This window comes from Camellia sinensis, chromosome 1, assembly GCF_055761805.1.
Source record: "Camellia sinensis isolate YWXY chromosome 1, ASM5576180v1, whole genome shotgun sequence".
NCBI lineage: Eukaryota > Viridiplantae > Streptophyta > Magnoliopsida > Ericales > Theaceae > Camellia > Camellia sinensis.
The window spans coordinates 22,178,903-22,250,991 of record NC_138961.1 but is presented as its reverse complement, the minus strand read 5'-3'; the positions used below and the strand labels follow the sequence as shown (position 1 = coordinate 22,250,991).

The following is a 72,089-nucleotide window of genomic DNA, read 5'->3' as shown; positions in this document are numbered from 1 at the left end:
CCAAACCGAGAAATCATCCAGCAAATCACGTCTTCAATTCGTAAAAACGAAATTATTCAACATATTCTCATAAATAAATTCAATCAAAACTAAAGAAAATTCTAAAAACACATAATATACAAAATCGAAACAATACATACCTATAAACCAGATTGAAGATCAAATATCCAGCAAATCAATTCCTCAATTTATAAATCGAAATCACACATAACAAACTCCAACAGATTTCAACTCAAAAAGCATACCAAACTAAGAAATCCTTCAAGATCCTTTGTTATTCGAATCAAAACCGAAAAATCAATTATGTATAATAGCGAACCAAACCAATAAATCCTTCAAGATCGTTCACGATTCGAAACTTCAGCTACTTCCATAACTGATCTGTTAACTGATTTGTTTTTTCTTTCTAGTGAATAACGTCAATAATATTTTATAGACACTTGTTTATGTTAAACGGCAAACACGTCTTTTTATCTATAAATGGGACTTATTGGTTCAAAAAGTTTTTGATAGGACCTAAGCTACTACCAAACATGTTGATAGAACTTTTAGGTAATTATTCCAATATTTAATGAGGAAAGGTTAAGAAAATTCAACTAATTCAATCGTTTTCATAAGTAGTATAATTTTGATTTAAATTGGGAAAAGTTAGACAGCATTTACAAAATTAATTTGGACAAAGTATTCAGAACATTGAGTTAAAAACAAAAAGATAAAAATTAAATATTTCAAATTTAGCCAAGATGTCATATATTTTGACAACAAAACAAGATTTTGTCTTAATGTTAAATAAATCTTCAATAATATAACCTAGGCTCATTAGTATTACCACCACATTCTATCAAAAATGTATATATATTATTTTTAGTTACTTCCACAAACCCTTGAGGCACTAAAATATTATTATTATTATTTTAAATTTATACTCCACATTAAATTTTGAGAGAATTACATGCAAGTTAAAGAAGGTAAAAAAAATTATAAATACATGGAACTGTAAATATGTATGTGATGGAATACAAATAAAAAACTGTGAGGATGTTAATTTCACTTACACCCAACCATGTATTGATAATTTTTTTCTTCTTTTTCCACCTGCATATAATACTCCCTTGAATTTTTCATGTTCCCTCAAGCATGTGACCATGATTGATTGTTGTAGTGCACATTTATTGTGAGCACAATTTTATTTTATTTTTTTAGAAATTACTCCTCAGTGATTTTTTAAAAAATTAATTAATTAATGAAAAAGTTTATCATTTACACTTTAATATTTATAAAGTTTATCATTCATTTTTAAATATTTTTTAAAATATACACGTGTGAAAATTTTCCTTTTTTAAAAAAGAAATTATTTTCTATCTGGATTATAGTTGGGCTTTTTGTAGGCTCAATTTAGTTAGATAGATAATATAAAAAATTGAAAGAAAATAATTTTTTATGTGTTTGTTTAGATGGAGAATCTTAAAAAGTAATGAAAGTTTACTGTACAACTCAAATAACTTATACGTCTTTTTACCTATAAATGGGACTTATTGGTTCAAAAAGTTTTTGATAGGACCTAAGCTACTACCAAACATGTTGATAGAACTTTTAGGTAATTATTCCAATATTTAATGAGGAAAGGTTAAGAAAATTCAACTAATTCAATCGTTTTCATAAGTAGTATAATTTTGATTTAAATTCGGAAAAGTTAGACGGCATTTACAAAATTAATTTGGACAACGTATTCAGAACATTGAGTTAAAAACAAAAAGATAAAAAATAAATATTTCAAATTTAGCCAAGATGTCATATATTTTGACAACAAAACAAGATTTTGTCTTAATGTTAAATAAATCTTCAATAATATAACCTAGGCTAATTAGTATTACCACCACATTCTATAAAAAATGTATATATATTATTTTTAGTTACTTCCACAAACCCTTGAGGCACTAAAATATTATTATTATTATTTTAAATTTATACTCCACATTAAATTTTGAGAGAAATACATGCAAGTTAAAGAAGGGAAAAAAAATTATAAATACATGGAACTGTAAATATGTATGTGATGGAATACAAATAAAAAACTGTAAAGGTGTTAATTTCACTTACACCCAACCATGTATTGATAATTTTTTTCTTCTTTTTCCACCGGCATATGATACTCCCTTGAATTTTTCATGTTCCCTCAAGCATGTGACCATGATTGATTGTTGTAGTGCACATTTATTGTGAGCAGAATTTTATTTTATTTTTTTAGAAATTACTCCTCAGTGATTTTTTAAAAAAATTAATTAATTAATGAAAAAGTCTATCATTTACACTTTAATATTTATAAAATTTATCATTCATTTTTAAATATTTTTTAAAATATACACTTGTGTGAAAATTTTCCTTTTTTAAAAAAGAAATTATTTTCTATCTGGATTATAGTTGGGCTTTTTGTAGGCTCAATTTAGTTAGATAGATAATATAAAAAATTGAAAGAAAATAACTTTTTATTTGTTTGTTTAGATAGAGAATCTTAAAAAGTAATGTACAACTCAAATAACTTATTAGTTAGGCTAACAATTTTTTACAAAATATATAGAAGGAAAAAAAAAAATCCCACAAATCTTGACAAGATTTATTTTGTTTTTCTTTTTATCCATGTTTTTCTTCACAATTCCCTATTATGTGGTGATTATTTTTTTTTCCCATCATTTTCTTACAAATTTTTTTCATCTATTCAAATGCATGTAAAAAAAGAAATTTTCATTTCTTTTTCTTTTCTTTTCTTTCAGTTCAATATCTATCATTTTCATTTTCTATGTTCCGTTTCTTTCTAAATAAACGGAACCTAAGTCCATCACGGATTTCATTTTAATTATTCAAACCATTTATTTTATAATGCTTTTTGTATATATCATTCATAGAAAATAAAAAATAAAAAATAAAAATTAAGTCAATCTAATAATTGCAACTTTTTCATTTAATCGCATTTATTTTAAAAAAATGAATGATTAGTGTATTTTTTTAAATAGATTATTATTATTATTATTATGATTATTATTATTATTTTAGACGTGCAATAGCCAAATAGAAATTGATCTTGTTAAAAATATATATATATTTTACACAATTTTCAGTTAAATATGTCATATAGCCAAACGATTAAATAAATTTTTTTTTTAAACTTCAAAAGTGACTAAAAATTAAAGCCAAATAAGACCTCAATAATATTTGGTCCCAAACATTTAAGTGTAATTAATTACAAACATGAAAATTAGGATTTAGCTTTAGAACACATGGGATGGGGGTAGCAGTGCACGGTGGCGTCGCCTTTGTGTTTGCTGAGTTACAGCCACTGCTCAATGGGAAATTATTCAATATTTCTGTAGTATCACGTGTCTGTACTTTTTAATTAATTATTATTTAATATATCCATTCATGTTTCTCAATCACCCAATATAATACATCACCTATTCACCTTCTCCACCAATCACAATGCTACAGAATACCACGTATCTATATTCCGGGATTACTAAATAATTACTCCTGGTCAACCATTCATTCCTCATATTGTGGACAAAAAATTAGTGATTTTTAGGTAAATTCATATGGTGTCTTAATTTCTTGTTGATTAATTAAAGTTGGGGGATTCAAATTTTGTTTGGGGATTGGCTATTTTAATCACATCACTCTTTTTTATATTTTTTTGTAAAAGTTAAAAAATTAACAAAAATAATCAACTCCTAAACTATTCTCACTATTTCTGTTTAGGATTGTAAAAAATTTGATACTTATTAAGTGATAAGTGGTGTAGAGCAATACTTTAAGACGACTAAATAATCATTCATTGTGAAGAGTCTCATTATCATTGGTTTTCTTTTAAAAGTTTTACTGTTAAATTAATAAATTCATTTTAAAAAATTCAAATACATCAATGATTTTTAAAATTTTAACAAGGTGACATTAAAAAAATAAAAAAATAAATAAATAAAAAAAAAAAAAAAAAAACTCCCCACACCTCAAATCCACCTTGTTCGAAAGTTAAGAATCAGAAAAATGATTCAAAAAGTGGTAAAATAATATTAAATAAAATAAAATGCGTGAGGTGTGACCCACATTATGTTACACTATTCATATTCTAATTATTTTTCAATCTACATTTTTTGATTTCTCAACCTTTTTTCAAAGGTAAAAATGTTAGAACTCCAATTTTTTACAGTCAAAATGGTAAAAGTAGTACACTACAATTGAGAATATATATGTATATATATATATATATATATGTGTGTGTGTACCATACATTTATTTTGGATAAATTGTATTTTTCCCTAAATTATGTCCCCTTTTGAACTTTTTATTTTATTTTTTATTTTTCTAATTTAAACTCAACAGTTTAGAGTCTAAACAATTGAAAATTACCACCAGAGTTGGTGGCGTAGTGAAGGAAGCTGCCCATTCCCCAACCGAGGAACCAGGGTCGATTCCTAGGAGGGGCATTTGAAATCACTCCCTGTGAGCAATGCCTTTACTCCCCTCGATCCCTGGCCTCTACTGCGGCGTGGGGTTGCCAGCCATTGGTGCCCTGGTGGTGGGTCTCTCACTTGGTGGGGGTTAATTCCTAACTGGCAACCGGTTATCCCGGGGCTAGGGCCCAACGGGACTGTGATGACACCACAGCACCCTTTTTTTCTTGTTAAAAAAAAAAAACAATTGAAAATTTTTCAATATGATAAAATTGCAAACGATAGTCAACTCTGCCAAGTGGCCCATGCTTCCTAGGCCCTACAATTGATTTAAACTTTTGCAGCCCAACCCAACCCAGGGCTCACCATTTTGCCAAAGCCCACGGGTGTGCTTGAACTTCAACCATTTATAGATTTTTCTAATTTTACCCTTCATTGTGAAGAATGGGCCCAAAAGTTGTAACAGGTTAGGGAAACATTTTTTTTTTTAAAGAAAGGTGAAATAAACTATTATAAAAGGGAGTACAATCAACGCAAACTTTGGTGGAACTACTTTCATCCAAGGCTGCACTTTCATCCCATCCGTGATCAAATTAAAGGATATTGTTGGGTAAGGCTGAGTAAGGAATCCGTAAAATTCGTAATCCGATCCAGTCTAGTTCAATTCGATAGATTTGGATTGGTTTTTTAAATCCGCGGTTCGGTTCCGGATTAAAAAATTAAAAATTCGTAGTACACGGATTGGTTCTGAATTGAACCCCACGGTTCTGGATTGGAACCGATCCGGACCGTATACAAATAGTATATATTTTTATTATACATCCTCCCCTATAGTATCTTCTCTTATTTTATATAAAATCTAAACTCAAACCTAAAACTGTATAATATTTTCTTTTATTACTTTTGTTTGTTAGTTTTTAGTTTTAATTTGTAATGGTTTAAATATTTATGGTGAAACCAGTTTTCTTATGGTTGTTTAAATTCTAGAACAATATGTCACTATTATAGAAATAGATGTTGCTATTGTGAAACTAATATAGCGCTATGTTTATATTTTTATGAAATTAAAGTGTTACATATATATTTTTTTGTTATTTAATTATGTGAATCCGTGGTCCTAAACCAATCTAATCCGTATTTAAATGGATTGGTTTGGATTGGTTCCATGATTGAAACGGATTGGATTGGTTCCAATTTTTCAGGAACCGTAGATAACGGATTGGTCCTGGTTTTACCCCAATCCGGTCCAATCCAGACCATGCTCACCCCTATTGTTGGGTCCGTGAGGATGCACTATGAGTCCCGTTTTAAATATCCGAATTATTTCATATGTAAAATTCGTCGAGCACTATATGTTTGTAAAAAATCACCTTAATCGGATATCGATAGCTATCTCGTCGGATCATATTTCTGTCAGCCGTTTATTTTTTCACCATCCATTTTTTTATACAAAATTGATTTGACCACGTAGCTATCGATATCCAATCAACGTGATTTTTTACAAGCATATAGTACTCGACGAGTTTTACACATAGAACGGTTCAGATTATCGAAACGGGATCCGTGGTAGGCCCCCAGGGGCCCAATAGTACCCTTCAGTCCAATTACAGATTAGAGGGAAGCCAGGCCCTTCATCCAAATATGCAATCAAACACACTCAAAAGCAAACCTACTCAAATAACTCATTGCCTTCTTGAAGACATGACTAACAAAAAAACATTCACGTTGATCAGATATTAGTAGTCTCTTAATCAAAACATACTTTTGTTAACAATTTATTTTTAAAATCATGTTTACCATTGAAAAAAATATGTTTTGATCAAGCAGCTACCGATATCCGATCAACGTGATTTTTTTAGGCATAAAATACTCGACAAGTTTTATACATTGTACAGTTTAAATCATTGAAACGAAACCCGTGGTGGGTCCTATGGGTCCAATAGTACGCTGGACTGGAGAAAAGTCTCTCCAAATTAAGGAGAATTAATATCTTATTTTTAAAAGGGGAACTGGCCCAAAGGTCTAAGCCCAACATATCATGCCCCATTTAGCCCCAAAACAAATTTAATACTCCATTAAGTCCTCAAATTATCAATCAGACGAAAATATCCACAATATATCATCCAATTTACACGCGCGCAACCTTCATCCACGATCATCTCAGTCTGATCAGTACACTGTCACATCTCCGCCGCTCGACTAAGCATTCTCAGTCCTCTATCTCTCCACCGTTCGACTCCACTCCCTCTGAAACCCTACCCTAACCAAAAAACGAACCCATTCATCTTCTCCAATCGTCGACTCTTGCCAACACAACACCAAGCCGTTCATCTTCTCCAATCGGCGACTCTCAACAACACGAAGAACCATCACCACTCTGAAGAAATTTTATAATTCCTAACTTCCGATTCACAGAAATAGAGAAAAAACGTAACATCTCTCTTCACCTATTATTTTTCATTCAAATTTGTACATTATTCTTTCATATTTCATATATACCATTTCAATAACACTTTCATTAAAAAAAAAAAAAAAAAAAAAAAAAAAAAAAAAAAAAAAAACCCTTGTAAAATACATTTTACATACTTCAAAATGTATAAACCCTCTTTTATATATAATCCCTTGTTTTAAAACATTCTAGTCCCTTGTTTTTAAATATTCTAATCCACTGTTTTTACACATTCAACTCCTTGTTCTTGTTCTTGTTGTTCTTGCTTCTTCTTGTTGTTAAATATTGGCTTTTCTTCTTCGTATTGTTGCTACATTTCATTAAAAATCTTCTCGTTGTTATTTTTGTTCTTTACAAAATACAATGGGCTATTCTTATTGTTAATACTGTTTATAAAAAGTGAAACATCATACAGTTTCATTTCATCACTCTACAAGTAACATATCTAAATTTATTCAAACTGCAAATGAAACTGCAAAATTACACAGTTTAATCACTATTCAAAACAAATAGATAACTTATTATAAAGTGCAAATCAAACTGTCAAATTATACAGTTTTGTAACTATTAACAACAAATAGATATCACTTCATATTAAACTGCATATAAAACTGTAAAATTATACAGTTTTGTCACTATATTACTAATGCCTTGTTGTCGCTTTCATTTTTTCAGAAATAACTGTTGGAAGATATTGGAAGAAACAAACCCATATGCCCAAAAATCCAATCAAGGATTCAAGTATCTTCCCTTTTGAAAGCCCTTCTCCTGTATCCACTGAAATGCCACCAAAATCTCCCCCTCCACAAAAAACCTAACCACCACAACCAAAAAAACCAACAAAACAACGACACCACCTACAAGAAAAAGTCCAAGAACTACACCACAGACCCCACCCACACAACAAACACCAACCACACCTCCAACCACACAAAAAAAAAAAAAACAGAAACAAAAAAAAACAAAAGAAAGCCAACAAAAAAAACAAAAAACTCCTCCAACCAAAAAAAGAAAACTCCAAGAAGCCAATCCACTCCCAAAACAAAAACCAAGCCATCAAAAGGGAAAAAAGGAACAACCCCTGCAAAGAGAGTCCAACAGTTTAATTACCGTTCCAACATCGGAACAGTAATCACACTGTTGAAGGGGTCAAATTCACAAAAGCCCAATAGATAGAGCTGGAAAAAAAACTCCTTTTTGGCCCATTATAAATGCTCTCTCCTCAACACAACTGAAGGCCTCTTGGTGCAGATGCTATAATTCCATTGTAGCAGAAATGACAACACTCTACAACAAAAGAAAAAGAACATTTATACTTGGCAAAAAGGAAATGAAACTCAGAAACAATGATGTCATGCTCATTTTTTGTATCGACTGTGGAGAAGACAACATCACCACCAAATCCTATACAAGACCAAAGGATTTTGAGCTTGCATTTTACAAACGAAGATGCAAATCAATAAAGGGATTGGATAGCAAGTCATTAACCAAAATGTTTCAACAAACAAAAAAAGGAAAATCAACCAATGATCGTCAAGATCTTGCAAGGGTCATCACTCTTTACTTGTGCTTGAAACTTCTCATGCCTACAACATGCCATACACTCAGTTGGAGTTTCCTCAACTATGTTGACAATCTCAACAACATCAAGAAGTACAATTGGGTTGAGGCAATAAAAGACACACTGATGAATTCAATGGCAATGCAAACAACAATCCAAGGCATGTCACTGGATGCGTCATGTTACTCTTGGTAAATACACTACTCAACTACTTCACACAAAAATATCAAACATCCACCTATTTCAAACTATCTAACATATTTCAATTTTTTTTACAGTATTGGTACTGTGAGCACAGTAAACTCCTCTGACCATCCAACAAAGAAGGCTTCCCAAAGTTTATGAAGTGAAACCTTGGCAAAATTTATTCCACGTGGAAACACATCAGCCTTGCTGACTTTGAAAAGGTATTCAAACTCTTCTATACTCTCATAGCACATATCTATTCAACACTCTTTTCACAGTAATTATAGTAAAAATCATGTTATAAAATTGTAAAATTCTTCAGTTTCAAACAACATATATTCAACACTTAACTCACATCACTCACAGTACAAATCATATTATGAAACTGTAAGTTTGCAATTTCAAAGCACACACCTATTTAACATCACTTATGTTATGAAACTGTAAAAGTTTACAGTTTAAACGCACAAATCTATTTAACATCACTCATGTTATGAAACTGTAAAAGTTTTCAGTTTCAAACAACATATTTTCAACACTTAACTCACATTACTCACAATACAACTCATGTTATGAAACTGACCAATTTTACAGTATTACTGATATATGCCACATTGTTCCAATGCAGGTTGACCAAAGTGCTTTAACTCCAACTGAACAAGAAATACTGTTATTACATATCAATCAAAACATATCAACAGACTCTTCAGCAAAGAAACATGACTACAAAAAGGACAATAAGCAAAAAAAACAAACAAAAGCAACACACAAAAAAAAAAAAAAGACTTCTAAACAGTAATGAAGATGACTTTCTCAAAGAAAAACATTAATCAGAATCAGAATCAAAACAAGAAGAACAACAAAAAAAAACAAGAACCATAAGAAGAACCAGAAAGTGATGAACAAGAAGAAGAGAGTGATAATAAAAAAACAAGTGACTGATAAAGAAAAAGAAGAAGAAGAAGCTGATGAACAACAACACAATGATGAAGAAGAAGAACAAAAAGAAGAAGAAGGTGATCAACAAGAAGACACTGATGAAGAAGAAGGCCAACAACAAAAACAAGAAAAACAACAAACAAACCAATAACAAGAAGTCAATGAACAAGAACTGACAGACCAACAACAACAACGTTAAAAAAAAGAACAAACAAAACAACAACAAGAACAAATGACAGAACAACAAGAAGAACTCCAAGAGAAATCTGACATATTTTATGCATAAGGTAAACTCTTGTCTAATACTGAAGCAAACTGTAAAATTTAATTAAACTAACCAAAACACAATCCAACATTTTTATAGGTCATGACCAAGCACAAACATCAACCAAAGAGGACGACAAAGACAAGCTCATAGCAGCCATGAGAGCACAAATGCAAGAAATGGAACAAAAATTCATGGCTGAATTGCGTAGAAAAAAAGATCAATTGAAAGAAATGTCTGCCAAAAAAACTGGCACTCCCCAACAAAGATCAATGGTCAAGAGAATCAAACAAAAGTCAAGAAAACAAGCACATGACCCAGATTTTGAATACCAACCAATGACAAAAACCAAAGAAGATACAAGGAACAAGACAGAAACTGCTGCTGATGTACCCAAACCAACAGAGGGTACCGATGAAGAAAAAGAGAAGAAAAATGAAAAGAAAAAGAAAAAGAAATCGAAACAGAGAAAGAACCTGCTATTGAACCGGAGCAAAAAGAGGGTGCTCATGAAGTAAAACAGCAGTAGAAAGAAAAGATGCAAGAAGATATTAGCCAAGAGAAAGAAGGTGCTGCTGAAACCAACCTAAAAGAGAATGCCAACCAAAAGAAGACACAAGTTCAAGTATTGGAAAGTGATGATGATTTCAAGGAAGAATCAATCCAAAACAAGCCACTCGTCATTTCATGCCATAAAACAAACAAGGTTTGGCATAGCCTATCCAAAAAAGACCAAGACCAAATTCAACTCATCAACAACACACAATCAAGTGCTTGTGTCTAGTCTGGCAGCGAAGATGAAAATTGCATATACTTTACAAATATATGCAGATTGACCAACAGGGAAGCCTTATATGGGAATGTAGGTCTCCAACTGCACAATTTTACAGTTTCTGTTCATATTCAATAACCTATTCCACAAACCTAACGCATTCTCATATATAACATTTCAGGTCATTGATGCCTTCTCAGAAATGAAATTGGCACTCCAACCATCAATTAAAGAATTTGAGAAACATGATCTAGCCTTTGCAAGAAATTCATTCGCGGGAAGATCTTACGTTTTCTCAACACTCATCAATGTAAGCAAAACTTGACATACCTTTCAATATTATTCAAACTACAAAATTTTCTACTTTCTTAACATGTCTTACTATATAGTTTTATAACATATTTCAAACATATATATAAATTACAGACTCCACTACAAAACCAAGATCAAGCACTGAGAGAAAAAATGATGGACAACCATTTTCCAGAAACAATGAAAAACAGATATATCCATTTCCCAACCAACTACGACAACCATTGGACAATTGTGGTCTTTAACAATGCTGATGGGATATGGAGGCACTATGACTCTTTGAGGCCAGCAAAAGATTGCCACAATAAACACTTTGAAATTGCAAAGGAAATTGTAAGTTAAATAAAATTTCCTACTTAGTTTCATTCCTTTCAAAACATCTCAACACATCACTATAACTAACAAAAACACCCACTATCTATTTTGTAGCAACAACATCAATTGAGATGGAATAAAGCATTATTCAGCAATCAAGGAAACATATTATCATTTCAAGAGTGCGAGACAGTAATTGCATCAATTGAGGAATGTCCACAACAAACCCTACATTCGTAAGATACAAAATCAATAAACTAATGTTCCAATATGCTAAATTTTACAATTTTACCTAGCTAATTTACTTCATCTAAAACTTTGCAGGAATGATTGTGCAATCGCCGTCTGCAATGTTATAAACTAATATATCAACTGGCAACCTGCGCAGAAATCACTTCGACCAACTGAGTGGGTCAAATTTCAAACAGAAATCATCAGTCAATTCCTCAATGATAAGAACCGATCTTGGAAACTCGAGCACTACTAAATGTTGACAAAACATACCAAACCATAGAAACAATGAACAAACTTCTTGACAATACAAATATTCAAGTGAACATATTTTTATACTTATTTTTTTTATTTTTTTTTTAACATGTGACATGTGACAAGTACTTTATATGCTTTTGGGAAATGATCTTCTTATGGTTATTATGGTGAAAATAATTATTGTCATTGATGTTGTTGTTGCTCTTCTTCTTATTATTATTATTGTTCTTGTTCTTATTGTGCTTATTATTTTTGTTTGTGTTCTTCTGTTTATTATTGTCGTCACATTTGTAATTGCATATATTTTCATACAGTAAAGATTGCTTCTAATAATTCTTCAAACTGCAAAAATATGCAGTTTCATCAATTTGTTTCTAATAATTCTTAAAACTGTAAAATTATGTAGTTTCATTACTCAAACAAAAATTATGCTACACAATTATGCATCCAATTTCATGACTCAACAAATAGATAAACTGCATTTCAAAATTGAAAATAAAACTGTAAAATTTTACAATTTTGTCACTACAAAATATGAAATAAATATATCATGTAGTAAAACTGCATTTCAATATTATACAGTTTCAATAAGAAATTTTCAACAACCTTCTTAGCATTCCATAAAAATAAAACTAACCAAATCCACACAAAAAATAAAATAAAATAAAATAAAACAAAACAAAACTGTTACAAAACAACTTCAATAACTAAAGAACACATCAAAAAAGAAAAAACAATGCAATCAACTTTATTCATTACTTCCATAATATCAAGTATCATATTTTTTATTATCATAATTCCTCAAATTCAAATACAAATCCAAAAGAATAGACTATGGCCTCAAATGGCAGCCTTGCACGTCTTCTTATTGTGATTCCCATATTTTAAGTACCTCCCACACTTGATTTGCTTCACATTCTCACCCCTAGACGGTATCCTCTTCTTCTTGTTCCGCCCGGGCTGCTTCTTCGTTATAAGAGGTTTGATAATCAAACTACCGACACCATCAAAGTCAAATCTCTCACTTGAAGGCACTAGATAAACAGATTCCTTGTATGACTTTCTAAAACAATCTACATGAAAAAAAGGATCAATGAAATCATACACATCTTTACCACTACTACGCAAAGCATGCACAGCATGACAACAAGGAAAATCATTCAATCGTCATTCATGGCAAGAACAAGTCTGTCTACCAATATCAACATAAAAAGAAATAGAAGAATGAACCTCAAAAACATTATCACTAATAACAATCACATCCCAAGACTTAGTTAGTTTTAAAGAGTTCACCAACTTCTTTTCCATAACTGGACATAATTTCGTAGTCCATCTTTTAGATTCAACTCTTCTATTAGACAATTGAGTCATGATTTGAACCTTAATCATATCAACCATACAAGTAATAGGCAACTCACGGGCCCCACCAATCCAATTATTGTAAGACTCGGCAGCATTAGATGACATCTCACCATATCGTTTCCCCCTAAAAAATGCATTAGCTCACTTATCATTTTGCAAACCATCTAACATACTATTAACTCTACCATTCCCAGCAATACGCCTCAATTTCTCCATATAATGTTGGAAAGAAACAACAGTTGGCGCATAAGCACATTTAACTAATATTTTCATCAAAGTCAGCTTATAGTTAGTACGAAGTCCCACCAATTTGTCAATCAAATTTCTCTTTAAATGATTCAAGCAATATGCATGATGTGCATTGGGAAAAACCACTGAAAGAGCATCTAGCAATCCATGTTGACGGTCAAACACAAAGTCCATCTCTGGCCTGAACCAACAGCCTTTAACAACTGACTTAAGAACCACATTCAATTATCTTGATTTTGAGCGTCAACAATCGCAAAAGCCAAAGGAAACAAGCCTGCAAACAAAATAACATGAAACTACAAAAAATTAGCAGACTCACAATACAATAACACACTAACAAACCAAAACTATACTAACTGTAAATAAATACATACCTTGATTACCATCATTTGATGTTGCTGCAAGCAAATGCCCCTTGTAACACCCCTTCAAGAATGTACCATCAACAAACAACAACGGATACAAACATCCATGAAATGCCACAAATAACCTCCGAAAACACCCACTACTTTCATCCACATCTAATTCAAACACATTTCCCGGATTCGTTCTCATATCCGCCTCAAGGTACCATCGAAGTTGGTCAAAAGAAGTTGCAAAATCACCAAACAACCTATCTCTTGCCTTATCAACTCCTAACCATGCAACCTGATAAGAAACATCTATACCATATTGCTTCTTCAACTTTTTGTAAACTTCAATAGGACGAGTCAACGGATTATCACTAATATCATTATGCACAATATCAGACACAAGTCTAAAACCAACCATTTTGCTACAAGATCTATGAGCAACAACTCCACAAGTATGCACATTATCCAACTTCATACTAAAAAAAATACCAGAATTCATCAACACCCTTCCATGCACAAACCATTTACAACCCGTAGACGACTTCATCATACATTTAGCAGTTACTCTTGTTGCATCGTTCTTCAAATAATTCATTGCAAAACCACACTCAACTGCATACTTAGCCAATGCAATGCAGAACGCCGGCACTCCACCTTCAAATTCTTGACCAACACTATGTATAATCTCCTTCCAACTAGCAGACAACAAAACTCTCTCTAGTTCTGGATAAAAACTAGGCAACAAATCACCAAAATCATCACAATCGTTAACCAAAAAACTCTCACAAATTACAGAATCAATCCTAGAAGAATTATCATCAACCTCCACAATTCTCTTATCACCCACAACAACATCAACAACAGGAGAACACTACAACCTACCATTGACAACACATTTCCCAAATTATTATCACATTCAACAACACAATTAGAATATCCAGGAATAGAGAAAAACAAACAAAAGTTACCAACACTCAACTCCTTGAACTTCGCAGATATTTTCTCAACAACTTCATGATAATTACATCCCTCACTAATCTTAATAGCAGCACAAGAATTATTTTATTTGCACATTAACATGAAACACCTCTCCATACTACAAAATCACAAACCAGCAAACAATTGTTCACAGATTTCAGACTGCAAAATTATACAGTTACAACATATCAGTACCAACACTACACAATTCACAATTCTAAACTTCAAAATTATACGGTTACAACATATCAGTATCAAAACATCAGAATTCACGATTCCAAACTACAACTTCAAAACACATTACATTATACAACAAACAAAATCAACAAAATCAAAATCATTACACTATATCACATATAAAAGTCAAAAAATAAGTATCAAACAAACAAAATTTATCACAAAATAAAGAACTATAACAACATTGTCAAACGCAGAGATCGCCTATACACAGAGATTCAGGTCGCACAACCAGATCCACCTCACAACACAATGAGATTGACCACACAGCACAAACAGATTGCCATAACGAAGAGAAATCGAGATCACAAAGGCAAATATTTGATTTTTCACGTATATATAGATCTCAAAACAAAGGCTAATACCGTCATTTAAAAAATAAGAAAATAAAAAACGGGACGCCCGGGAACAAATCTTAAAAAACAGTGGACCTATTAGTCTATTAACAATATGTTGGGATTAGAAGAGAAATAGATCCCCCATATAGGACTACATAATAATTTTGCCAATTTGTTAAAATTATAGGCCCACCTGTTTTTATTTTTGTTTCGGACTGAAGCCCATCTCAACTGGATGGGCCGCACTAGGATGGGACCAGCCCAGGGGTTTCAGGCCATATTTACATGCTTCCCTTGGACTCCTAATTATTAGTACCTTATATGCGTACATATGGATAAAACTCTTGGAAATGAAATGAAATAAATTGCAAAGTGAGTGCGTCACTCTCTTTACCCAATGGTATAGTTGTGCTTTTTATGTTCAACATTGGGCATGTTTGGTACAGTTTATATAAATTAGTTCTAAATTTTTTTTTATTATTTTGAGAATTTATGTCAAATTATTTGATATAATTTTTATTTACAATTTATTAGGTATAAATAGTTTAAATTTTAAAAAAAAATAATTATTTGAAGTGAGAGAAATTGTCCTTTTGACTTCTACTTTTTAATTATCATTTTTTAACTTGGAATAAACTGTATCAAACAAACCTGTTGACAAGTGATTACATTGCTCTTTCAACAAGTTCAGGATTTACAAAAAAAAGGTATTTTAGCAAAAATCATTACGAAAGCATGGTTGGTTGACCGACAAGGTTTAAGATTGATCAGTCATGCATTCATAATGTTTTCACACAATATATTTTTTTAATATATTATTTTTTGTATCATGTGTGAATTTCAACTATTCAGTCAGTATACATATAAATTTTTCTTTTCTATTTTTTAAATATAAGAATTTTTATGGTCCCATATAGACACCAAATATGAGATATTCCGCTAAAATGAAAAGAACATTAGCAAATGGAAAAGGATCGCACTAGTTCTCTTTACAGCTTTGATTTTTAGCTAATTTTCCCTCAAATTCTAAGAAAATTGGTTGCTGCTGGACTCTGGCCAAAATTTGGCAATTTGCTTCCTTTTGGACACACTCAATCCCGGGTCACCAGCATGGCCGAGGAGTGCATTTCTACGGGCTGAGTGGAGACAGGTTAATCAAACTCAAACTCAACTCAAACTTTAATAATGAAAACAATGTTTGGCTCATTAAATTTTTAATTTATATTACAATATGCATATATAAAATATTTTATCTAATTTAAATAAATATAAAACATTTTATGACCCAAATTTTACTCTGACCCCATTTGAAAATCAACAATGATAAAGACCATTAATTTTGGAGCTCTAAAAAGACTACTAATGACATGACACTCAATAAAAAAAGAAAAAAAAATACAACACCAAGGCCAAAACATCAAATCATTCCTGCTGGGGCTTACTACCACATCATTCGTGATAGCACTAATTAGTGCTTTCACTCATTTTCCTTTGAAAATAATCATGCAAATTGATCATTTTAATTAATATTTTACTTTTTTAAGAAAAATATATATAAAAAAATTAAAAAAATGATGTGACAAGTAACTTTCTAGCTAAACATCACAATCCCCAAACGGTGCTTCTAATTCAATCTCAACTCATTTATTAAACCAACTGACAAATTTAACTTAAAAAACATTAAGTTAGGCTTCTCTCAAACGTTTAGATTTGGTTAGCTTATTTTGAAACTAATTTCAATGATTCGAGCTATTCATTTTTTTAAATTCGTTAATTAAAAATTAATGCAAAAAATTAAAATAATTAAATATTACTAACTATATATTTGAATCATATTTGTGTCTGAAAACAAAATAGACGACAAATATAATTTTAAAAATAACTATCTATTTTTTATAATACAAATTTGATTCAAACATATAACTATCGATGTTCAATCATCTTAATTTTTTGTATGAATATTTTATTTAACAGCTGCTAAAATATAAATATACATGATTCAAATCATCGAAACGAAACGAATATTTGATAAAACTCTATAAGCCTCTCCTTTTATGTTGAAATGTGAGCATGAAATAACCCAACCCAAAACGTTGATACATATATAACAAAATAAATGTCATATAAACACTCCACTATGGACAATACTAGTCTTTGGGTTGGATCGGCAATATAACAGATCATTTCAATCAAACATTGTTGAAGCCTGAAAATTAAGCCAGATCAAATCTTTAAAAAAATAAAAATATAAAATATCTGCATACCAGGGAAAATTTGAAAGCTCCAAGGAATTCAAGAATGCAAAAGAAAACGAGCATAAGAAAGTAATTTAGAAGCATAAACATGAATTCAAACCCATTACTCATCTCAGAATTTTCCTACCAACAGATTTAACTGCAAAAAGAATTCCCAAAACTGGGAAACAAAAAAAAACCCAAAAACATGATGAAAGCAACGCCAACACGACCCGAACCAAACACCTATTAATCTTCTTAAAGACCTAAGCATATCACTAAACTTAAACACTAGACCTAAACGTCCATTTAATCCCTACCCTCCCTTTCTCATTGCTCTCATTTCATTCATTTTGTCTACTAATAACTAAAATATGGTCATCTATTACTTCCTCTATCCCCCCACCCATAACATCTCTGTACAAAGAACAAACAAATGAACAAAGAAATTCAAAAAAACAGTAAAAGAGAGACAACATGAGAGTGACAAAGGAGAGCAAGGCAGCAATGAGATCGATATTCCAACTAGTAACATCGTTCCTCAAACGTAATCCAGTGACGGGTTGGTGTTTGGAACGAGTTCTGCCTGAGCGGTGGTCATTACATCGGAAGTTTTATCGCAGCCATTGTTTCTCATCTCAAGGACCTTCTTGTGAGAGTTGGAGTGCAATGACGGAACGAAGGTTGGGCTTGCTGCGGGCCGATACTCAGGGAAGAGTCGGCCCGACTTATAACGGACACCGCAGGCGTTGCATAGGGTTTTTGGGCCCATTGGGCCTGCCCTCCACTGTGGCGTCTTGGTTATCTCACAATGCATGCATTTCCTAACATGCGATGGTGGGTTTTGATTCATCTCCACGGGACCCAAAGGAAGCGACAATTTTATTTTCTTTTTCTTGTGTTCTGCCCCGGATGCCTTTGGTATCTTTTTTATAGGATGGGACTCCGCAAAATTCTCCAATTCTGAGGCAGCTACCGGAACGGGGAATGATTGGGGGTTCTCGGTGATGGAAGAGGTTGGGGAGATGAGTTGAATTGCTGGACGGGGATTGAAGGTTGCAGGGCGAGGGCGCTTGCTACGAGCGCGTTGAGGACCACGTTGAGTCGGGCTTAGTGACATAGACTTACCGCCTGAGCAGGAACTGCTGCTGCTGCTACTCTCAAGAACTGAAACGGGACTTGAAGTTTGGAACTGATTGTGAGATGCCGTCTCCTTCTTGATGAAAGCGTTTTCTTTGTCAAGGGTCATGCCTCCACCAGAGAAGGAATCCTCCACAAAGTTCGAAAGCCATTCGAGCTGCACAATGTCCTCGTACTGAAAATTTTATAAAAAAATCAGAAAAGAACTAGGAATATATATTCCACATTCGTCATTAACAACAACAAAAGCAAAATAAACATTAAGACAATTGAATATTTTTAAACTTAATAGACAGAATTGCAAACGAGTGATCATAGGATTTACAAGTTCAACAAGAAACAATGGATATCGTTTCTAACAAACAACAAATAATCAATTGTATATAATAAGAAATTTTCAAAAATATAGTCAGATTACTGGGAAGATCAACAATTTAACACAATAACGCTACTGACACAATTTTGTATATTAATGATTTGCAGAGTTATTCACTATGGTGACAGTATATGTCTGCAAAGATTTAAAGTCCCCCAACTGTCACTAAAGTAGCACTGCCTTGACATCGAGTTCAATAGTCAGCAATGGCACCATTTTAGCACCTTCACAATTTCATTCAGCTGGAACTGAAACCACAGGGCTAGTACTAAGAATACTTACTGTTCAGTGATTTCAGTCCTAAATTGAGCAATAAATGTTACACATCGTTTGAAAAAGAAAAATAAGAATACTATCTGGCACTTGGGTTTATTCAGTGCGGAGATGAAATGTCTTGCAAGCACAAGACAACTCGAGGCAACCCAGCTGTGCGCCAAATAATATACAAATTGATTGAACCCATAACACATAAACTCGGTGTGCTTCTTTTTTAAATTTATTTGAATTTGGAGCAAACACCCCCACTCTGAAATGTTTGAATTTTGAACCAAAAGGCAATGAAAACTTATAATGATATACAAATTGAACGAACCCATAACGCGTAATAATTAATACACTACTTAATTTTAGTCATTCGCTTGAATTTGCAGAAAATTCCCCCGCACTCAAAGATTTGAATTTTGAAATAAAATATATTCAAACCTCATATGAGGGTCAATTTCCTCTGCCATTTTTGCATCCATGCCCTCATAAATGAGAAATCAATTGTCACCCATGGATACAAATACTATGTAAAAATGATTAATTCAACGGATGCTTAGCTGGCAGCGGTTAAACAAATACTAAGTATGATGTCATAATCAATTGAATATACATAGCAACACAAGGGCTAATCTCAGCAACCAAATCAGTCTGCTGACAAACAATATCAGACAAATATGCACAAAAAAAAAAAATCAATGAAAATTCAGGAAAATAATAAGTATTGAATGCTCACCGGAACGGAGAGTTCGGCGGCGAGGACAGAAGCGGCGTTGCTGCTGTTGTTGCCTGAGAAAATTTGGCCGGAACCCGGCAAGGCATCGGCAGGGTTCGACCAAATGCTCGGGAAATCAGCGCAGCCACCGGAGCCGAGGCCGCATTCGTTGTCGGTGGGGAATTCAATTATGTCATCAATTTGATCAAAGAAGCTACCACAGTCTATCTCATCTATGTAATCAGACCCCATCATTTTCTTTTCTTTTATTTTCTTAGCTTTAACTTTCCTGAGAAACAGACAGAAAATGCCAAAGGAAAGTGAGATATGAGAGTGGGAGAAATGTCCTATGTAGCGTGCTGCTAGCTGTGCTACGGGGCCACCTTGTCCTCTGCTGGTGACAATGTGTCAATGATTCACATAAGCCGTGTGGTGCATGTTAGCAAAGTGTTTTTTAAAAATGTTTTTGTATTCTTTCATATGAGAATCTCTACACTGGGTCCAAATTTACAAACTTTTTTTTAAAAAAAATCCAGATTTAACAGAGAAAATGTCGGTGCTCTTTCTGGGAATTTTCTATAGGAAGAAAAAAATGGTTATACCCAGTTTGGTTGCCTAGAAAACAGATGGGGAAAAAGGAAAAGGAAAAGAATTTGTGAAACAAACCTTGATGTTTTGTGCAAAGACAACAGAAAACTCGAATGCAGATAGAGCTTCAGATATAGAACAACCCTTTAGAACTCAAAGTTAACAATAGTCTAATAACCTGCAAACAAGAAAGAAAAAAGAAATTAGAGGGAAAATAAAAGCACAGAACGAAGACCACAAATGGAATTCTTTAAGTGACTGGTTGGGTACTAAGAAAATGTAGGAAAAACAAAGAAAAATCACAACTTTGTACCAAAAAAATTGTTTAAAACCAACCAAAAATAAAATGTTCCACTCAAAACGAGGCTAATACAAGTATTTGGAACAAAAGTACAAAATTTTCCGGTGATTTCAAGTTGTGGGCTTTCCTCTGTTTTCTCAGTAACCAAGCAGACACTAAAAATTTTCTTAGTCCGGATAGAAAATGCAGGTTAGGCCGAGAAAACTCTTATTCTTGGGTCAAAAAAAAACCCATTAGAAAACTAAAATTGGGAGTCCAAGAACAAAAACCAAAAAAAAAAAAAAAATTAGGAGAAAATGGAAATGAGGTAGGTATCCACCAAAAATGCAGAGCCAAACCTGAGAGAGCTTAAACCCTAAAAGATTCCCGCCTGAAATTCCTAGTAACCGATGCAGAGAGAGAAACTTGAAAATTCTATCTTGGCGATAACTTCGAGACACAAATCAGTACAAAATGGACCAAACCCACCAAAAGACAAAACCCTAAGAGTCCCACTCTGTTCTTAAACCCTACACTAGACCACCATTACAGACTAGTGAAATATGAAACCCAGAACAGAGAGAGAGAGAGAGAGAGAGAGAGAGAGAGGTGGAGATTGAAAGGAGAGAAGGGAGAGAGAGAAACCATTAAAAGGGAGGGAGGGAGGGAGATGAAAGAGTGACGGTAGGTGAGGCTATTCCTTCATTGCTAGCTGTCTTGATGTTTAAGTCTTCTTCAATTCCTTCCACCCACAACCCACAATCTCTCTTTCGACTCCCCTGTTTCTCTCTCCTCTGATTACTCTGTTTCTCCCCACATTGGTGGTGTTTGGTGTAGCTGTTAAAACAGATTATAGATTATAGCTTAACAGATTATAGATTATGACTTTAATCAGAAGCGGTTAATCTGTTTGGTATAGCTGTTGGATTATAGATTTAAGTTACTGAGTAGTGTTTGTTAAATAAGCTGTGAAGTAGCTTTTTCAATTAATTTTTATTTTTTATTATTCACTATTTGTCTACATTTTTCATAAAAAATAATAATAATATTTAATAGTCCATTTGAGTCTTTTTCTATTTTTAAAAAAATAAAAAATAAAAAAATCTAAGAGTATAACCGTGAATTAACATGTCCACAGCAGAAGCTGATAATCAGAAGCAAGGGGTGAGCAGCTTCTCAGAATCAGCTTTTTTGACTTAAAATAAGTTGTTAGAATCAGAAGCTGTTTGAAATAAGTTTAACCAAACAGTCCAAAATAACTTTTTAAAAGTCAGAAGCCATAAGTTGGCTTAAAAAAGCTGCACCAAACACCCCCATTGGTCCCACAGCTTCCACCCCTTGCACTCTTTTATTTACGCTTTCAACGCATACATACACCTATACAATGATCAATACCTACGGATACGAATATTAGGCCAAGTTTGACAACTCTAAAATAATTTATCTTTTTATCTTTTTATTTTTTTTATCATATCATCTCTCTATTTTTCTGTACATTTTTTTATAAAAAAAAAAAAATACGTTGATTTAAGTTATTCCAAATAAAATATTAATATTATACGACCATGTCGATATAATAAAATTTTAAAAATAAAATAAAATATGGATATACTTTTGTACGTTTATAAAAAAAATATTTATTTTCAATTTAGAGTAATATAAAAATTAATTAAATAATTTATTGTGTTAAGGTCCAACCTATTTAATGTCAAAAGTAAAAATATAAATCAAAATTAAATATCAATATATTAAATAACTTACAAATCATAGTTTAATTTTAAAATCATACTAAACATAAAATAAAAAAAACAAAAAAAAAATCTCGTGAAAGAAGTTTTATCTCTGTAATAGAAGAAAATATTGTTTCAACTAAAATACGGTACAACTTGAGTATATATTAAGTACATCTGAGTACGCCAAAAATTAAAAAGAAAAATTTTAGGTAAATATTTTGTGTACTCAGTATATATATAAAAGTACCGTATGAGATACCATATGTCGATAAGTAGCCAATATGGATACGGCATGTTTTTCAAAATACTCATGCTTCATCGATTAATGCATATGTATTTATAAAGCCTCCTTTGAAACTTTGACTATTTTAGTTTTTTAGTTGTTTCACTGCGAGAGTGTTATCCGTGCTAGGTAAGATTGTAAACGAGCTGAACCGAATCGAATTATTAAAATGTTCAAGTTTATTTATTAAAAATTAGTTAAGCTCAGGCCTAGCTCTACTTGAGCTTCAAAAATCAAGTTCGAGCCCGGCTCGTTAAATTTTTGTTGAACTTGAACTTGAACTCAGTTCGAGCTCCATTGATTATATAAACGAGCCGAGTTCATGCTCAAGAAAAAAAATTAAATTTAAATTAAATTACTTATTAAGATTAAAAAAATACAAAATTATAAGTAAAATATATAATAATACTTATATTAATAATAAATTTTATCAATCAAATATGTAAATTTACACAAACACCAAACATAAATAAAAAATAAAATAGATTATTAAAATTTTATTTAACATATTATTAAAAATAAATATTCATTTATTTATTTTTATATTCACGAGCATTATCAAACCGAGTTTAGGACTACTCGAGCTTGGCTTGAATAATATAAATAAGCCTAAAAATCGAGCTCGAGCTCATTAATTTAGTAAACGAGTCGAGCTCAAATGATCTTTAAACAAACCGAACTCGAGCTATTCATGAACAACTCAGTTTGTTTGCAGCCCTAGTGTTAGGTACAGGATTAAATAATAATTAATAAATTTATTTTTAAATTAATTAAAAAATAAATAATATTACGTAAATTTTAACTTTTTTTAGCAAAAAGAGTATTTCAAATTAGTTTTTAAGTAGTTTTTTGGATTTTTTGGATTTTTAAGAGATAAAAAAATAAATTAAAAAAAAAATTAATGTATTTAGGAATAAATTTTTTAAATGTATGGGTTCAAATATATTTTTTTTTTTTGTTACTTAAATTTTCCATTATACCCTTCCAAATGTGTAAATCCTATGCCCTCACTCAATAAAAAATTTCAAACTTGTACAAAGATTTTTGAACTTTTTTTTTGGTTAATTCCAACCAAACCCCAAAGTTTCACACGTTTTTCACTTTAACCTGCAGTGTTTCAATTTCGACAAATTAAACCTTAGAATTTTCTTCGTATTTCAATTTGCCCATTTCATCCATCTCCGTCTGTGTAAAGTAACAAAGGGGGTTTAAAGTGAAAAACGTTGGGGTTTAGAAAGAAAAATGCGTGAAACCATGAAATTTTGTGTAATGGTTAATTACAAAATAAACCACAAGGTTTCATATATTTTTCACTTTAAACCCCAGTATTTTTTACTGGGGTTTAAAGTGAAAAACACTGGGTATTTTAATTTAGATTAAAAAGTAGATATATATATATATATATATATATTTAGGATGATAGTTGTCTTTTTTTTGTAATTGATTTAATAATTGCGAGAAAAAAAGTAAAATAATTATGGTTTAAATATAATATTTTATTTTATTAACTATTTTAATCTCTTTTTTTTTTATCTTTATTGACTATTTTAACCCAACTTTGACATCCCAAACACCCTCAAAAAATAACATGATCATATTATTTTATATGAATTTAAATTTTTTGGCTTTTCGGTCTAAAATTCCAATTCTAAATTATTATTATTTTGGTCCAAAAGTCCAGACGCAAAAATATCAAGGCCATAAGGACAACCTTATGACCAAAATACCTTCTGCTATATACATAAACGCATAGATCTGTTGAAACAACAAAACCCTAATTCTTCATCCTCTCTCTCTCTCTCTCACATCTGTTTCTCTCCTCCATCACCCTCATCTATGTTCGCCATTATGACAACCCTCACCACTGTTTACTGATAAACCACTGATTACTGTTAAACTGAGACTGATTATGATAATTGATTGAATTGACTGAAATCCTAAACAGATTGATTGTCTGTATCTGTTTAAGTGCATTTATATCTGTTCGACTGTTAAACTATCTGTTCACGTGTTACGTTTAAACTGCAAATTGAAGGTCTTATCGGCGGCCGAACCAGAAATTGATTAGTGATATGTGTTAATCATAATTTATGTGATTTTATGGCATATTTATTTGAAATTTGAATTGGTATGATTAAATCAGATTAAATAATGCTAAATTGCAATAGTTGAATTTATTTACCAAACTACCACTTAGTGGCCACTTTATACAAAACACATTTGAGCCTTATTACATTCAAACAAAACATTTCATCAGCCATCTTGGGGCTATAACCGACTAGAGAAAGAGGGAGAGGAGAAAACCTTGTTTCATCTTGAATTTGCTCGGAGGCTTAGGGGATTTGGAAGATAATTGCAAAATTGAGCTTCTAGACTTGGAGTTGGAGACTTAAGGTAGGGTAATTACCTTCTCGATTGTGTATGTAAGATAGTTCTTGCATGGTTCATGTTACATTCATGTTATATTGAAGAGTTGAGTCTTGAATTGGACCTAGCTGTAGACGTCCCCGAACGCCCCGGGAGGACGAGGTCACGTTCTGTTCGTATTGGGCTCACTACAGTTCAGGACTCTCAAATTGCCACGGTTCTTAATCTAAACCAAAGAGTCCAAATCCAGCAAATCGTTTTGAGAAAAACAGATTTTTAGAAAAGAAATGCCAAACATGGATTGCTTTGCCAGATACAGAGTCGCCACCTAAATATTTTTTATGGGGGAATTTAGGAAACCCTGACTCGGTGCCAAAAGCCACGTGTCCGTCATCACCAAAGTTGCCTCGGCTCGGAAACTTGGGTACGATTGGGGAAGGTCAGCTATGAGCACTCCCTCTCCCCCGATCCGAAGATCGGCCTCTACTAATCGTGATATTCGTTTTTAAAAACGTTATGTGTTCTTATTCCGGTTATTAGCCTAGATTTACTATGTTATGCACACAGCAAACAAGCATAGACCGGGTCGCCTGAATTGGAACAAAACATTTCATGCTTGTTTTGAAAATGGTTTGCTACTCGCAAGTAGGTTAAAATGCAGGTTTTGTCACCCTCGAGTGGGCTTTTAGAAAAGATGGTTTTGCCACTATCTAGTGGGCTTAAAACTCACAGTTTTAATGCATTATTCCAATTTAGGTAATTCAACCTCCACCCACAGGCATTCAAGCAGTTATATCACATAAGCAAGTAGGCTTATGGTAAGCATGCTGTTATGGCAACACTCACACGCATGCAAGGATGCTAAAACATAAATGCTCACCGAGTACTCCAAGCCAAAACCGAAACTAGTTAGTAATCATATGCATGATCCTAGTTCATGTTAAGATGGCTAATGCAACACATGCAAGATGCAGCTACAATAGGCTCGGCTAATCTATGGATGGCATATGATGATGCTACAACTAACACGTATTCAACTTGGAATTGAAATACAATGCAGTTAGTATGGTGCGCTGAGCCCGGTGCATGCAAGGCAAATGTATGGATGCACGCATGCATAGCATAAGGATGCTAATTGAAATATGCCCTAGTACTAACCATCAAAAGCAGGTAAGTAAAAGGGAGAAAGAAGTGGGGGTTGGAAGACATGCACACACGCACCCACACTTATTACAAATTTGCCCTCGCTCGGAGGGACCAAAAGAATAATATAATTAACTAACCTACAAGCTAATTAATTATTACAGACAAATTAAACTAGTTAAACTAGTTAAGCAAATTAACTAATCTAAGAAAGCAGTAAACAGCATCGGGAAGAGGGTCCAATGCAATGCGTGTTCGGGTTTGCTCGGAAATCCAACGCCATGCACAAGTTTGCCTCTGTTTTCCCTGCTCTGCTCCTCTGAAAATTGCACAAGTCCCAGGGAGCACTCTATGGACATTGGGGAGCATCACTGACCAAGTGGGATCATCACCGGCCATTTTGAAGTCGTCATCGACCATCCATTGAGCTCTCAGCCAAATATATTTGGTCGGTCGGCAATATATATGGTCGGCCGGCCAAAACTTCCTGCAAAAACCTTTGTAGCCAAAAGGAGACAGCAGCCTCTTGGTCCAAAAAACAGTCCCTTAGCCTCTAAAAATGGCCTCCAAGCTCCTTAGGTTGATGATGGAGGTGTTAGGCCAAGAGTTGTAGTGTAAATGTGCAAGAACTAGACCCCTGTGAACCCTCTAACCCACACAAATGTAGAGAGAAAGGGAGATATAGAGAGGGAGTGATATATATATCCTATATATCAGATTTTTCTAATCCTCTAAAGGGGAGAAGAGGCCCTCTTTTTATAGAAAAACCAAGGGGGCAAAGCTTCTCTTAGAAGCTTTGAGCAAAAAAGCCAAGCTTCTCTTAGAAGCTTTGAGCAAAAAGGCCAAGCTTCTCTTAGAAGCTTGGAGCAAAAGGGGCAAGCTTCTTGGAGAAGCTAGGCAAAGGGGTCAAGAGGTTCAAGCTTCTTCAAGAAGCTAAAAAAAGGATCAAGCTTCTTGGGGAAGCTAAAAAAGGGAAAAGGTTCTTAGAGAAGCTAAAAAGGGTCAAAAGGTTCAAGCTTCTTAGAGAAGCTAAAAAAAAGATCAAGCTTCTTGGAGAAGCTAAAAAAGGGTCAAAAGGTTCGAAAGGGTCAAGCACCCTCAAGAAAAGGTTCGGCCAGGAAAAGTGGCCGATTGATCAGAAACAATGGCCGACCGACCAAACACAATACCGACCGACCATCAATAGTGCCGACCGGCCATCACCAATGGCCGGTGGCAAGGAAACAAGGCCGGTGGCCTCAAGCCATGGTCGGTGAGGTGTAGGGATAGCCTACAAGCTACTTCCCACCCTCAGAAGCAAAACCACAAGTGTTTGATGCAAAACCAAACATAAAACAGTCGAGTCGAGAGATCCTGAGGCAGGGCACGTAACCAAGACCTCCGGGAACTCAAGACGAACACGAACAAGGATGATCACCGAGTGTTCAAACGGTGACGTCCAAGTCTTGAGGACAGTCAAAAATGGGGTGTCTACACTAGCATGTCGAATTGTAGCATAAACCATGCATGCATATTGCCATTCTTGAGTTTGAAGCTATTGTTCATAAAATTCCTCATGCATGTCCATATTTTTGCATTGGGCCATGAGTTCATCTTGTTTTTGGAGAAATTGGCTCATTTGAGCAAGTAATTGAAGCTTTGAATTCGTTTAAACTCATGCATGTCATGTTTGAGTTATGTTCATGAAAATTGGTTTGAAATTGGATTTAATTGAATTACCTTTGAGCTTTGATTTCTCAAATTGATCTTTGAAACATGTTATATTATGAGTTTTGAAGTGTTTTCCAAAAAATTAGCCCAAAAGGATCGAATTTGGTACATTGAAATTTGTTTTTGAGCTTGGGGTTCAAATCTGGAAATTCCAGATTTTGGACTCGCGCTCGAGCGGAGTGACTGGCACTCGAGCGTGAATTTCGTACACCCAGAACTTTACACTGTTTTACAGTCCGCTCGAGCAGGGTATTGGACGCTCAAACAAGGACTTGTGTCACACGCTCGAGCGGGTATCGAGCACCCAATCGAGCGTGATTTTCACACATCCAGTACTTTTGGCATGTTTGACAGTCCGCTCGAGCGGGGTAACTCACGCTCAAGCGGAGTATTTTGTTTGCCTGTACGCTCGAGCGGGACCTCTGTTTTCTAAAAATATTTTTAAAGTGCATCTTTGCATCCTTATTCCATCCTAAGCATTCTTAGGCCTAGTTTCAGGCATCTTAATGAAAATATTGATGTAGAATCGCACCGAGTCAAGCTAGGGATTAAGTTATTATTTTTTCCAACTGTGTAGCTTAGTACGTGTTCACTCTGTGACTGTGTAGGGTTGGCATCTGAGGACGCGTACTAGCTTATCTATAGCCCAGAACTCTGTGAGTAACAATGTTGTAAAGATATGTTCGAAAATGAATATTTTCTGAATGATCAACTGAACTGTTTTCTGAACTGTTTACTGTTAACTGAATGAATGTTTGTCCTCTATTCTGAACTGTATTGTGGTATCCTTAGCAACTACTGTTATTGTTACTGCTACTGTTACAGAGATCTCTGTCAGTTCCTATGTTGGAACTTCTGTTTACTGTTATGATGGCTATCATTGACTGTTCGGTCTTTCAAGACCTACTGTTTACTGTACTGCTCTGCTAAAGGATGTACCACATATGACTGTTATGACTGAATGACTGATACACTGAATCAATTGACTGTTTTCAATACTGAAAAGACATTTATTCTTAACCTCTTTACGCATTATGTTATTCACTGGGCTTTAGCTCACTGCTCATATATATATATGTAGGTGTTCAGGCACTAGACCAGAGCTAGAAGCGTGGGTTAGACTCCCTTTTTGTCAAAGCCAACCATTGTGCCTCACTGCGAGGTTCCGAGCCTGTCAAGCTACGGCTTTTGGGGTGTTTTAATTTGTCCCCCATCTGTCTCTATACTGGTTTTATAATACCGTGTAGACTAGTACTGTACTGTTCTAATAGGGATTAAGTCTCTGTCCTAAATGTTTGTATATATTGTACATACTGTTTCGGTACTGATTGTATATATATATGAAAAGTCTTTTTGCATACAGACTGACACAGCTCATTGGACATATTTTAATTACTGTATTGGCTTCTGCCAGCCCCTGTACTCTGTAATTCTGTTTGACTGTTAAGCAGGCCTTCAGTAATCTCGGATTACTGTCCAGTTACGGTGCTAAACCCATAGGGACGGGTTTGGGTCGTGACGGCCATGTCCTTGCTACTCCTTTTTTCTTATCTTTTCTTCTCTCTCATCTGTATCTTTTCCACTTTCTCCAGTTCTCATATTCGTCGAAAAACCACCCTCTGCCAGTTTATCATCTCCTTTTAGAAGTCAAACTAGTATTTAAAATCTCTTTAGAAATGAAGAATTTGACGAATGGAGCTCTTGAAGCTTCTAGAGATTCTAAAAACTTCTTTCTCTTTTTATTTAGCTCAAGGCTCCGCAAAAATGAAAGGAACACATGTGACAACCCTCACCACTGTTTACTGATAATATCACTGATTACTGCTAAACTGTGACTGAACATGATTAAGTAACTGATTTGACTGACATTCTGAACTGATTGATTGAGTGTATTAGTTTAAACGCATTTCTATCTGTTTGACTGTTAATTGATCTGTTCATGTTTTAAGTGTCGAACTGTGAATTGAAGGCCTTATCGGCGGCCGAATCTGAAATAGATTAGTGTTTCATGTTAATTAGAATTTATGTGATTTTATGGTATGTTTAATTGAAATTTGATTTAGTATGATTAAATTGGATTAAATAATGTTAAATTACATTAGTTGCATTATTTATCAAAATGCCATCTAGTGGGCCACTTTTATTAACATCTTGAGGCTTGAACTACACACTTAGACACAACATTTCTTCAGCACTTTTCTTGAGCCTAAACCGTGTGAGAGGAAGAGTGAGAGAAATTGGTTTCAACTAGGAATTTTTGCTTGAACTTTGAAGGATTGAAGAGAGGATTGCATATTTGGGTTTCTAGACTTGAAATTGAAGACCTAAGGTAGAGGAATCATCTTCTTGAACTTGTATTTAAGTTGTATCTTGCATGTTTCTTGGAAGTTTGGTGATTAGAGTCTAGAAGTGGTTCAAAATGTTGAATTGAAGCTTAAATCATGCATGCATGTACATGTTCTAGCATTTTGAGGTTGTTTTCATGGAAATTGCTACATGCATGTCCATATCTTGATTATAGTTCATGAATTCATCATGTTTTTGGGAGTTTTGACTCATTTGATTATGTATTAGAAGCTTTTATTTCAATAGAACACATGCGTGTTACATACACTTTATGTTCTTGAAGTTTTGTTTGGAAATGGGTTCATTTGAACTACCTTTGAGTTTTGATTTTGCAAATTGATCTCTGAAACATGTCATATTATGAGTTTTAAAGTGTTTTTCAAAAAATTAGCCCAAAATGATCGAATTTGATGCTTTAAATGTTGAGTTTCACGCTTAGAGACAAATCTGAAAATTTCAGATTTTGGATCCACGCTCGAGCGGAGAACTCCACGCTCGAGCGTACACTATGCAGTCTGCTCGAGCGGATAAAGTAACGCTCGAGCGTGAAATGCGTGTATCCAGTACTTTGGATGTGTTTACAGTCCGCTTGAGCGAGAGAATGCACGCTCGAGCGAGAACTTGTGTCTCACGCTCGAGCGGAGGTCGAGCGCCCATCGAGCGTGAATTGCATGCATCCAGTACTTTTGCCTGAGTTTGTAGCCCGCTCGAGCGGGGAAGGTCACGCTCGAGCGGAGATCTTTTGTCTGCATGTCCGCTCGAGCGTAAAAAGCCACGCTCGAGCGAGACCCCTGTTTTCTGAAAAATTTAAAAAGTGTTTTAAAGTGCATCTTTGCATCCTCATTCCATCCTAGGCCTAATTTAAGGCATCTTAACGAGGATAATGCTATAGAACCACACCGAGTCAAGATAAGGACTAAGTTATTGTTTCCCAAATGTGCAACTTAGTGTGTGTTCATCCTGTAACTGTGTAGGGTTAGCATCCTGGGACGCTCACTAGCCTATCTGTAGCCCAGAACTCTGTGAGTAACATTGTTGTAAAGATATGTTCAATCATGAATATTTTCTGAATGATCAACTGTACTGCTTTCTAAAATGATATTTCTTACTGAATGAATGCTTGTTCTATTTGCGAACTGTATTCGTGGCATCCATAGCAACTTACTGTTACTGTACTGTTACTATAACTGTTACAGAGATCTCTGTCGATTTCCATGTTGGAACCACTACTGTTTACTGATTTGATGGCCATCAACTGACTGTTCGGTCTGTTAAGACCTACTGTACTGTTTTGCTATGGGATGTACCACATATGACTGTTATGACTGAATGACTGATATACTGTTATAACTGACTATTTTAAATACTGAAAGGACATTCATTCTTAACCTCTTTATGCATATGTTATTCACTGGGCCTTAGCTCACTATTTATATATATATGTAGGTGTCCAGGCACCGGATCGGAGGTAGGAGCATTGGGTTAAAATCCTTTTTTGTCAAGCCAACCAACGTGCCTCACTGCGAGGTTCCAAGTCCTTCAAGTTAGGGCTTTTGGGGTGTCTCAGTTCACCCTTCTGTCTCTGTTTTGTAATACTGTATAGACTTGTATTGTACTGTTATGGTAAGGATTTGGTCCCTAACCTGAATGCCTGTATATGCTGTATGTACATACTGCTTTTGTTCTGAATGTGAATATGTATGAAAGTCTTTTTTTTTTTGCATACAGACTGTCACAGCTCATTGGACATCTTTTATTACTGTTTTGGCTTCTGCCAGCCCCTGTACTCTGTATTACTGTTATTACTGTAAAGCAGGCCTTTAGTAATCACGGATTACTGGCCGGTTATGGTGCTAAACCCATAGGGGCGGGTTTGGGTCGTGACAACACATATGATCCAGATCCATATCTTTGTTATTATTCTCTCTCTCTCTCTCTCTCCTCGTTTTCATTTAAAAGTGTTATCTCTTTTTTATTCCACTCTCACTAATTTGTTATTTCTCAACTAACAATGTCGTAAGCTATCACCATAGATGACTCATCGTGAGAGAAAGCATGACAACGGCAATAGCAAGGCCAACCGTCAAAGGAAGAGGAAAAACTGCGGCAACAAGTCTGGTGCTCACCTCCGTCGTTGCCCTCAAACCTAAAGACCTTCAACGATTAGACCCCTTCATCATCAACAACATCAGAATCAGTATGATTGTGCAAAATACCACCCAATCTGCTAAAATGACACCAATCTGCATAAATCCACACCGCTTCATCCGTTAACTGCAGATTAAACTTTGAAATTTATAATCCGCCTTCGAAATGACTCAGCTCTACTATAGTTAATGCACATATATTTTTTAATCTCTAATGAAATATCAAAGTGAAAATAAGTGTGAGAGAGATTTAAAATGTGAAATTTATTACAAATTAGTAGTTATATATATGAAAAATATTATGCAAAATTAGTTTGTGTTATATATATGAAAGATATTATGCAAATTAGTGTTATATATTATGCAAATGCTTGGTAACTGGTTAGAATATTTTTCAATCTGCCCAGACTACAATTTACTGATCCGTCAATCCGCCATTCAGTTTATAATTGTACTCTCAAACCACCCGAACCACACAGTGCACACCCCTAAGAATCAGTACAACATCATCTTCGTCATTATCAAGGTTGTCATTAGCATCAGGATCGCAAGATCAAGAGCTAGGGTTCAGAATTGATTTTGAAGCTTCGGTGAATCCCTCATCAGCAACCTTTTTTCCTTTAACCAAATGCTAGGAGAATAAATTGGAAACATTGGTATAGTGATGAATTGAAACTTGAAGAAGTTGCTTTGGAGAGGAATTCCATGGAATTTCAAGAGAAAGATTGCAGTGGTGGTGCAATCCATTGTTGATCAACAGGTAAAGCACGATATTTATTTAATCTAATTTTTTTTAGATTATTTTGGGTGTGAAATTCAAAGATAGAAGATTTTGGTATCAAAGACCTCCATTGAAGAATAGCTATGGAGCTTATGGCGGTGTTGTATAGATGATTATAGAGTTCGAATTAATTTGTCTGTTCGATTTTATTTTATTTTTTTTGATCCGGCTTCTTGTTGTTGTTGATTATTTGATTATCTATTCTTTTCTTTGTTGTTGTTGTTGATGATTGCAACATATAGTGGAATGTGTGGTTCAAAGTCAGATGTGAGGCTAAGATCTGTTTAAAATGGACGAATATGTGTGTGTGTTTTTTTTTTTCTTCTTTTTTTTGTAGTTGTTGATTCGTTCTTGTTTGTTGTTGGTGGTGGTGATGAATGTTGTCATTGATGATGAAATAGATTTGTAATAACATAAAATTACAGATCTATAATACTCCTCATTTCGCTTTATCTATTTGTTTATGTATGAGAATTTGAATAGATGAAGATAAAAAATTGAACATATGAAAAAAATTGAATAGAATTTTTTTTTTAAATAGATAATAAAATTTGACAGATATTTAAACAGATAAGAAATTTTAGTAGATATATATTTCAACGTATAGATGCAAATTTGATATATGGTCAAAAAAGTTAAACAAAAAAAAAATTATTTAAATAGATAGTCAAAAAAAATTAAACAGATAACTTATAGAAAAAAATTGAAAATAAAATGTCATTCAAAAATAATAAATAGACTTTTTATCAAACTATTTTACAAAAAGATGAATCTCTTACCAATAAAAAATATTTATTAAATCTAATACCGTAGACAATTATTAGATAGAACTTTTCAATAAATTTCTCATTTTATTTTATTTTATGTTATGGACTGTCTATAGTCTTGCACTTGGCAATCGTTCAAATTCCGCCTCTCTCAATCATCAATTCCTCTTCCTCTATTTTGGCAAAAAAAATTTAGTGGTGTTTTGGAAAATTGATAAAAAAAAATTTAGTAGTGTTTTAACTTTTTGGCTTTTTTTTTGACCAAAAGTTGACTTCTTTTGGATAAAAAAAGTGACTTTTTTGGCTAAAAAAAGTTAAAAAATCAAAAAATTGAATTTTTTAGCCTCTTTCCTTAGTTGGCTTTATGGAATTAGGTCCTTTTTAGTTTGGGATTAAAAAACTCGTTCAGCAAATTTTTTATTTTTTATTTTTTTGACTTTTATAAGAGAAAGTGAAATGATTATGATTTTAATATAATATTTTACCTTATTAACTTATTTAGTTTATTTTACCTTTTATATATTTTTAGTCTCAATTGAATTAACTAACTGAAGCCTAAATGAGTATTTTCTTATTCCGGCGCGGATAATGTACAAGCCTCCCAATATAATAAAATTAGATATGTATACAATTTATAACTATATAAAAAAATATAAGGAAAAATTATAAAAACACTCATTGAGATTTGATTAAAATACAAATCACCTCCTGTAATTTTGGAAATTAAATTTCACTTCCTGAGATTTTTAATTTCATAACAAATCACCATTTTTATTAATAAATCATCAAATCAATTAACAAATTTTAATAATATTAGAAATATATTTCAATTAATAATTTTGTTAATTTTGTTAAATAAAAAATATTAACAATGAGATATTTGTAATTTTTTAAATTAAAGGAGACAAACTGTATTTTAAGTAAATATTAAAAGATGTATTTATAATTTATCCAAAATATAAATACATGTATTGATATATATACAGCATATCTAAGAGTATGTACATTTTTTTTTTTTGGGTACTTGACAAAGGTATATATGTACTATGGTGTTATTTCCCCAAACTTTTTTTTTCTTTTTCTGTAGGCTGTACCTGGGGGAGGAATTTTAGAGAGAGAAAGGATGAGAGAGAAAAGGGGGAGGGATATGCATAGTATGTGTGTATGTAGAAACGAAAAACTTTTCAGTCGGTAACAGCAGTTGTTTGCAAACACAGGGTTTTACTCTTGGAAAGTGATATATATCTAATTTTCTATTAAAAATAATGCCTAAATAATTATATAAAATTTAAAATATAAATGACTTGTTAATAGTAATTGAAATAAATAAAACATATCATTCTCTATAGAAAAATGTTATGGTTTAAGGTGAGGGGTTGTGTAGTGGAAATTTGTGTAGGGTGAAATCTATGCGAAGAATAAATTTAAATTATAAGAAAAAAAATTTGAATAATTTTTAAATGATTAAATATGAGTTTATAGTAATACTATTCTATATAAAGAATTTATAATTTTATTAAACTTATTTAAATTGTGTTATAATGTTACACATTGACAATATTCTTTTTAAAGGGTTGGTTTAATTTATCTGTATTGTTCGGGCCTATATAGCTAAATATGGAATATATTTTAATGATTTAAATTTTTTATTTTGTAATATTTATTGTGTAAATCGTTCATAAAAAAATTTAGTCAACCTAATAATTATATTCTTTTATTTTATGACCATTTTTCAAAAAGTCTTATTCCTATTTGTTATGTTCCACTTAATCCTTTTTTTTTTTTTATTTATTTCCACACACCATTTACACTTTGTGCACATTATTTCTTAGTTCACACACTTATTAATTTAGTTACATTATGTTTTTCTCATTCCACACATCAAATGTTCTAAATATATCTCTAGCTTATAATTTAAACACACACCACACAAAACACATTTACATACATCACAATAGTAACTCCGGCATATCAAATAATCCACCAACACATTTTCATAGTTCTTTAGAGCCAATCAGCAATGAAATGATGAAAAGATTGATGCAAGTTCATGAATTTTTTATTTATTTATTTTTTTTGGGCGCGATCAACAATGATAGTAAATTTTCATCGTGATCAAAAATATCTTAATACAAATCATATGAAAAGTTTTCATCATTGATTTTTTTTCCCGCAATCCTATGGAAGTCGAATTTACAAAATAATATTAGTTCTTTTGCTCGCAAAAAAAAAAAAAATCACTTTTTCATCATTGTATTGGTTATAAAGTCATATTCTTCTCTAAATATAAACTTCTATGATTTTGTAAATCTTTCATCACACAAATCAAGAATGACGGGGTAAAATAGAGTGCAACAACGGCGAGAATAAAAAATAATAGAAGAACGATATAAGTCTTAGCGTGATTTTTTTTTTGTCAAAAGATGTGCATTGAAATTTTTTGTTCCCCAAGATGTGTTCAGAGAAAATTTAATTTGAAGATTTGCGTATTAATGTCTATAGTGGTCATTTTGTTTAATGATAAAATTGTAATAAAAATTTAATTCATTAAGTGTGGGCACAAATAATAAGTAATGAGTGGAAATAGAATTACCCTTAAATCACCCTTCTAAATTTTTTGAACTGATTTCCAGTTTTAAATTAATGCACAATGGAAGCAATCTAACCCTGTTTTATATACTATGTATGTACTAACATGTCACCTATGCTCGTGATAATGTAATATATTATTTAGATAATTATTTTAATTTTTTATATTTTATCTCTTGTAAATAAAATTTTATATATAACTTTAAGAGTTTTGTTTTAAATATTCATTTACTATAATATATAGTATAGATAAGTTAAAATTGTTATATTGACAATTAACAATTAAAATTATGCTTTGTTATAAAAAAAAATGACATAGTTCTAATTAAAGATAAATACCATAAAGGAAGAGAGGAGTTGCACATATTAAAGATAAATAATTAAATAATTGGCTAATACCTTTAATAGTTTTGAATTTTTTGATTAAAATTAATATTTTCTTTTTATAGTTTTGAAATACTATTATATGCTTTTGAAGTAATGTTGTGCAATACTAACTGTCAATTAACACATATCATAATATCAAAAAAATATTAAAGTAAATTTTTTTTTTTTTAAAAAAGTAATGATATACAAACGTAAAATCAATACAAAAACTTATTAATAATGATTTTATTTGAATTTTGATCTATCACTTTACAATGAGTGACATGTTTTTTATTATACAAATGACTCTATCATGCCATTTTAGTATAAAAATTCTAGTAAAACAATATTAACTAACAAAAAATGGTTATAAACAAAAAAAAAAAACCAATAATGGTTGGTAGAGAGGAGGGAGCAATGACACACAAAATATAAAATATAAAAACAAAAAAAATGGTCATAGATAATAATAATAATAATAATAATAATAATAATAATAATAATAAAGAAAAAATGGTGTACCTAAAAGATAAAAGAGTCTGTTTAAAGAATACAATAAAATAAACATAAATTACCTTCCAAATTGTCTCATAAAAAGAAAGTTAAAAAAAATTGAGTTCCATCATTCCATGAATGCAATATTTATAGGGCGAGGAAGACATGAATGGCTTGAAAAAAATATAATGTATGATGGTTAGGATTTTTGGATAGAAGAAAGAATTGGTTAGAGAAAGAGTGCACAAGAATAATTTTTTTCATCTTTTCTTTTCTAAATTATAAATCATGGAATCATTATAAAAAATAATAAATTATGAGATTTAAAAAAAAAATTATATATAGTATAGATACGCTAAAATTTATTTGGGAATAAAATTGTGTTTAATTATGGAATAGAGAGAAAATCTAGATATAAGGTTTAATTTTTATTTTATATTTGGTTTAATCTTATGTTTATATAGATCAGACTAGTTGTGAAAGATATTAAAAGTATACATTTTATGGGAGATGAAAGAGTTTCCTTTTCATTACATTTATTTTAGGAGAGAGAAAATTGTATGCGATTTATATTCTTTTTAAATAAAAGCTTGATTTATTTTGAGAAGATTTATTTTGAGAATGAGTGAGAGGTTGAGAATTGTATACTTTTTGCTTTCTTTCTTTCTTTCTTTCTTTTTATCGGCAATATATTTGCATTAAATAATTTTGAAGGTTAATATTTATATCATTGGAATAGCCAATAGACATTAATTTTTTTTTATAAAAAACAAAAAATTCAAAAAATTAGATTTAAGGTTTTGAAACACTTAGGCCCTCTAAGACAAAAAGTCACTTTGATATAATATATAGCATAGATAGATAAATTATGAGATTTAGAAAAGAGATAAATATTGGGAGAGAGATTTTTGGAACTTGTAATTCTTTTTCTTTTTTTTTTATAATCTATAGTTATATTGTTAGCCAATAATATTATTTTTAAATAGTTTTAAAATTACAAAAATTACAAATTTTAGTTTTTTTTTTTAAATTTTTAGTTAGTTGGTTAGTCAATAGTACTATTTTTAAATATTTTTAAAATTACAAAAATTAATTGTGCTTTTATGTTTTTTTAATCTATACCGTTTTTTTTGTAATTTGCATGTGTGTGTGTTTTTTAATGTATAATGTTTTTTTAATGTATAGTTACTTTGTTATGAGATGAAATTTAGGAAAGATAGAATTTTTTTTTTTGGGGGGGGGGAGGGGGAGAGAGATTTTAGGAACTTGTAATTCAAAATTTTAAGTGGTTTTTTAATCTATAATTACTTTGTTAACCAATAGAATTATTTTTAAATATTTTTAAAATACAAAAATTAGTAATTGGGGAATGAGACTTTGGAGCTCTCACAATCCTTCTCACTAGAAACTCTCCTTTTTTTTTATATATATAATATATAGATTTGTTTTTTACTTTTGCTTTTAACTATTAATAAGTGTAAAACACGTGATATGCACGGACAAGTAATAAAATGTGATATTCAATACTAAACATGTTAAAAATTAACTAAATATTATGATATTAATTTAGATAGATATTTAAATAATAGATTTGAGTGATTTTACTATATTTATATAGACATGTAGGACTAATTAATTTTTTTGAAATATACTCAATTGAAAAGGAAGAGTAATAGTGGATTCTGTAAATATAAGATAAAGATAATAAATTAATAAAAAGTTTTGAAGGTGAATATAGAAAGAAAAAATTAGATAAATTTCCAAAAAGGAATAGATTCAACTGAAAATCAACAGCGATGGTTGATTCTATAAATATAAGATAAAGATTGAAAAAATCAAATTTAAATTTCAGGATGAACTATAAGAATATAAAAAGAGGTTGTAAAAAAAATGAAGTAGAGAGAAATTCAATAAACTTCAAATAAAGATTTTAAAAAAAATCTAGTTGAAATTTAAAAATTCAAAAATAAAATAAGATTAAAAAAAAAAAACTACTAATGATAGAAGAATAGAAGAGGATAGCAACTTAAAAATTGGATAAGAGTGAAATGTTAACTATAATTTTTTTTTAAAAAAAAACCTCAAAAATAAGAATTGAGGTGTAGTAAATTAAAAATTAAATAAAGAGTTAAATGGCACCTATAATTTTTTAAAAGTTAAATTTTGTATAGTTAAAAAATAAGCATTTATGATATCTTATTATACAAAATTTAACTCTATTTTGTATCTACTACTAATGATTTTTAACAACTTTTTGTATTCTAAAGCTACTTAATTAAAAAAAATTCAAGGGATCACTTTTTTATTTCTTAATTTTAGTTTGTGTCAATAACCTATAAATTTCAATAATTTTTATATTTTGAAACTACTAAATTAAAAAGAAAGAAAGAAAGTAGTACCACTTTTCTTTTTTAAAATACTAGTGATAACCTATACTATGCACGAGACTTTATAAATTTTAAAAAAAATCATTATAATTATCTTGAAGTAATTTAATATTTTTTCTGGTGATATACATGAAATTTATAAGTTAACTTTTATATTTATAACTTTTTTAATTATTAGTTTAAAAAAAAAATTAAAATATATATATAAATCTATTTAGTGCAATTTTGATAATTTGTATTAAAAAAAGTTAAATCTGATTATGTAACGCCCCCAAAATAATACATAAAACCCATCATTTTAGACATGCCATGATATAAGAGAAATCAACACCTTTCTATTCATCAGAGTAGTTCTTACAACAGTATTACATGTTAACAACAAAAGCAAATGCCCTACAGGCTTATAGCTTTCCAAGTCAACACTTGGTTACAAAAAGAAGAGTACTAACTCTATACAAAATAAGCTCTTGGCTTGATATACATGTAATACAAACAAAATAATCAAAAAGAGTCTTCAACTCCCATAACCATACAAGTTATTCCCTTGGACGTGGCATGCTACATGTACCTGAAAATGATGTCCCATAAAGGGTGAGCCAACGCCCAGTAGAGATATGCTAAACACAATATGAGCAGTAACAAAGACATTAGCAATTGATAAATATTTGACTCTCACAAACCAATTCATACACCATTTCCACTACATGACAACTGTGACCATGTTTCATTTCATTTTCCATTTCTTATTCAATTCTCAATTCACAACCATGGCTCAGAACCTGGCCAAACACTCTAAATGAGATAATAATTTATATTAAACGTTTCCCATTTCAATAGATAAGCATACTAGTTGTATCACCATCTCAACAGATAAGCATATGAGCTATACCAACACTTCCATAGATAAGCATATGAGCTATATCAACACTTTAACGGATAAGCATATGAGCTGTATCACCGAAGTCCATCCCCTATCTTCTCCCAAGCATTAACTAGTTTAGAGGTTCATCTCCTATCTTCCCCTAAACCGTGGAGTACATCCTCTATCTCCTCCCACACAACACAATGCATATAAATAGTTATCATATCCATCATCAAACAATACATAAAGTTAATGTATTCTTTCAACTGTCATATACGATGACACATTCCATTGATTAGTTTTAATTTGCCTAATCATCATGCATTGTCTACAACAATCACGACTACCCTCCACCGGTAGCCCAAGGCAATTATTTATAAACAGATAATAAATGCATCAACAGATAATTTATCCATATTTCCAAAAGTGGGCGATTAATAATTCCAACTTCACTAATCCATCTCATAATGAACCAATTTCATTATATTCAACTCAATTTCATATTTTCTCAACAAATGCCATTAATTACACTAAAGACCCAAATATACCCAAACATGGCATAATTCCCCTTATTCTCAATATTGACGCCAAGAGTCCATATATTACCAACAACATCAACATACTCATTTTGAAACCCAAATACACGTTTATGGTCCAAAATGAACAAAACTCTCTTTTTAAAATTATGCATTTGAAACCCTAGTTTCCAAAACCCAAAACCCAAAACCATTCATACAAAAACTCAATATCTAGGTCAAAACCCATAAGAGTGAGTAGGAATCCCTACTTCAAATTCGGAGCCCAAGGGAAGGAGATGAAGGAAACCAAAATGCTCAAAACTCCAAGATCCACGGATCAAAACGAAACCCTCGACGATCAACACAACTTTTACAAAGGCCAAAGGAAAGGGAAGCACTCTAACTAGATCAAACCCTAGAGAGAAGGGAGTTTCTAGAGAGAGAGGCTCTCAAAATCGATTTTGGGAAAGTAAGAGAGAGAGAGAGAGTGAATGTAAAAAGTGATTTAAAAATGCCTAACTGCCTTCTGATATACAACATTCCCGCTTGAGCGGAGAACATGACGCTCGAGCGTCACGCACAAACTCGAGCGCCAAGACACAAGAATAAAGTACATCCGCTCGAGCGCGAAAACTAGTCCGCTCGAGCGTAGATTTCCCGCTCCCAGAACTCACACAAAAAATGTACTACCTGCTCGAGCGCCAACAAGCCTACTCGAGCGCGACCCGCCCGAGCGCAGGAAATCCGCTCGAGCGTAAGAATCACACCTGCAGAAGTTTTGTAGAGCACCAAAATACTGGGAGTGTGCAATCTCCGCTCGAGCGCAAGAAGACTCGCTCGAGCGGAGCTCCTAAAAACTGGACAACGAGGAATTGAAACTAAGGCCTAACCAACCTGTAACAACCCTGCTCAATACATCCTAAAACTCAAACATGCGGAATTAAAGGATGACAACAAGGTATACAACCACCAACATCACGGAACCAAAGTCCAGAAAATAATAAATACAGAAAGGAAAAACCGGGATCGCTATAGATTAAATGATATTAAATGAGTTATAACATACCTCTTCTTGTTATGAAAATATATACAAATTTAAAAGTTATAATTAAGATAAATATATAATTTTATTATTAAATGTGAAGTGAAGTGATATTTAATAATAATTGATATGATGTTTCTATTGTTAATCCAATAATTTAAGTTACATTTTTTTAAGAATAAGAAGGTTTCAGAATATTTTCAACCTTTCATCAATCTCTTTTAAATTTTTCTCCATCTAATTTGATTTTAAATTTGAATAAAAAAAATTGATTTTATATGAATTATTTTAACTATTTCATTAAATTTTTATCAATTTTTAAAAGAACTTTCATTCTTATTCCATTTTTTTTTCTTTTCATGAATTTTGATGGAAAAAATAATAATTTACAACGCTTCATCTTTTTAAAAAATTTATCAAATTAAGATTTGATTAAAAAAAAATTAATTATTGAAGATTCTCTTAATTGGAATTATAATAAAATAACATTTTGAAATAGTAAAAATTTGAATATAGGGTTGGTTGAAATGTATAATTTGATTAATTCTCTTCTCATATTTGTATAAAAATTAACACTTATAACTACATCATTATAAGTCAGATTATGAAAAAAAAATTGAGGTGTCAAACATTTTCCATTTGTAAATATATCGTATCTATTAAAACAAAAAAGAAAAAGAAAAAGAAAAAAAATTAATAATTTTTGTTGTGTTTATCAGTTTTATTTTGTGTATATAAACAACTGATATTTCAATTTAAAAAATTAAAAAGTAAAAAAAAAATAGATTGGGTTTTTTTAAATAAAAGAAGCCATCTCACACTTCTATATACCATTTAAAATTGACTATTTTAATAATATAAAAAATATGAATTATATTTAGTGATGATCCCTATATATTATGTTATTATATACAATTATAGTGATAACAAATTAATTATAATATATATGAAAAGTTATAGTAAGTTAGAGAGAGATATTTCACTAATTTTTTTATTTATTAATTACTTTTTAAAATTGAAAAATTAAGAAATAATTGAGCACTTAGAGCTCTCTTAGACCATCTCCAATGGTGAATAAAAAAAGGTCACTTTTCTCACTCCAACAGTTTTACCAAACTGATATCAAATTGAGAATGGAGCAAAAGTTTCACCAGATTGAGAAGTTGGGTCAGGTTTCACCAAACTCCTGTTCGTGTACGTTGGAGGTGGGTCCTACTAGACAACCGGCTGAACGTCCGACTGGTTGTCCTACCGGTCGACCGATTCACTAAAAAAATGCACACCTACTTCGTTTGGCCTGGGAACTGCTAGTACATTGTTTGGGCTTCAAAAGTTGGTTGTTTTGTGGCACTCTGAATGTAATTCAAGGTTCAAATACCTTTAATTAGTTGAAAATAAACCCAGACATGTAGCCAAAGACACGTAACCCCTATATCCACTCATTTCACTCTATGCTGGCTCTGCAAAAAAACTGGGGACTTTGAGAATCACAAAACAATAGAGAGAATTCAACAATGACTTCATCTCTATCTATATACATATCTCCACAAGCCCTAGCTCGCAATACTCCAAACCCTCGCAACCCCCTCTCCAGAAAGCTCTCCAAATCAAACCCTAACCACCACCATCGCATTACTCGCACCACCTCCCATGACTTCCATCCTCTGCCGCCGCTGCCGCTTCTCTCCTCCATCTCCGGCGGCAACGCCACCACCTACACCAACCTCCCTCCCAAAGACGACTTCTTTCTCTCCTATTTCCACTCCCCAACCAAGGTCAAGCTATCCAAATTGAAAATTTCAAATCGAAAATATCAAAAATGACGAATGGAGAGAAAAAAAAATAATCAGCCTTTCTGGTCGACCGGCCAGTCATCCAGCCGGACGTCCCTACCGTTTTGATGCAAGTTACAGTGCTAACCGTTGGAGGAACTCGTATCAGATTGAGGAAATCACATTTTTTTTCATCAGATTTGATGAAAAAAATAGTTAAACGTTGGAGACATTCTTAACTCTTCTCACTAAAAATTTCATTTTTATAAAATATTATAAAAAAATTAATTTAAATAAGACTTTAAAACTCTCACAAACCTTTACACTAAAAATCTCTTCTTCTTTTTTTATAATATATATAGATGCGAAAAGGTTTTTGATATAGGTCGCGACGGTCTTGTTGTCTTTTTGCATGGCGCGTCTAGCACACGCTCATGTCGGATTCGTCATAAGCTTTTTCTATAAGTCATTAGAACCAATGGATATGGTGCGTGGTTTACACTGCCTATTTATCCACGTGAAATGGAAGAAGATAAAAAACAAAAACTGCAAATTGTATTTCGCATGGAATTTCATTTTTTTTTTTTTTTAACGTTGCTTGAATCTATTGTCCTTTTTCTCCATTTCCCAAATATTTCTTGTATTTGTCAAAACAAAACAATAGTGAAAATTGCATTATGACCCCAAAACTATGTTACTAGTATTAGGGTTGTTTTGTGAAATTTTTAGTGATTTTTTTACCTTTTACAAAAAAGATAAGCAATAAATTAAAAAAATAAATTGACTTTTGACTAAATTTTCAAGTTGTCAAAATAAGCCTTTCAATTGGAGTTGGGGTTCCTGCTGTGAGGCCCAATAGGGGCGTGTCCTGAGTCTTTTTCGATAATCCAAACTGTTTATATTGTAAGGTTTGTCGAATAGATCATTCATATAAAAAATAAAGTAAATTGGACATTTGTAGCCTCATAATAAGAGCACATTTTTGTTTTAAAAAATAAACGGTTAACATGATTTTAATAATTTTTTTAAACAATTAGGACTTGATCATGGGGTTATAGATGTTCGATTAATTTGATTTTCTATATAAATAATATGTTCAGCAAACCTTACAATATGAACGGCTCAAATCATCAAAATATAGTCAAAAAATACCTATACAGGACTTCATAGCAAGGCTGCTATGCCATAAAGCACAGTAGCAACCCTCAGTTCCTTTCAATTTAGCTCTCCATTAATTTATTTTATTTTTATTTTACCTCATTAACCATGAACGGTTCAATATATACCAAATATTCATGTCATTGGATAATTGAAACCTATGCTTATAATTTGTCGAACATCTGTTCATCCTAAGAGTTGAAGAACAAAACCAACCTCGCTATGGAACTTGGAGAGAAAATCCAATTTCATCATGGTCTTGTTTCCAAATAAACTACTTGTGAGATAAGATGAGGTATGATAAAATCTTATCCAATCAAGATTAGAAATTGAGATGGTTTATTTGAGGTGTGAGTTGGCTTTTTAACTTTTTAATTTTTTTTGGCTATTTCAAGCTAGGGTTAAAAAGTCTCGTTTGGCATAGATTTTTTTGACTTTTTTTGAGAGAAAAAATGAAATGATAGGCTTTTGAAAAATAGTCTGTAGCTCGAATATATCGGGCTCGAATGGCTCGAAAGGTTTCTCTCTCCAGTTCACTTTCACCTCTCTCTCACTCTCGCCTCATCCTTTTCACCTCTCTTGCCTCATCTTTTTCATTCACTCTCGCATTTCTCTCCTCTCTATCTTTTCTCTTAGCAGTTCAATCTGTTTTTTTTTTCACCCTCTTTTATCTGTGAAACGAAACAGAGTGAGGGAGGGCGAAAGTGAGAGAAGAGAGAAGAAAGATAGAGGAATAGAGAAAGGGAGCCGATCTTCCTCTTCTACTCCGTCGCTGTCTGCGTCGCCTCTTCCTCTTCCACTCCATCGCCACCATGTGTGTGTGTGTGTGTGTGTGTGTGTTTCATCGATTTGGCTTCCAGATCTATTTTTGATTTTCCAGATCCGCGCGTGTGTGTGTGTGGGTTTGATGATGCTGTGTTGATGATATGTTAATGATGATAATGTTGTGTTGCTGTGTTGATGTCTTCTTCTTCTTTTTCTTCTTCTTCTTTCTTATTTTCTGTCTTCTTCTCTTCTGTGAGTCAAAAATGATGAAGGAAAAAAAAAAAATCCAAAACGATGTCATTTTGGAATTTCGGGGCACTCAAGCCACGGAAAATTCGAGCTACCTAACGGGATTGTAGGTTTTTTTGGCTTTTTTGACTTTTTGTGAGAGAAAAAATGAAATGATTATGGTTTCAATGTAATGTTTTGTCTTATTGGATTAAAAAACTTATTTTATTTTTTTTTGGCTAAAATAGCCAAAAAGCCTGACATGCCAAACGAAGGCTTTATCTTAATGATTTGAGAGAGTTAGAGTTGGATTGTTTTAGCAAGACTTCAATGTTTGGGATGTGGGTTGGCTTTTTTACTTTTTGGCTATTTTAGCTTGGGGCTAAAAAGCCTCAATTGATATAGATTTTTTAGTTTTTTTGACTTTTGTGAGAGAAAAAATGAAATGATTATGGTTTGAATGTGATGTTTTGTCTTATTGGACTAAAAAACTTATTTTGTCTTTTGTGGATAAAATAGCCAAAAAGTCAAAAAGTTTGGCATGCCAAAGAAGGCAAAAAGAGATGTGTTGTTTTTTTAGTTATAATTTGAAAACTTTTTATGGCCCCATTTGTTTTCGGTTATAGCAGTCTGGAGTAGACTATTAGTGAGAAACAGTAAAATAATATATTGTTTGTTTTGCAAAGTGAGCTCTGGATTCGTAGTCCGCAGACTACGAAAGGCCTTGGCGAGCAAATTAAGAGTCTGGGCTGGGGAATGGTACTAGAAAATAGTCCGTTCGGCTTAGGGTGTCACCGGTTGTCTGGGGGACGTCTGACCGGTCAACTGGCCAAGTGCAATTTTTTTTTTACATGTTGGGTAACATATTTTGAACATTAATGTTTAATGTTTTTGTATTTTTTGTTAAGTAAAAATCATGATTTTATTTATTTTGCTATTTTATATTTATTTTATATAAAAATAATTTAACAATCCTACATTAACAACTATCATAAAAATAAACACAATTTAACTAATCTCCTCACTATCAATCCCTTCCAATCTAGTTCTAAAAACAAACGGGATTTATAAGTTCTCCGTTTGGGAAGTGGGTTGGCTTTTTGGCTTTTTTGGCTATTTTAGCCTGGGCTAAAAAGCTTGGTTTGGGAAGAGCTTTTTGGCTTTTTTGACTTTTTTTGTGAGAGAAGAATGTAATGATTATAGGTTGGATGTGATGTTTTGTTTGTTATGGCTAAAATAGTCTATTTTGTTTTTTGTGGCTAAAATAGCCAAAAAAGCCTGAAAAAACCCTTGCCAAACACAGGCAGTTGTTTCTTCTCTATTAGAAAGACGAGTTTGTTGGGTTTTTATAATTACTAAATTGTGGTTGTCGAATGTAATTATTTTTTAAATAATTTTATACCAATTGGCAAAAAAAATGTTACACCTTTGTCTAATTTTTTTTATGTTAGTTTGGAGAATTTCAAAACCATAATTTATTTATTAGATATACATATTTACTGCTCAATTGTTTTGTGAACAATTTTTTTTATAAAAAAAATAAAATCAATGCATACAAAAAAAATATATATATGAAAATAATTGAATTTTTATTTTATTTTTTTGAATTTTGTAGTATTCAATAAATTTTTTCAAAAAATCACAAATTTTGTACTTTATAAGTGTATCTAGAATAAGTGAACTTAAAAGGTAAAAAGTTGATTAAAAGATTTAAATAATTCACTAAAAATTAAAAAAAATACCAAATTGAAAATTCAAAAATTATTTTTAAAAATTTCAAAATCAAACAATTTTTCTTTTTTTTTGGGGGGGGGAGCTCAAAAAATAGCAGAATTTTGGTTTGTTTTTTAGAAAAATATTTCGAAAATTTTCTATAAAAAAATAGAAATTAGTTTGATAAAAATAATCAAAAATATAATTTTAAATTTTAAAAAATTATTTATGGTCTCTCAAAAGATAAAATTATATAAATATACAAATAAAAATATTTTTATTTTTATTTTTTTATTTATTTCACCAATTTAACTTTTAATTAAAAAAAATTTAAGTAAAATTTTGAAAATCAAATCAAACTTGTTTTCAAAATAAAGCTCTAAAGTTGGGGAAAAAATAATGAATTTGGAGCAAGTTTTAAGATACGGAAGTTGTACGAAGCACTAAAATGGACCTCAAGTCAATTGCAATCTTTCAACGTCACAATAATTAATCAACCATGTGATTATGGACAGGGTGGTCCATATTATTATTACTATTATATGTATCTCATTTCATTCAAATAAATTGTTATTAATATGAAATTTTAAAAAAAATCTCTCATTTTCATATATTAATTGGAGAAATGATGAGCTATTTTGGGAAGATAATTATAATCGACTTTTTGATTAAAAATTAATTAAAAACTAATTACAATTAATTTTTTATGAGAGAGAAAAGTACTTCCCAAAAGATGATAGAGCAATGACTTTTTATTTTTGGGGTCCACTCAAATGGGATTGGTTTAATTTGGGTCGCTTCTTTTTCTCAAGGGCAGTGACAATTGCTACCATACGAAGCATTGGATCATCTCCCTCCCTCTAAAGCTAGGGTTTCGAGCTTCATTAGAATCAAACAGAATTTATTTAATGGCAGTGATAGGTAGCTCGAAATCGAGCGGCTCGAAATGGCTCGAATTCAAAAACGGCCTCGTTTTTGAGATGAAGGTGAAGCAGAACCAGAAGCAGGGGAGGGAGGAGGAGGAGGAGGAGGAGGAGGAGGAGGATGAAGGAGGAAGGACTGGAGGGGGCCCAACATTTGGGGCTGGAAGCGGGGGCCGGGAGGCGGAGGCGAGGCAGAGCCGGGGATCGCTGGTGCTGCGACGATCGGCGACAGCAAGGCGACGGCGGTGGCGGTGGCGGTGGCGGTGGCGGTGGCGAGGCGAGCAGCGACGATCCTCTCTCCCTCTTTCTCCTCTGTTCTTCCTCCTCTCTTCTCTCCCTCTTTCTCTTTTGCTTCTTCCTCCTCTCTTCTCTCCCTCTTTCTAGCCAATTCGAGCCATTGGATTCGAGCTACGGCTCATTTCCGTTTATTTAAATACTTATATCTCTCTAAAAAAAAAAAACTTGTGTCTCAGTTAATTCATCAGATATTCTTATATTTTAATTATTTTAGACATTTAATTTATCAAATTTTAATTATCATATTTAAGATATTTTATGAATAATTTTATTCTTACAAATATTTTTAAACCTTTAGCAACTTGGTGTGCACTATTTTAGGCTATTTTAAATATTTCAAGATGTGAATATTCACATTAAATAAATTTGATAGTGTGAATGTTCATATCATAAAATATTCACATTGTCGATGTGAACATTAATGCGTGTTTCACTCTATTATTATTAGGGGTGTTTTGGTAACTGTGTTATCTATAGAACTTATTGAAATTTAAAAAAATAATTTTAATTAAGAGGAATATAAGTAGGTGGAAAGGAATTTATAAATAAATAATCTATTTTCTAATTTGTTTTATTTTCCAAATGGGAGTTTCCAATAATTTTGCCTTATCTTATTTTATTTTTCAATTTCAAAAATAAGTTTGGTTAAAATATGTAAACCAATATTTATAGTATTTATTATTTTGATATTATTTTCTTTTTTTTAGAAAGAAAATAATTTTTAAAAATTCAAAAACTTTATTTGGTTTTATTCTCATAATTTGTTTTCTGATTTTTAAAATATATATATATATATATATAAACTACTTTGACAAAAATAAACACTAAAAAAAATTTCTCCAAAAACATAAAATCATACAAAAATGAGAATGTTTTTTATTTTTTTCATTTTTTTATCATAACCAAGCAAAGTGAAAAAAAAAAATTATATTTTTTTTTGTGTTTTATTTCTATCAAACTAACATCTTTTTTTCTTTTTTTTTTTAATTCTAAAAGCTCAAACAAAGAAAGAAAAATCCATCTACGGCATCTACAAAATGCAACATTATAACTTTTTTATCTTTTGTTTTTTTCCCACCTAAACATTTATTCTTTCACGTTGATGAATTAGATTTTTTTTTGGGAAAATTGGCCTAAGGTCCCTCCTCTACTTTTGATATGAGGAGAGGTCCTTTATAATATGTTTTGATGGCTAAGGTCCCTCAAATTTATTTTAGGTTATAAAGTACCTAAATTACCCTTCCTTTATAACATAAATTTGTTTGAATATTATATGGTTGAGTTAACTGATACATTTTGGAAACCGAATTTGAAGGGGAGATTTTGTCGGAGTTTTCGTCGGAGATTTCAGTGGAGATTTCTTCGGAGATTTCAGTGGAGTTGACGAGAAAGATTGCTACGATCGTGTAGATTTTGTTGGAGATTTCGTCGGAGATTTCAGTGGTGTGATAGTGTATTGATCGCGTAGATTTTCAGTGGAGTTGAATCAGGTTTGTTTTCGATGGAGATAGCACATGCATTTTGATATTTGTTTTGAATTTTTGTGTAGAGAGAGGCCAGCTTGATAGAGTTGATTTTTATTTTTGGAATTAATTTTTTATTATTTGTTTTTTAATCAATTTGAAAGAGTGTTGACAGTGTGTTGATCGCGTAGGTTTTTGAGTTGAGTTGGATTAGGTTTGTTTTCGATTTAGATTCCAAATGTATTTTGATTTTTGTTTAGAGAGAGGCCAGCTTGATAGAGTTGATTTTTATTTTTGGAATTAATTTTTCATTCTTTGTTTTTTTGATCAATTTCAGATAGTGTTGACAGTGTAGGTGATTTTGATGTTTAGAGTTCATTTTTGGTGCTCTGTTTTTTATCAACATGATGATGAATTATAGTTGTGTTCTATGTTTTTTCAAACCAGAGAAATTTCATTTTCTGCACTATTGTTTGTGTAGTCCAGAGGAAATTATAAGTGCATATGGACATATTATTAGAAGTTTGTAATGGAGATAGAATATGAGAAAGTCAATGTAAGTTCATAAATTTCTCTATACTTGTATTTGTAGTTCAGAGAAAATTGTAAGTTTGTTACTCACTTTCAGTTTGTAGTTCAGAGAAAAGTATTTCTCTGGACTTGTATTCTATGTGATTTTTTTTTCTATAATTGTGTTTAATTGTTAGCAGTAAATTTCTCTGTGATTCATTAAGTTTCTGTGATTTTGTTTTTTATCATCTTGAAGGTGAATATCAGTTTGTAGATGTCTTTGGAGTTTTATTTTAAGTTCAGAGAAAATTATAATTTTTAGAAATTTCTCTGACCAGAGATGTTGTTATTGTGAAGTGTTTGTGTGATTTTTTTTGTTGTTTTTTGTTTCAGTTTTAATGGACAGTGCAGTGTTGTTGCTGTGCAAATATGGGAATGATACTATTGTCATTAATGTTTCATGCGAATTGAATTTTGAGGAATTGGTTGGCATTTTGTGTAAAACATGGGAGAATTTGAAACCTGAGACTATGTGTATTTCATATTCTATTTTGGGCCATCCGAATTGTATGGTTCGAAATAATATTGATTTTCTGAATATGTTGAGGGTTGTTTGTGCACGCGGTGTTGATATAGTTGATGTTTCAGTTAGTAGATGTAGTACTTCTGATGAAGAGGATGAAGTGGGGTCTAATTGGGTAGATGTTGTGGATGGTGAGTGTGATAGGCTGGTGGATGTTGAAAGGAATTCACTCTCTAAGTTTTGTTCTCACCAAGAAAAGGTGTTATTGTCGGCTAGTTGGCGGAATAATATTACGAGTGTTGGACAAAAGTTTGAGGGTGGTGTGGTTGAGTTCCGTACTTTTTTATGCAAGTATGCTATTGAGGTTGGTTTTCAGTTTACGTATGTTAAAAATGACAAGCTGAGGGTTACGGCAGAATGTGCATATAAGGAATCAAGGGGATGTATGTGGCGTGTACATGCTTCTGTTGAAAAAACAAATGGGTTCTTCTACATAAGGACTTTGAACAATGAACATACGTGTGGTGTGGCGGTTCGTACGAGTAAACATTCGAGGATGACTTCCAGCTTGGTTTCTGGGCTGATACTTGAAGAGGTAAGTGCAAAACCTTTAACTCGTCCAGTGGATGTTGTGAAAGGAATGAAAGACAAGTATGGGGTCTCAATTAGTTATAACTGTGGTTGGTTGAGTGTTGAGAAAGCAAAATGTAGTACATATGGGGATTCTTGTTTGTCATTTGATCAATTACGGTGGTATTTTGATGAGGCATTGAAGAACAATCCAGGGAGTCGTTTTGAGTTAGATTTTGAAGATAACAAGCGTTTCAAAAGAGTGTTTGTGGCTTTTCATGCATGCATTGCTGGTTTCAAATATTGTCGGTCATTGCTTTTTCTTGATGGAACATTTTTGAAAGGACGATACAAAGGAGTTATGCTTGCTGCAACGGGGAAAGATGGGAATGAAGGTAATTGTAAATATATCTATTTTTATCTAAGTATGTGAATTTTCTATACATGTAGGAATTGAGTGAATGTGAATTTTCTCTGGTTTTGGCCACTGTGTGGATTTTCTATTGTTGTGGCCACTGTGAGAATTTTCAATGGATTTTTGTCAGTGTATGAATTTTCTCTGGATGTTGTCATTGTGTGAATTGTATCTGTAGGTGGTCACTAAGTGAATTTTCTCTGTATATTATGATTGTGTGAATTTTCTCTGTAGCTGGTCACTAAGTCAATTTTCTCTGGATGTTGCCAATGTGTGAATTTTCTCTGGATGTTGGCAGTGTCAAACTTCTCTTGTTGTTTTATTGTTCTATTTTTCTCTGTTGTTTTGTAGGTGGTCACTAAGTGAATTTTCTCTGTATATTATGATTGTGTGAATTTTCTCTGTAGCTGGTCACTTATTCAATTTTCTCTGGATGTTGCCAATGTGTGAATTTTCTTTGGATGTTTATTGTTCTATTTTTCTCTGCATGTGCGTACCTAATATGCTTGTTCCTATTTGTTTTGTAGGTTTTTTTCCTGTAGCTTTTGCTGTTGTTGATGCTGAGAATAAAGACAATTGGTGTTGGTTTCTTGAACATTTATATGGAGTATTAGGATCAGAAAGGGTGATAAGTTTCATATCAGATCGACATTGTGGAATTGTGGAGGGAATTGCTAGGTTTTTCCCTAACTGCTTTCATGGATTTTGTCTGGAACATCTAAAGAGAAATTTGAGGGATAAGTTGTCATGTGGAAACACAAATTTGGTTAGGGAGACGATTGTGTCCAAGTTTTCAGAATGTGCATATGCTCCAACAAAGGCATCATTTCATTTCAAGTTAAATGAGTTAAAAAGTGAGGGAGGAGACATTGTGAGTGTTTTCTTGAGAAGTTTACCATATGAAAATTGGAGTGATGCATATTTTGCAGGGAAACGTTATGGTGAGATGTATTCAAATGTTGCTGAGTCATTCAATTCATGGATACGAGAAGCTCGGCACTTGCCAATAACAAATTTGGTGGACATGATACGGTTGCAAATCATGAATATGAGGTCTGATAGGAGGCTGTTCTCTAGTAAATGGAATAAAATTTTGTGTCCTCGTATGGATAGTGTGTTGGAGAAGTCTTTTTTGGACGGGAGGACATGGAATGTGAGTTTATCATCTGATAATGTCTTTGAAGTGCATTGTTTTCCTTCGGTTATGGTTGATCTTGGGTTGAGAACTTGTTCATGTCGAAAATGGGAAATAAATGGGTATCCATGTCAACATGCTGTTGCTGCAATTTTTAGGAGTGGAAAGAATTTGAATTCATTTGTTGAACCATTTTTTCATGCTGATATGTATCGTCAAGCATACTCCTTTTCGATTGGCCCAGTTCCAACTGTTGAAAAACCTGTGTGTAGCATTGAAGATGCTATGATTTTACCTCCATTGAGCAAGAGACCTGCTGGGAGGCCGAAGAAGAACAGAATTGCTTCTACTGGAGAGTTTAAAAGGGTGATTAAGTGTAGTCGCTGTGAGAGTATTGGTCACCATAATAAGAGGACATGCAAGGAACCTTTGTTAAATAGTTGAGGATTATACATTTTATTGATGGAATAATACATTTGATGATTACTTTGTGTATTTTGTTTTGTGAAATTTATTTTTTGGACAGTGTATATAATAATATCAATCAAATTCATCCAGAGAAATTTTTCAATATGAGTTAAAGTGTGTTTGTTGATATATACTATAGGCAGTGGGTTTGTAGTACCTGTAAAATTCATCCAGAGAAATTTTCCTATGGCAGAGAAAATTCTGTGTGTTGTGTTTTGAAGCTTCATATTCATCCACATAAATTTGACAATGGCAGACTAAAGTACTGTGTGGATTGTGTTTTTTTAATTTGATAATTGTTTTGTACTAACACAGTGCATTAGAGATTGAATGATCATATAGGCACCTTCTTTGGTGAGATAGGAGTTAAATTTATCTGTAAATTTCTGGTAGCTTCATATCAGTCATTTCAAGAAATGTGCACAGCAGACAGAGGATTCAAAAAATTTCTCTGAGTTGAGAATTTCTCTGGACCAGGATAGAATTTCTCTGGACTCACTTGAACTCAGAAATTTGTGTCAAAGCCAGAGAAATTTTCATCCAGAGAAATTTTTCACCAACAGAGAAAACTATATGGGCATTGTGGTCTGAAATTTGAAACTCATGCAATGAAATTTTCCAGTGGCAGATAAAATTATTGTGTGCTTTGTGTTTTGTTGAGTTTGATGATTGTTTTGTACCAACACAAAGTTTTACAGATTACATGATCATATAGGCATCCCCTTGGGACGATACAAGTTAAATTTCTCTGTGAATTTCTGGTAGTTTATACCAGAGAAATTTCTGCAGACAATTTTCTCTGGTAGACAATTGTTGAAATTTACATTAGTCGAAATAAAAAAAAAAATGAAATTTAGATTAGTCAAGAAAGGATATATACATATACGTCAAGGATCATCATTCCTTCAATGTATGAACAAGAAAGGATATATACATATATGTGAGACAATTTTCTCTGTGTGGATATGTACATTGTCTTCCTTTCACTAGTTTCACTATTACATTTGTGGTTCTTCTGGGGGTATTTCAATTGGTTCAGTCCATGACCTGCCAACTTCGGTCACAAATCTCTCTATGAGTTCTGCCCTCATCAACCTTATCTCTTGTGTGGATAATTTGGATTTGATAGGTTCATGCTTGCTATATTGTTTCATTATATAGCAGACGAAGAGGCCACAATCCAGACTGCATACAAATTATAGGTATGGTTAGTTTTAAGAAACATGCAACAGAAATTATCTTATTTATAGATGTATGAAACTTACGAATCGCTTTCTTGTTGTGGAGCATTGTTGACATACTCAAAGTCATAACTTGTGTTTTGTGAGTTAATTAATTTGAAAGAGGGTTGTGATTGAGCGTCTCTTTCAAGACAAGCTTTCAGAAAATTCTCCACGTAATCTTGCTGCAAAAAAATAATTTTTATATAAGAGAGAAATTTACGGACAAGTCAATGGGATTCTATGAAAATTATCATCACATAAAGATGATGATGGATCAGAGAAATTTGCACTCGTTACCAATTGTTTTGCATCTTTGACATATTTGTCTTCTGCATCATCCCTCCTTGGCCTCAATGAGTTGTAGAACCTCCATAAATTGTCTTGTTTGTCCAGGACAAGCAAGGTCCAGTGATTTCCATGTGTGGACTTCTCATTACCTCCAGTATTTATTGGGAAATGGAGGAACCTATAGTTCCTCCATGCTGTTTCAATATGCTTGTCAAATAAGGACACTCGAAAACTTTGATTTTCTGTCATGTTGATGAAATTCTGTGCTCAGAGAAAATCAAAAAATGGTTTTGTTAGTGAGACAACTGACTTCAAGGAGTATATTAAGAAGAGAAAGTAGAAAGTAAATTCCAGAGAAAATCAAATAAAATAGTAGTAACATACTAAGCACATGGATGTGAAAAAAAATGAGGTTGGTTGTTGTTTCTCTCTGATTTGGTCAGCCAAAAGGATCTCTCCATAGCCATCAATGACCTGAAAAATATGATTTATAATTGTAATATTGTTTTATAAAGGCTGATGGAACATTGCAGAGAAATGTTGATGAAAGGGAAAGACTTACATTGTTGGCAATTTCTTTTTGCTTTATGAGGTTTCCAATGTCTTCAAAGGTAATGATATTCAACTCACTTGTCCAAATTAAAGCTCTACAAGATGACAAAGAAGGGATTGAATTGTTGTTAATGCAACATAAGTTTGTAATTTGTTGTTTGTTATGTTCTATTTTGTTTGTTGTACTTACTCAAGCCCAGACACATTTGATATGTGCTGCAAGATGTCTTTTATATGATCTTTTATCAATCTTGAAATGGGAAGAGTTTGTGGAAAGACCCAAGATTTTGTGATGTTTATAGGTTGAGGCAAGACGTATGCATCAGCATCAAGCACTTCTTTGTCCTTTGTGCTTTGCTCAACTTGTTTTGCAGCTTGTTTTGAAGCTCTAGTCACTTTCGCAACTTTCGGATATTGGAATTCTGGATCATGCTGCTTTTCCTTCCTTTCTTTTGCCTTTAAATTTTTTATCATTGAGGTTGGATCTTTTTTGACTGTAGGCAGTGAAAATATTAGGAAAAGTGAAATTTCTCTGAAGCAACAGATGATATTTCAATATGTAAATTTATTTAATTCAATATTTTGTAGTTACCATAGAGTTTCTTCTTTTGTTTCGGTTGTTGTTTGTGTGGGATTTGCTCTTGTTGGGTTGTTGGTTGTTGTTCCAGTTGCATTCCAACTATATACAGTGAAAATCAAACAAGCCCCAAAAATGGAATAAGAAAATATACAGAGAAATGAAATGAGCAGTAGAAATATAACTAATGTGTTGAGAGAGATATAACTTCCAGAGAAAATTACCAATGACAGAGAAAATTATAATAAATAGAAATTTCTCTGAGTTATGATGGCACAAGGACATAACTTTTTGTGGCTCAAGATTTTCACTGACCTTGTGGTTGAAGTTGTGTTGGTGTTCGGTATGGTTGTGTTGCTAGTTGGATAGATAGTTCTTGAACTTGTTCATGCAATTTGGCATTTTCAGTTTCAAGCTCCGAATTTGAACACCTCAACTGTTGAATTGTTTTTGCATCGTCTGCTTTTTCAACCTCCAACATCCTTAGTTTCATTCGGATTGTGCTTTCTTTTTCTTAAAGTTCTGAGTTATGTGATGTCAGGATTCTTATTGAAATATCTTTTTCAGCAAGTAATTCCATCCAATTTCTGTCTTCTTCTTTTTTAGATTGAGACAGTGCCTTCAGTCTTTGACGTAGATCAGCAATTTGGGCATCCTTTGATTCCTCAAATTCTTCAGGCTGATGCATTGTTGAGCCACAAATGCCATCATGTTGTTGGTCCATCTGCTCATTATTTTCTTCTTCATCACTTTCATCCTTGTTCTCTTCTTCTTGCTCATCTTCATCTTCATCTTCTTGTTCACTTTCTTTCTGTTCATTTTCTTCTTCATCACTTTCTTCATCATGTTGTTGGTCCATCTGCTCATTATTTTCTTCTTCATCACTTTCTTCATCATTTTCTTTCTGTTCATTTTGTTCTTTGTCTTCTGGTTCTATTTCTTCACTTTCTTTGGTGGTTTCTTCTTCTGTGCTGCTTGCTTGATGTTCTTGTCCATTGCTGGTTTCTTTGGTGGTTTCTTCTTCTTTTTGTTCATTCCCTCCATCTTCAGATGGATCTTGTAATTTCTCCTTGAATATGACAATTGCCTTTTTTAATTCTTTCTTTGTCTTTTTGCCAAGACAAAACTCCTCAGATGGGTTTTTGACTAGCTGCTTGTTATCAATCTGTAACAGGAGACTCTTTTATTAGAGAAATGTTACAAAATTCACTCAGAGAAAAAATTCAAATAAGGAAAATAAAATTCATCTAAATGATACTAATTGGAAACAAACTTCAGAGAAAATTGTATTGGGCCAGAGAAAATTAGAGGCATGGAGTTAATTGTATGGGGCAGAGAAAATTATGAAACAGTGAAATAAACAGTGTTTATAAGTTAATGTTTTACTATATTTGTGTCAGAGAAATTTGAATTCCAGTGAAAATTCATTAGAAGGGTAGAAATAAACAGTGTTAATCAAAGATGCAAGGCACACAAGTTATGGGCAGAGAAAATTACACACAAGGAGATAAAATTTGATGGGCCAGAGAAAATTATGTGACAAAGAACATAATTCAGATATTAGAGAAAATGAATCAGGGCATATAAGTTAATGTGTTACAATTGTGGTCAGAGAAATTTGGATGGGAGAGAAAATTGATTACAATGGCAGAAATAGACCAGTGGTTAACAAAGAAGAAAACAGAAATTGATATTTCAGAGAAAATTAATCTTAATCAATCAATGCATAAGGAGGGAAACAAAGCAGTAGTCAGAGAAATTTTTGAAATTTCACTGAGATTTCGGTAGCAATAGGAATCTAACCTGTCGAGGTGCAAGAGAGTGGACTGGTGTCTTCTGCAGCTGTTTCGTCAAGGTTTGAAGGTTCCACTTGGCACATCTTGGGAAGTCTGTTGTGTTACTGTCTTCTGAGTCAATGATAGTTGCATGTTCACATAGCCAATACTGTGATGAAAATGAAAGTAAATAAAATTTTGTAAACGCACAAATTTGTAAGTATGATAACTGCAAATTTGAATGGATATTATACTTACCAGCAATGCAATGACACACCCCGTAACTTTTTCTGGAGTTCTATGCAATGCCATGATAGAATCAATCAATGTTGATGTGATTGCTTCCGGCCAATCATACTGTTTCATTGATTCAAGAGGTTCCACATACTTTATAAAAACCCAACCTATTGAATTCCCACTTGTTGCAAAAAATAGGGTGAGACACAAGTACAATGTAACAATGATTGCTACATCTTTGAAGTCAGTTGGTTGCTTGCCTTTCATTGCTTTGACCAAGGCATTTTTAAGAACAGGACCAGTGAGCCTTGTGTCCTTTTGGAATCTTCTCCTGAGGAATGCAGATTTTGGCTTTTTAGAGTATCTTAATGACATGGCTCCTTTACCTCCTTCCAAACCAAAAATCAAGGTCATGTCATTTGTTGTAAAGGTCAGGTTCTTCTTCCCAACTGTGAATGCTTTTGTTTTTTCATTGTAACATTGGATTATGGCAACTACATCATCATCGGATTTCCTAGATTTCTTTGGATCCATCCTTCCAGTGGTTAGAGCTTGAATCAAATACCAGAATGGGGTCTTTTGAAGCTCTAGAAGATGTTTTGAACTGAATTTAAGTGTTTGAAAGAAGGAGACGACAGATGAGAGGTTGGATCGGTATTGAATGCTGTAGTGAGCTCTCTTTCTGTGGAGTTTAACAGGTTTTTTCCCCCTTGAGCTTGAGTCTTTTGAAGTTGGGGTACTCATCTGGATGCTAGTTGCTTCATCAGCTTGGACTTGTGTGTTTTGGGAAGGAGTTTCTGGTGTTTTAGTGCTGGTTTTTGATCTTAGATGATAAGAGGACTGAGAGAGTTGTTCTTGCTTCCTTGGTGTTTCTAGTGTTTTGCTGTTGGTTTTTGATCCTTGTGCATAAGAAGACTGAGACAGTTTCTGTTTTTTGCTTGGTGTTTCCGGTGTTTCGCTGCCTTTACGTTTTGCCATTTCTAGACAATGATTAAAGCATAGAGATGTCAACATTAAATCCCAGAGAAAAATGGAAATGTCAGAGAAAATTACAGATAAGGGAGAAAATTGGAGATGCCAGAGAAAATTACAGATAAGAGAAAATTACAGAAAATTTGACATGTCAGAGAAAATCAACTCAGCATCATAAACATGGGAGAGAAATTTTCAATAATTGTTTAAATTACAGATAGAAGTAAACATACCAGAGAAAATGAATGATAGAAAAAAGTAAAACATGGCAAGTGAAAGAAAATTTGCATTCCACAATTAGCAAAGATAAAATAAACAAAGTAATGTAAACATGGCACTGAGAAGTATACCATATTGAAATCAAGAATTGAACAAAATAAACATACCAGAGAAAAATGCACATTCTGAAAAAAATTACACATTCTTGAGGAAATTTCCATTCCAGAGAAAATTTCAATTCATAATATTAAAATGCAAGAAAAATTTACATACACAAGCAGAGAAAATTAACCATGATAGAGACACTCAATGGAGGAAAGTGGTGCGATGTGGTCAGAGAAAATTATAAATACCAGAGAAACTTAGACAGGGGCAAGAGTGTAATTGACATTGCAGAGAAGGATACATATTCCAGAGAAATTTACAAAGCAGAGAAATTCAGAGACAAAATGACAAAACATATTCAAGAATAAGATTAAAATTCAGAGAAATAACTTTTTCTCAAAGTACATATGGCAGAGAAAATTCCAAGAAGAAACATTCATTCCAGTCCACAATATTAAAATTCCAGAGAAAATTTAAAATGACAAAGACACAAGGGAGGAAAGTGGTGCGATGTGGTCAGAGAAAATTGTAAATACCAGAGAAACTTAAGACAGAGGCAAGAGTGTAATTGACATTGCAGAGAAGGATACATATTCCAGAGAAATTTACAAAGCAGAGAAATTCAGATACAAAATGACAGAAACATATTCAAGAATAAGATCAAAATTCAGAGAAATAACTTTTTCTCATAGTACATATGGCAGAGAAAATTCCAAGAAGAAACATTCATTCCAGAGAAAATTATAAATACCAGAGAAACTTAAGACAGAGGCAAGAGTGTAATTGACATTGCAGAGAAGGATACATATTCCAGAGAAATTTAGAAAGCAGAGAAATTCAGATACAAAATGACAGTAACATATTCAAGAATAAGATCAAAATTCAGAGAAATAACTTTTTCTCAAAGTACATATGGCAGAGAAAATTCCAAGAAGAAACATTCATTCCAGTCCACAATATTAAAATTCCAGAGAAAATTTAAAATGACAAAGACACAAGGGAGGAAAGTGATGTGATGTGGTCAGAGAAAATTATAAATACCAGAGAAACTTAAGACAGAGGCAAGAAAGCAATAGACATTCTAGATTAAGATAGACATTGCAATTAAAAATACATATTACAGAGAAATTTACGGAGCAGGAAAATTTATAGACAGAATTACAGAAACATGTTCAAGAATAAGATAAAAACACAAAAAATTGTTGTGAAAATAAACTTGCCAGAGAAAATTGAAAGAAGAAAATTACATTAATCAAAAATCAGAGAAATTCAAATGCCAGAGAAATTTACAGATAAAGTCAAACAAACATGTTGAAGAATAAGTTCAAAATACACAGAAATAAATTTTTTCAAATGCAGGTAGCTTTTTATTACGAAATTGAAACCCTAATTTATGAAAGGTTATTATAAAATGCTATTAACTGTGTTTCCAGAGAAAATCTAGTTGTATTGTAGAAAAACTGACCAGAGTTAGGATGAAACTTGAATGATGAGCTGATATGGTCCGCGATGAAGATGCGACGTGACGAAGATGGACTGAGATGATGATGAGCCGTGAAAACGAAGCTTTAACGTAGGTCAGAGAAATTTGTGAGGAAGGAATGGGAATGATTTTTGGAGAGGATAACGAAGCTGTAATGTCGATGGTGCAGATGATGTTGAAACCCTAATTCTGCTGGTCTCCTGTTCGTGAAGATGCTGGATGTTTGGAATGTAACTGAGACGTCGGAATGAGTTTGGTTCTGTGTTGATTTTGGCGAGGGTATTTTGGTCCACAAAATAATTAAAAACGCGCGCCAAGTTGTTTCAGGGACGTGAGGCATCACTATCTTTTTGTGTGTCCTTTAGCCTCTAAATTGTTATTATTAGGGATCTTAAAAAAAAATCCCATTTTTTTTTTGTTGCCATTTATTTCATATTTATTTTTTTTGGTACATTGATGGAAATCAATATTCCTGGGGGGAGGGGGGAAATTCATCACAAAATTTGAATCTTGACATCAAAATTATGTGCAATGCAAGAATTTTTTTTTCTTTGATTTAAATATAAAATTATAATAAAATTTAATAAATTACAATCATAATTGATGAAAATCAAATTTAAAAGTTTGACCCACTAAACACTTTTCACATATTTGGTAGATATCCTTTAACAACTTGACATAATTGGGTCAGCCCTTCAAAGCAAAAGCCATTTAAAAACTGAACCTCTTCTTTGTTAACTTTTTCTTTCTTTTCTTTCTTTCTTTTTGTTTTTTCCACCAAAATTGTCGATTTAAATGACTTAGGTTGTGTTTAAATTATAAATTTAAGTAAGAATTTAAAAAAGAAAAGGAAAATAAAAAATAGTTTTTATTTTATACATTTCTCGCACATTTTCTTTTTCTAAATTCTTATCAAATTTATCCAAGCACAGATGAAATAAATATACAAAAAAAAAAAAAAAATTTCTTTTCATTTTCTATAGTAGGCATATTTGGTAGTTTGGATGACTTTTGTGCGCCTTATTATATAAGAAGAATAAAATAAATTATTATCACTATGATATGAGTGATGAAAAAGAAGGAGAATTAATTACAATTTAAATAAGAGTAAGAGGGCTACTAAATATAGTTACCTGTTTATTTTTGGACCCCATACTTGTTTGAACCCCCACTCACATAATTGAAACTCTCTCATCTTTTCTTTGAACTCCCACCTTGAAACTAACTATACCCTTGTTCTTTTGACCTCCAAACCCTAGCCCTCGTTCAATTCAAAAGTTTGATATTCCACCGCCGGCAGCATTTCATTGTTGGCAATCTTCTTTTTGGCAACCTCAACCATTTTTGGCAACCTCCACCCTCTCTATTTCCAAACCAACCCAAAACAACCAACATAAAAACCCACTTCACACTCTCCTCTCCAACCCTCCTCATCGTCTTATTGTCTCTCTACACCTTCATTACCGCCATTGAAGACGATGTCAAGTGCCTCGAAGGCTTCAAGACGCTGCCTCTTCTTCTTCTTCTTCTTCTTCTTCTTCTTCTTCTTCTTCTTCTTCTTCTTCTTCTTCGTCTTTTTTAGGTTGTGACCCAGATTGCGACCAACAACTGCAAACCCAAATTGCGATCCATCGCCCATCACCCACTCCACTGTATCCTCCTCTTCTCTTCTTCTTTTTCTTCTTCCCATCGCGACCCATTACTACTATCACCTCCTAAAGTCGCTGCCATCACCACCCACCACCGATTTCTAAAAACCCTAGGTCTAGGGTGCGGGTTTCGGGAGAGAAGGAAGAAGATGAACGGCCCACAATGGACGGTCGACCAAAAAAGATAACGAAGACTACCTGAGGTGATGGGCATGTCCAGTGGAATTAGGGTTAGGGTTTAGGAGATTATGGTTAGAAGGTTAGCGATAAGGGTAGAAATGAAATTTTATATTTAGACAAAATTGGAATTAAAAAAAATAAAAAAAGTAGGGGGTCTAAAGAAATAAAGTAGGTGTAAATAGCAACCCTCTGAGAATAATTGCTGAGGAGGAAAACTTTTTGCCCAAATTACAAACTTATTACCCTCCACCACCTAAAGCCAATTATGGCATCATATATATATATATATATATATATATATATATAATTAAAAAGGGTATTTTTTCTTTACTTATGTGACACATTTTAAAGGCTTTGTTTTTTTTTCTAAAAAATTCACATCAACATACCGTTTTTCATTTACATATAAAGTTTTACACAAATTCAATTTCAATTATAATAACCAATTTTATATGGATTCTATTTGAAAGATACTTATTTTTCATATATATGATTATAATTTAATTATTATGATATTTGAAAAAAAAATTATCTCGATATACAAATAAATAAATAAAACAGAATGTATTTAATTATGTGCATCGCACAAATCAAATTATTTTTTTATATTTTTTATTTTATCAATATCAATTTATATTTAATTTTTTATTTAACATGAAATTATTTATTACAAAATATTATATTTAATTTAAATCTCATATACCTATATACAATATGTATGAATAATTCAAAAAGAATATTCTGTGGCTCAAATGTGGCTCAAATAGCCAAAACGACGTCGTTTTGAGTACAAAACAACATCAAAATGGCCAAAACGACGTCGTTTTGGCCATTTGAGCCACATTTGAGCCACAGAATTAGGGCCCTCAAACATTTTTCATTAATTTATGTGTTTTCTTCTCAATCAAATCACAACATATTTATATTTAATCTTTTAAATAAATTTCTTCTAGTTCTATTTCTACATATTTTTATTTTTCAAAAAAAAATATAAAAATAAAATTAAAATTAAAAACTAGAATCACTTTTAATTTTATATCATTAATTCTCTTTCTAATTTAACTATCTTTTTTAATATCAAAGTAAGTATTTATTTTACTATCTTTTAATTTAAATATATTATATAAAATTATTATATAATAATTACACTTTTATAGCATAATAGAACTAAAATTATCAAAATAAATAAATAATTTAACTGAATTTATTATATATATAAGTATTCAAGTAACACTTTTATAGAAATAATATAAAATATCATTACATTAATTAAAATTAACTCAATTGTGATTTTATATCAAATATCATATTTCTATAAGTGATTTACATATACGTGTAGCATCTAATTTGATATTGGCCCCGTTTGGTAGAGCTGTGGGAAAGTGATTATAACTTATGTTAGGCTTTATTATTGGCAATCCCGTTTGACAAGGATTTCTTTAAGAAGTTGATTTTCTTCCAAAACTAGGATTACTTTTGGATTTTCTATAAATAGTTAGTTTTCTCCCAAAACTATTTAATTCCTCCAGATCTTCTTTTTTGTTCTTAAGGTTTATATCTGGGGATATTTTGTTAGTTTTCTTTGATGTTTTATTGAGTATTCAACTCATGGTTTAAAGAGCGTACATCAAAGGTTGTGTTTTGTTCTATAAAAGAGAGAGTTGTTCTTCGGTGGATTCTGAAGAATTCGAGCCTGAAACTTTGGTGGATTCCGGGGTTGCTCATCGTAAAGACAACTCCGAGGTGAAGACGGGTTGGAAGAGGCACATAGAGGTTGGTTCAATTAGGCGTGGATTCGCTAGGTAATTGAGAGTATACCTGTGTAATTCCTTTAAATCTTCTTAGTGGATTGTTTTGTGACTGTTGCCTGTGGTTTTTTTATCACAGTTGGAGGTGTCCAATTGTGATTTTTTCCACGTTAAAATCGTTGTGTTGATTTGTCTTGATTGTTTGATTGGGATTGTTATATATTGCTTAAAATTGTTACATAATCACAAATCAATATCTAGGGGATTTCTAGATTTTTCAATTGGTATCAGAGCAGGTCGTTCTATTTTTTTAAAAAAAAATTCTTTTAGAACGAGATCTTGTTTGATTTGTGATAATGGATACAATTCGTGAAGGAAATTCTATGGTTCGACCACCCTTACTTGACGGATCCAATTATTCTTTTTGGAAAGCTCGGATGAGATCTTTTTTAAAATCTATTGATGAAAAAGTTTGGCAATCCGTCATGAATGGGTGGACCAAACCAATAATTACCGTTGATGGAGTTACAATCCCCAAACCAATTGATAAGTGGGACACAATTGATTACCAAAATAGTAGCTGGAATAGTAAAGCCATCAATTCTCTCTTTTGCGCTGTCACACCTGAAGAATTTAGTCGTGTTTGTAATTGTGAAATCGCAAAAGAAGCTTGGGATATCTTACAAACTATTCATGAGGGCACTCCTTCTGTTAAACGCTTAAAACTTCAAAGGCTCACGTCTAGTTTCGAAAACCTTTCAATGAAACATAGTGAGACCTTTGATGAATTTTATGCGAAGTTGAGTGAAATTGTAAATTTCAGCTTCAATTTAGGTGAAAAAATTCCAGAATCCAAAGTTGTGGGCAAAATTTTGAGATCCTTGCCCGATCGGTTCTAACCAAAAGTTACGGCTATTGAGGAGGCTTAAGATGTTGACAACCTCAAGCTGGATCAGTTGGTTGGAAATCTCCAAACTTATGAGGCACACAGGAATTTCAAAAAGAAACAAAAAGATATTGCTTTTAGTAGTGCTCATAAAGTTAGAGAGAATTTTGATGAGGATTGTGATATAGATTCCAAGATTACAGCTGCTTTTGTTAAACAATTTAAAATATCTTTTTTGAAAAAGAATCCTAATCTTTTGGAATCTACTAATTCTCATAAATCTAAAGGCAAAGATAAACTCAAAATTAATTCTATAGCCAAGAAGGAGAAAGGAAAGATACAGGGAAACTCTGAAAGACTCCAATACTATGAATGCCAAGGATTTGGCCACTTTGCTCAAGAATGCCCCACTCGGTTGAGGAAGAAGAATGCCCTCGCCATCACTTGGGATGATGAATCTGAATCTGATGAAGATGAAAGTGACAATGAAGATCAAGGCGAAGAGGGACATAAACAATTCCTTGCTTTCATGGCAGCTTCCGAAGCTGAAGGACAAACAGATTCTCCAAAGAGGTTAGTTGAGAATATCACTGATGATGAATCCTCGAAGAGTGATCATGAAGAGCTTGAGCAAGCTTATGAAAAGTTGTATAAGGAGTCTCTTAACTTATTCAAATTGAATGACAAACTCACAAAGAAACTCAAAGCATGTGAAAGTGAGAATGTCAAACTTAAAGAGGAGATTTTCGAGGCCAAGATTAATGCTATCAAGGTAGCTGATGATCGACAAGTTCTTTGTGCAAAACTGTTGACTTGTGAGACAGAGAGGAATGAGCTACTGCAAACCCATGCCATGTATGAAGAAAAGATTGAATCTCTCGAGATGTCACTAGTTGCTTTGGAAGAACTAATGATCAAGAAAGATGAAGAGCTCAAGTGTGCCATGGTTACCATTGGTCTTTGGAACAAAGGATCAAAGACTTTGGACAATATCATTGGTTCTCAACAAATCTGTTCTGACAAGAGTGGCATTGGCTTTGGTGGTAAGAAAGAGCAAAAATAGAGTGCTTCAACATCTCATGATACAAGAACTCAAGGAAAGGGAGAACAAAAAATTCAACATAAGGATGGACTTCTTAAACTTCCTAGAGTTGGTAAGGTAAAAGAAAAGACGGTATACCCTGTTTTTATTTGTCATCATTGTGGTATGCATGGTCATATTCGCCCTTATTGTTATAAGTTGTATGAGAAAGTGTATTTGCCTAGACCTAGGAATAGGAAGTTGGAAACCATGTCGAGACGGGTTCCTATTGCAGGGGAAAGGAACCACAACGTCAAGACACCACCCAAGAACTACAATTCTCACAACTTTGTTCGTACTAAAGCAGTTTGGGTGAGAAAACTTGACTTGTATTAATTAGTTTATTTGTTTTAGCTTTTGGGTTTTTGTGTGTTGTTTTTAATGAAAAAAAAAAATGTGTGCTTGTTCATTTTTTTTGTCTTGCTTTATTTTTGAAAAAAAAAAAGAAAAAAATCCCAAAAAGATTTTCTTAGTATGGTTTTGCAAGCTTGAAATTTTTGAGTGGTCCTTGGGGCATATTGGATTTGATGAGAATATCCATTACATGTTAATATATGTGTGCTTTCTGTGGTCATTACTCGTTTTGGAGTGTGTGTTTTTTGATTAGTATGTCTCATTCTGTACACACTCTTGGATTAGCAAATTTTGGAGTCTTCCGCTTTAGTGATTATTTTTTCTCTATGGACTTCTGTCATTGATCTTTTTGCCTTTCTAGAGGATTTGACCTATACTAGCATATCATAGGTGATGTTGAGTCTCTTAACCACCTACCATCTTTTTGCATCTCCATGGCTTTCCCTTCTATTCTTTGTAGTCTAGCCATGAGGAAAAGGCTACCTCAGAGTCACCAACCAGGCCATCCTTATTATATCCATGCTTCTCTGGTTCGGTTTCCATACTCTTGAGCGTGTCAGCCGTCAATGATTGTGCAAAAGAAAAAGTAAAAGAAAAAGAAAGAGAAGAAGAAAAAATATGCAAAAGAAAGAAAAAATGTGCAAAAGAAAGAAAAAAAAAGATTCATTGATTGAGGGGGAGCCTCCGCCTTTACTCACCAAATACCCCTTGATTCCTAGTGGTTTGACTTTCCTTTGTTGTGCTTAGATTCTCTTGACGGAGGTCTAACTTTTAGATCACTACTAGGATTGAATCTAGTATTTGTCGAACTCCAAGAGTCACACACACACTTTTATCATGGGATCTATGCTTTTCACATAATGCATCACTTTCTTTCATGAGGAATTTTCTACAGACTGTGCACATTGTGTTTACTAGTAATTGTGCTTCTTGGATAATCTTGTGTGTTTTAAGGTACAAATCTGAAATTCTTTGCTTGTTCCACCATATTATTTTTTGTCGTTTTCTTCTTGTTCACTGTTTTCAGTGTTTGTGGTTGCTTTTAGTGAGGGGGTGTTTGGTTCATCTTGACTTGGGTTGGTTAATGATCTTGCTTTTGTTGTTTGAGAGTTGTTTTTCATGAGTCTTAGTTTTCATCTATTCATGTTTTCCATCTCATGGTTCAAGATAATCTAGCCATATGTTTATTACTTTTTCATATACTCTTGTGAGACTAATAGTTGTTTTGGAGATTGTTGCACTAATAGCTGTTTTGCAGATCTTAATCTTGAAAAAGAAGTTTGTGTTTGTTGGTTAATGGGTTGGGGTGATTAGGATTTTATTTGTTAGGTGTGTTTTGTCACGGCATTGCCAAAGGGAGAGATTGTTAGGCTTTATTATTGGCAATCCCGTTTGACAAGGATTTCTTTAAGAAATTGATTTTCTTCCAAAACTAGTATATCCAAAAGTAATTGGATTTCTTCCAAAACTAGGATTACTTTTGGATTTTCTATAAATAGTTGGCTTTCTCTCAAAACTATTTAATTCCTCCAGATCTTCTTTTTGGTTCTTAAGGTTTATATCTGGGGATATTTTGTTAGTTTGCTTTGATGTTTTATTTAGTATTCAACTCATGGTTTAAAGAGAGTACATCAAAGGTTGTGTTTTGTTCTATAAAAGAGAGAGTTGTTCTTCGGTGGATTCTGAAGAATTCGAGCCTGAAGCTTTGGTGGATTCCGGGGTGGCTCATCGTAAAGACAATTCCGAGGTGAAGACGGGTTGGAAGAGGCACATAGAGGTTGGTTCAATTAGGCGTGGATTCGCTAGGTAATTGAGAGTATACCTGTGTAATTCCTTTAAATCTTCTTAGTGGATTGTTTTGTGACTGTTACCCGTGGTTTTTTCATCACAGTTGGAGGTGTCCAATTGTGGTTTTTTCACATTAAAATCGTTGTGTTGATTTGTCTTGATTGTTTGATTGGGATTGTTATATATTGCTTAAAATTGTTACATAATCACAAATCAATATCTAGGGGATTTCTAGATTTTTCAACTTATAGCCTAACAGCTTATAACTTATAACTGTGAACATAAGCTGATTTTTTACTTATAAATTAAGCTTCTTTTCCCCCACTCAAAGAATAAGTTGATTTTTGACTTACAAAAAGCTATAAGTTGTATTATTAAGCTAAACCAAACATATCCAAATAGCTTAAATTAAGCTAAAAGCTGAAATAAACTGGAAATAAGCCCTACCAAACAGGGCCATTGATTGATTAAAATAAATAATAGAACGCAATACTTTTTTGTATTAAGTTTTTAGAAGATAAATTAAGAAATGTCAAATGATAAATAGTGTGGAGTATTATTTTAAAGAATAATGATTCATCGAAAATGATTGTATATATTTAAAACACTTATTGATGTTTCTTGAATAATTTTTAAATAAAAATTTTGAATTTATAATATTACCAATAATGCACCTTTCTGAACTCTGCAAGAAAAGATATGCAAAAATAATTTGGTTAGAATAAAATATTTGCAATTATTTTGATATGTCACATAATTAATCAGAACTCTTTTGAGAGTTAAAATTATTAAGGTTATAAAGATTTTTGTCTGATTCCCTTTGAGGACATTGTTTACAATTTGAATTTGTAATTTTTTATATATCAATGTGAATAACTCTTACGATTGTACTGATATAAGCATAAATCCTACTTTTGAGTCAACTTACCGTAAGTATTTTTTCGTGTAATAAAATACTTAAATATTGTCATATAAAAGTATTATAATAGATCATAATCAAACATCACTTAAAGTATAATTAAAACACGATGCACCACTTTAGACATCGCAAAAAAATAAGAAATTGAAAGACCTTTTCGATTAATAACCAAAATAATACACCATGAGTTAGAACCAAGTCATAATTTGTATATTATAAAATTTTCTATTATTTTTTTTTTTCAAAAAAAATATTTTGATACAAGTAGAATTCATGATTTTTGATAAATTTGATTAACATAACTAAGGATTTAATTTCAGGTTAAGAATAAATTTTTTTTTTAAAACATTGAAAGAAATTATTTTTATGAGCATTTTACATAGGATCGCACACACTATGACAAAAAAAAAAAAAAATTCAACCATTAACAAATTTATTTGTGTTTAACTTTCAATTGTTAAACTTTTCTACACATAAACTATTAAGACTTAAAATTAATTTTTTATTTTAAAAATAAATTAGTTATTTCCAATCATAAACTATGTTGTTGGATTTTCAGGGCAATTCAATTTTTTTTAGAAAAATAATAGAGAAAAGGTTAATAAAAGTGACAGCACAACATAAGCTTGTCACCATATTTTTTAACTGACTTGAGGTGTACTCTTGGCATCAATCCCTTTCAAAATACTCTCTCTCTCTCTCTCTATGCATGAAAAGTATAAATAGATGCATTCAAAAAATTGAAAGGGGTTGGGATTACCCTAACTTTGTCTTTTAACCAAACTTGGGTTGCACTCTTTGAATCGCTTCCTTCTAAAAGACTTCTCTTTTGAAAAGCAAATTGATTTCAACCTAATTTATTTTAATTTGTCGTGGGTTTAGGCTTGAAGCACTTGTATAGAGCACTATGGTTTTGCCATGATGAAAACATGATTTATATTTGAAAAAACTAAATGGAATCGTACCCTCTCAATACCTAACACTATTATCATGCCTTGCATGATAGATGTGTGTGAACTATATATGTGTATATATATGCGCACAATTATTTGTAAAGGGTCTATTATAGTTTGTATTCTTATATTTTTAGCAAAATTTTCTTTAAATTCAATTATTTTTATTTTAAATCAAGTTATAATGTCATCGGTTCGTCCATCTAGCGTTAACAAAGATAACAAAATTTGTCATATGAACCACCACTACAATTTAACTAACATCGTATTTTAGTCTTTACACTTTTACATCAAACTTATTTTTGGTTTCTCCGCTCTCAATTTCTGTCAACCTCATCAATGGCAAATGGATAAGTGGATAACATTGCAACTTGATTTAAAATGTAAATGATTAATTATCACAATTGAAAGTGAATGGACTAAAATGAGATTTCAGTGAAACTGCAATTATGCTAAATGTAATTAACCTATTTGTAAATAGCAATAAAAATTATGTATCCAAAAAAATATACAAAAAAATGTCTAGAAAATAAAATGTGTAAATTAGAGATTTATTATCGTATCACACTAAATTTAAATCTATATTATTTATTATATTTTATAAACACTATTTAATTTTTTATTTTTGAGTTTGTAACTTTTCCTTATAAAAAATAGACAGTATACTTTCTTTTTTTCTTTTTCTTTTTTTTTTTCAAAGCAAAAATCTATTGCATTGTAGAGAGCTATGATTACCATTTCATTCCTTTACTTGAAAGATAAGAAATAAAGTTGTTACAAGAT

General features: G+C 32.3%; 5 protein-coding genes across 5 annotated transcripts; 1 reads left to right on the top strand and 4 right to left on the bottom strand.

Annotated features, from left to right (window-relative positions):
- Window positions 1-13,562: 13,562 nt before the first annotated feature.
- Window positions 13,563-15,578, bottom strand: LOC145822811 (uncharacterized). Its single transcript, XM_082921065.1, has 3 exons — window positions 15,564-15,578; window positions 13,716-14,565; window positions 13,563-13,615 (listed from the first exon to the last, which is right to left on the bottom strand). The coding sequence occupies exons 1-3, from the start codon at window positions 15,576-15,578 to the stop codon at window positions 13,563-13,565; spliced, it is 918 nt and encodes a 305-aa protein (XP_082777191.1).
- A 1,997-nt stretch (window positions 15,579-17,575) lies between these two features.
- Window positions 17,576-21,664, bottom strand: LOC114308157 (GATA transcription factor 8). The gene is made up of 4 exons (XM_028253678.2): window positions 21,201-21,664; window positions 20,640-20,739; window positions 19,995-20,262; window positions 17,576-18,796 (listed from the first exon to the last, which is right to left on the bottom strand). Exons 3-4 carry the CDS (start codon window positions 20,226-20,228, stop codon window positions 18,023-18,025), a joined length of 1,008 nt encoding a protein of 335 aa, XP_028109479.1. The 5' UTR covers window positions 20,229-20,262; window positions 20,640-20,739; window positions 21,201-21,664; the 3' UTR covers window positions 17,576-18,022.
- Window positions 21,665-50,361: 28,697 nt separating this feature from the next.
- LOC145792601 (uncharacterized) lies at window positions 50,362-54,425 on the top strand. Its single transcript, XM_082873507.1, has 2 exons — window positions 50,362-52,694; window positions 53,242-54,425. The coding sequence occupies exons 1-2, from the start codon at window positions 51,605-51,607 to the stop codon at window positions 54,291-54,293; spliced, it is 2,142 nt and encodes a 713-aa protein (XP_082729633.1). The 5' UTR covers window positions 50,362-51,604; the 3' UTR covers window positions 54,294-54,425.
- Window positions 54,426-55,157: 732 nt separating this feature from the next.
- LOC145822801 (uncharacterized) lies at window positions 55,158-57,438 on the bottom strand. The gene is made up of 8 exons (XM_082920969.1): window positions 57,273-57,438; window positions 56,973-57,059; window positions 56,571-56,874; window positions 56,391-56,475; window positions 56,213-56,302; window positions 55,838-56,089; window positions 55,583-55,722; window positions 55,158-55,502 (listed from the first exon to the last, which is right to left on the bottom strand). Exons 1-8 carry the CDS (start codon window positions 57,436-57,438, stop codon window positions 55,316-55,318), a joined length of 1,311 nt encoding a protein of 436 aa, XP_082777095.1. The 3' UTR covers window positions 55,158-55,315.
- On the bottom strand, window positions 57,426-59,737 carry LOC145792598 (uncharacterized). The gene is made up of 3 exons (XM_082873498.1): window positions 58,991-59,737; window positions 58,761-58,901; window positions 57,426-58,122 (listed from the first exon to the last, which is right to left on the bottom strand). Exons 1-3 carry the CDS (start codon window positions 59,711-59,713, stop codon window positions 57,472-57,474), a joined length of 1,515 nt encoding a protein of 504 aa, XP_082729624.1. The 5' UTR covers window positions 59,714-59,737; the 3' UTR covers window positions 57,426-57,471.
- Window positions 59,738-72,089: the final 12,352 nt, after the last annotated feature.

Excerpts from the sequence above, each read along its gene's own strand:
- LOC145792601 (XM_082873507.1), top strand. The coding sequence starts at position 51,605 with ATGGACAGTGCAGTGTTGTTGCTGTGCAAATATGGGAATGATACTATT. Across the intron at positions 52,695-53,241 it reads GGGGAAAGATGGGAATGAAG|GTTTTTTTCCTGTAGCTTTT; the intron begins GTAATTGTAAAT and ends TTTGTTTTGTAG.
- LOC114308157 (XM_028253678.2), bottom strand. The coding sequence starts at position 20,228 with ATGATGGGGTCTGATTACATAGATGAGATAGACTGTGGTAGCTTCTTT. Across the intron at positions 18,797-19,994 it reads CCGCCGAACTCTCCGTTCCG|TACGAGGACATTGTGCAGCT; the intron begins GTGAGCATTCAA and ends TAAAATTTTCAG.
- LOC145822801 (XM_082920969.1), bottom strand. The coding sequence starts at position 57,438 with ATGTTGGAGGTTGAAAAAGCAGACGATGCAAAAACAATTCAACAGTTG. Across the intron at positions 56,303-56,390 it reads AAAAAGAAATTGCCAACAAT|GTCATTGATGGCTATGGAGA; the intron begins GTAAGTCTTTCC and ends CATATTTTTCAG. Across the intron at positions 55,723-55,837 it reads TCAAAGATGCAAAACAATTG|CAAGATTACGTGGAGAATTT; the intron begins GTAACGAGTGCA and ends ATTTTTTTGCAG.
- LOC145792598 (XM_082873498.1), bottom strand. The coding sequence starts at position 59,713 with ATGAGTACCCCAACTTCAAAAGACTCAAGCTCAAGGGGGAAAAAACCT. Across the intron at positions 58,902-58,990 it reads GGTGTGTCATTGCATTGCTG|TATTGGCTATGTGAACATGC; the intron begins GTAAGTATAATA and ends TTTTCATCACAG. Across the intron at positions 58,123-58,760 it reads ACTCTCTTGCACCTCGACAG|ATTGATAACAAGCAGCTAGT; the intron begins GTTAGATTCCTA and ends CTCCTGTTACAG.
- LOC145822811 (XM_082921065.1), bottom strand. Across the intron at positions 13,616-13,715 it reads ATCAAATGATGGTAATCAAG|GCTTGTTTCCTTTGGCTTTT; the intron begins GTATGTATTTAT and ends TTTTGTTTGCAG.